The sequence below is a fragment of the Aphelocoma coerulescens genome, chromosome 14, assembly GCF_041296385.1.
Source record: "Aphelocoma coerulescens isolate FSJ_1873_10779 chromosome 14, UR_Acoe_1.0, whole genome shotgun sequence".
Classification (NCBI taxonomy): Eukaryota; Metazoa; Chordata; class Aves; order Passeriformes; family Corvidae; genus Aphelocoma; species Aphelocoma coerulescens.
In genome coordinates, this window is record NC_091028.1 from 8,243,115 (window position 1) to 8,314,377 (window position 71,263).

Consider the following 71,263-nt stretch of genomic DNA (forward strand, 5'->3'; position numbering starts at 1 on the left):
CTAGCTGCAGCACCAGCCCTTGCCACACGCCGGCCCCACAGCCTCTCCACAAAAGCTTTGAAGGATGCTTACACTATTAATGGGGTATATTTATAACTGTTTATCTCTGTCAGTTGGGTGGAAAATTGCCAGATGTAGCGTTTGCCTTCCTTACACAGACATCTCCTGCATCATCTGGATGAGTGCGCTAAGCGGTGTCACTGCCAGGGAAAACCTCATTGCTCCTTTGTGCTGTGGGTGTTCGTGGGATCTGCCTGGGTGACTACAGAGAGCAACACCCTGGAGGCAGATCTCTGTACGAGACAGATCTCTGTCCCACGCTGCTCTGGATTTAGCCTTGTGGGAGGTAAAAGGAGCAGTGGAACTCCTCACCGAGGTCCGAACAACCAGGGCTGCCACGGTCAGGCACTGCAGTCGTGGAGAGCAGTGCCCTGCCCCTCCGACGGCTCTCACTCCTGGAGCTGACACCACGTGCCACCCCCGCTGCTTTGGAGGCATCAGGAAAACCCCCAGATGGCCGCTTGCCTGCTGCAGCAAGGGGTGCTCAAGAGCAGCGAGGGCATCCCTGCTGGGGATGCCCTGCAAACAGGAGAGGCGGCTCAGAGCCAGCAAATATCCTTTCCAACAGAGAACAAGGCAGAAAGATAAGAATGGCTTAAAAAGAAAGAAATTGCCTCCAAATAAAATGTTTTTCCTCATTTCCCATGATAGAGTGAAATTTCTTCATGGGCAGATAGTCAGAGTAGAGTCCATTACACTCCACACTTTTTGCCTTGAAACATAAATAGCTGCATCTCCTGTAAGTGTTTGTTATGAGGAAAAGCATGTGCCTAGAAAAGTTAGACATTAAACCATTATTTCATGCAGAAAGATATGCTAAAGGGAGAGGATTACTTACTATATTAATTCTGTCTTTCAGCTACCCGTACGTCTCTCTGCACATAATGACTTCAGTCACAAATGAGGTGCTGTAAAACCCAGTTCCCTCCATTCCCATTTCCTTGGAGACTGTGCACACAGTGACCCTCCCTACGGGCCCTGTGGGGGCAATGGGACAGCAGAGGTGACAGCAGAAATCCATAAATCTGTAGGTACATCTGCCTCTATCCTTGCACAGGGTACATACGGGCAAGTGCTGATATCTGGCATTAGTCCTTATATTGCAACTAAAAATTTCAAAAGATCCCTGTTGGTGGCATAAAGTAATACTGATGTGACCCTCAAATATTTCTTCCTGTACCAGAAGAGCATCTTAAAAGGCACCAAAATTTTTCTAATCATATCTTTTTCCCAGCAAGTGACTGAGAGAGAGAGAGGGAGAGTTTCTGAGGTTAGTAAAACCAAAAACCTCCAAGCACAGGGCCTCAGGAAATCTGGGATGTGAAAGATTGTTTATCTGTTTCTGCCTAGGATGTCACAGGCTGTTGGCACAGGGTGCCAATGCCACGGCACTGCAGGGTCATGGGCACTGGCACTGTGCCAGGGAGGCAGTGGCCGAGGTCAGGGTCAGTTCACTGCAGGGTCACAACCTGCCCAGCTGAATAATCCCCACACTGCCATCCTCCTGGGCTTGGGTGTAAAGACAAACCCCTGGTCCCACAGTATGAAAGCTGGTGGTGGAGCTCTCACCTGACATCCTGGGTCCTGTGTTTGCTGACGCTGGTGCAGAATGCTCCGAGCTGCGTGCAGGAATGGAAACAGCAGCGAGCAGCAGGGCCTGATATCACCATCTGGAGACATTGCTTAGTGGTGGCCTTGGCAGTGCTGGGGGAATGGTTGGACTTAATGGTCTTGGAGACCTTTTCCAATCTAAACAATTCCGTGATTCTATAACGCTATGTAGTAAGTCATTCTTATTCAAAGGGCTCTGTTTGAAATCTGGCATCAGCAATACAGAACATGTTGCATCTTTGCTGGTACCTCTTCAATCTGGTTTGCAAGACATCCTGGAGGACGTGACCTTGGAGGCAGGCAGCATATCGAACCTGCATAATCTTAGCATGTCTGCACCAGTGGCAGCCTGTTGGGTACTGGGCAGTTAATAAATAATGAGGATGTCAAAGATGACAGCAGGAAAGTGGGAGCAGGTAGCAGCTTTGCAGCCAGCTCTCTGACAGCCGCTTGGCAACCTCCAATTACGAGGCGTGTGCCGGAGTTCATCCCGGCACGGTGTCCGGCGCTGGGGAGTCGCGATGCGGCACCGGGGCAGCCTGTGGCACCGCACCGGCTGGGCAGCCCGAGGGCACGGGCAACAGGCCCTTTGAAGAGCCATGTGTACCTGCGGGAGCAAATCCCGTAACGCAGCGGGAGGCACCCGGCTACAGCAGCGGAGAGACACAGGGCAGCAGGTGCCGCAGGAGCTGCGCTCGCTGGTGTGTGGCGGGGTGTGCCAAGGGGGTTAACCCTGCTCGGAGCAGCGATGAACGCTGGATCAGCTGAATATGAGAGTGGTTGCCCCGGGGTTTGCAGAACAGGAGCACACCGGCCCCAGTCCTGTACCGAGGCAGGGGTGCTGCCGGGGCAGCTCCTCAGGACATCAGCTGCTGTTCACAGGTGAGAGTCTCCTTCAAGGGTTGAATTACATCACACCACAACTCAAAGATTAAGAACCTGAGGTGTAATTGATCTTCTGATGGCTTTTTAAATATCTGGTGAGAGGGGGCTGCTTTCCAAACAACAGAATCTACACCAAAATGATCTTGATTTGAATAAGTATTCCATCCTTGTTTGGTAAATACACCCAGTGTTAATGGTGCTTAATGGTGCCTGTAATTGGTGTCTAAAGTTATTTAAAAGTAAATTTACTAGAAAATAATTAGCAATTTTATAGTTCAGTACTTCCTAATTTTGTCGATAAAAGTTTTTCTGTGGTTTTTATCAGATGACACAATAGGACCATGCTGTGAAATAACCTTTTTTTCAAACAAGCAGGAAATTGTGCACACAAAATAAGATAAAAGAATTTTCCTCCTAATTTCTTTGCCTGGCAGCCAGCCCTCTCTCAGCCCTCTCTTTTTATTAGCCACTGATTTATCCTTAATCAGCAGCAAGTGAAATCTCCCAGGCATTGCTCAGGGATTTGTTCTTTGTGACCTTGGGAGGTGCACCCCAAACTGAGAGGTCAGTGAGGAAAGCTCTCCCCCACACCAGGACCTGCAGCAGGCTGGCCCAGGTGGTCCTGGTCCTGGTCTTCGTTCTGGTCCTGGCCTGCAGCATGTGCCTTCCCCAGCCCTTTTGGCTGTGGGGGCCATGGCCTGTGGGGCGTCACAGCAGCCAGCTGGGCTGGCAGGAGGCAGGTCACGGCCAGCGTTGTCCTGTTTTGGCTCCCACTCATGGGGTGTTGGTGCTGCTGGGGGGGCAAGAGAAATGGAGCCAAGAAGTGCAGCTGCTACAATGATTTATTGTTTAGTGCTGTGGGTTGCAGGGTTCAGCTCAGGACAGTCACATCGTTCAGGTACAGAGACACTGATGGACAGAGACGCATTTGGGAGGCAGTGACAGCACAGCAAATAAGGTTCAGAACAGACCAACTCTCCATTACCAGTCTCTGAACCAGAAAGTACCAGCTTTTCCAGAATAATGAATCACTCAGTCTGTGTAAAAAATTAAATATAATTTATGCTTTGCTAATTGAAACCAAATACAAAATTCAATTTCCTGTGTATTCTAATGCTGACATTTGAATAGTTTTTAAAAAAAGTGTTATTAACCTGACTCTCATTTGGTAGGCCACTTTCTGGCCAGATAGAAAATAATCCCCCCCGTCCAGCCCCAGCTGCAGTGGGGCATCCACAGGGCGCATTTCCAAAGAACAAAACAAAATAACACCACCCATGCCCCCAGCCCATCCCAGGGTGACTGGCATGTCCCTGCTCCCTTCCAGCACTGCAGTGCTGGTAGCACCACAGTTGCACCTGGGGAGAAGGGTTGGGGGGCTGGAGGGTCCTGTCCCACCATGCTGAAGTGGTTGGTGTCCATGGAGCAGGCACTCAGGGCAGAGGAGCAGGGTCTCACCTCCCAGTGGGCACCCATCAGCTCCTGCCAAGCTGGAGATGGCATCTGGTATAAAAAATAAACCTCTGAATATATGGCAGAAGTAACAGAAGTGAGCGTGGGGGGCAGGCGGGAAGGGCACAGCGAGCGCACCCAGGAACCATCATCCCCCAGAGCTGAGCCCCTCCCAGAGCCACCAGCCCCAGCACCTCTGCTCAGCACCAGCAGGGCCAGCCCGACACCACACTGGGCATGCACCACTCTGGAGACAGGCAGAGATTCCTAGATATCCCTCTGGTGAGGGGGACACTGGGCCTAGAGCCCCCTGTACTCCATTGAGCATCTTGCACCAAATCCAAATTATGCAACAACAGGTTTCATTTAGGACCTGTTCTGATATTTTAATAATGTGTGAAACATGGTAAGATTATTCCTATTATATACTTCCAATTTTCCTGTGGTAATTTGGGAGTTTGTGGGTTTGTGAAAACTGTGAAATGGCAGGAGCTGTTTTTAAATCTGACCAGGCTGATGGGAACTGATGTGACATCAGCAGGGACCTCGCAGTGCCCCTCCAGCATGGGCCACGCAGTAAATGGTCCAAATGGCTTCAGCTCTTCTCATCCAATCCAAGGCACCGGCACCATTTCGCGGCGTAATGAGCCGCACAACAGGCCCTGGAACCCTGAGCAGGGTCAGCTTGTCACCCAGTGAATGCAGCGGTGATTTCATCTGGTTAGCTGGAGCTGCAGGGACTTCTTTCACCTTAATCAGAACCAAGTCCTGGTCCTTCCGCAGCCATCCCATTCTGCACCTCTGCTGGGGACCTGCCCAATGGGAGGGACCCTCATGTGGCTACACCCCAAGCCGGAGGTAGTGTTAGCCCTCATCAGAGCAAGGAGAGCTGCCAGCAGTATCCGAGTGCCCTCAGGAACCACCATGTGAGGGACCATTTCAGCAGCTCTGCGTTTCACCTTTGCTCCCTCTTCTGCCTGGTTTCCCACAGCAGTGGCGGTGGAACTGTGCAGTTGTGTGTAAGCGCTGCTCCTGTTCTCTGCTGGGCCCAGCAAACAGCTCTCATGACACTGGGGGATCGAGTGGGGATACAGGTTTATTCTACAGTTTCTACCAGGATTTGCAAATTTGGGGGACTGGGCCGTTTCCACTAGAAAGCACAGGTTTTGTGTGCTGAGCAGTGCTCGCCCTGGGAATTAATTGCTTTTTTGTAATTCTGAAGTAAGATGAAGGGGGCTTCCCTGTTCTGCGACCCCAGCTGTCCACAGCAAGCAGCAGGGATTGCGTTTTCAAGGTGCAAATGAATGGCAGTGCCAGGGGTCCTGACTGTCAGACCCTGTGCTGGGGCTGTCCGCAGGCCTCCACCCTGCAGCCACCCCTTCCGTCCCCACTGGCAACACCTGGCTCCAAACCATGGAGCAGGGCATGGCACAGCCTGGCCAGGAGGTGCTGTGTGGACGTGTGGTACCAGACTGTGCCTTGGCAGCCTGGCTGGGTAGTGGGAGCCTGGCTCACTCCTGGGGATCCTGGGAATGTTCTTTCAGCTTCTAGGAGGGTGGGGACCTGGGGACCCAGTTCTGATCTCACTGAGCATCTCAGCAAAGAAGGAACAACTCTCTTCCAACAGGTGAGGTGCACCCATCAGTCGGAGGAGAATTCAGGCCAGGTGTCTGTGGCACTTGGTAAATTCTAGTTTTAGTGCAACAAGTAATTGAAACGTCTGGTGCAAATGAAGTTCTGTACATAGTTCCTTTGCAGCATTAACTGGCTTTATTCCTTCCACACACAAAGTCCAGTGTGCACGTGACTGCACATGGCCTGAATTTACCAGACCTGATGCTGCTGTTTGGGCAAAACTAAAGTGCAGGGCAGGAGAAATCAAATCTATGGGTTTGTCCCAGTGCTGGGTTTTGGGAACCACCCTCTCGCCCAGCTTGCCATGGCAGGAGGTCTGGTCCTGCCTGCCTGGCTGCAAGGGGGACACCAGCAGCAAAACGTTGACACAAAGCGCCTCATCACCCTGAGGAGCCCTGCTCCCTCTGCCTCCTCCTCCTCCCACCTGCCCCTGACCCCCAGCGTCGTGGCAGGGAGAACCAAGTGCAGCCCGAGGTGACAGGCCGCTACAGTTCCAGAACTGGACATGTGGGGTGACTTCTGCTGCAGCCCTGACAAGACAAGAGCCTGTTACACACAGGGCTGAGCCTCTGGCCCCAAAAGAGTTTTGGGTCTCAAATGATGATTCACATCCCAAAAACAAAAAAGATTTTTTTCCTGATTTTGTGGTTCTACTTATCACTTTCTTCCTGCTCCCACTGGAAATCTTGGCCTGTCATTTGGTAAAACATGACATTGAAGGGTTTGTAGAACTTCCGCAGTCTGTGGATGACATCTGGGTCTATTTTGGGGTGAGTTCGACCTTTGGACTTGCCCAAACACCGGGGAGCACTGCTGTCCTCTGGCTTCTTTAGGCAGGGAAACCCCTTTGTTTTATTAAAATAAAAATGCTTCTCTGTCACAATCCTCTTGAGGCCTAAGAAGTCCTGGACCTTGGCCATTTCCCCAGCTGGGTCAGTGATGAGCCTCTCACCACTGACGAACAGGATCTGGGAGAGGGGGAAGTACTGGAGCCAGTTTTCCAAGTGCAGGGCATAAATCCCAATGCGGATTGCACTCCAGGAGGCATCAATCAGCCCCAGAGTCCGGTTCTTGAAGGCCAGCACCTCAAAGGTGGGGATCTCTGGCTTCTTGGACAGAGTCTGTGTGTAGTCCGAGATGGCGCGGGTGACGGGGTTCCGCACCACCACGATCAGCTTCGTGTCCTTGGCCATGGAGTGAATGCGCCTGGGGGCCTCATTGGTCACAAAGTAGCTGGGGGTCTTCTCCATGGTGATCTGGCCATCCAGCGTCTTGGGCATCACATTCCTGCGCAGAAGCAGAGGAGGTGGTTAGCGAGGGGCCAGGCAGGGGTGGGCACCTTGTGCAGGTGTTGGTGGGACATGCAGGAGGAGGGACGCTGTCACTGCTGTGTGACCCCCAGACCCAAGTCTTTCTGGCTTTGTTTCTTCTCAGCCCCTGGCCACGGTGGGCACCTAAAATGTAAAGTCAGCCTTGGTGACACATTATGCAGACAGTTTGCCATAGGCATATGTAGACCAAAGCTAATTGACACTAAACCTGCACAATACCTGCCTGTTCAGAAGCCATCTGCTCCCATTTGCTCAATTAAGCCTATTCACTCCAGAGCCGTGTACGGAGCGGCGCAGTTCGGATTACACAGGACCTTTTTGTTATGATGACATGCTTTTAAATGTCTCAGCTAATAAAACTTAATACAGAATAAGATCCCTTGCTTCTAGTACAATAATTAAATTTATTTACTATCTTGTGTGTGAGAAAGAATGACTTTTCTTTTATCTCTAATTCACATGCTCTGTCAATAATTAATTGCTGCTGGGTTTTGAGCTTCCTGTGCAAGCACTTTATTAGCCAAAAGGAATTTGCCTACTGGATAAATTAGCATGTAGCAAGATTTTCCTGGATAGCACATTACCATACTATAAAATGAAACTGCAGTGAGATAGCAGTTATGTCGAAGAAAATGAAGAGGTAAATTCTTGTCCCAGTGCCACCAGTTAAGGATTATCATAGCCAGCCAGAGAGTTTTAAGTGACCACAGAATCACAGAATAAGCAGAGTTGGAAGGGACCCACAAGATGTCCCCTGCAAAAACATCACAGCCTCACTCACACCTGCTGTGCTGCCAGGTGGCACTGGGGCTGGAGGCTGTGCCACAGCCAGGGACCTGCCTGCTGCCCGCACCCACCCGCACCGCGGCCCTGCCACAGCGCCAAGGAGGAGGAAACGGGGTTCGCTGCTCCGGGGAAGCACTCACGGCACTGGGCAGGTCTCCTGTGTCAGACATGGAGCATGGCAATGCCCATGGTCTTACAGGATTATCCCTTTGTATTGCAACTATTTTTAGTACAAACATATGGTGAGGAAATAACGTGAATAGGCTGGAAATGGCTCTGTGAAAGCACCTTGGGCAGCGACAGCCACACTAACACTGACGTCAAACTGCTGGGCCCCAGGAAGGCCCATTTCAGGAATCACACAGCTGAAGCCTGGAGCAGAAGCAGCTGATAGGCATAGCCTACTAGATGTGCCTGTCAATGTCACCTCCTATTTGTGACTGCTAAAGGCATCAACTGGTCTTAATGCCCCTGTAATTTGTGTATTCACTGCTGGTGCCATCCAGCCCACCAGGCTTGTTCTGCTGAGGTGCTTTTTGGGGTGGTGAGGGGACTCCTGCCAAGGCAAGAGTGAGGGTGGGTTGGTGCTGCCTCAGGGCTGCCAGTGTCCTCAGCATTTTAGGTGAAGAGGCTGGTGGTTCCTGTGGCTGCCTCTCTCCTGCTGCAGAACCTTTCCTGTTGAACAGTCTGTCTGAGAACCAGCAATGCAGCCTGCAAGGCTGCAGGACTCCAGCTCCCTGTCCAAGGGCCAGCATGCTGGTGGTCAGGCTCTATAGGGAAGCCCATCCCTCTGGCATCAGGTCCCACTGGAGCTGCCTTCCCAAAGGCAAGGCACCTGCAATCCCATCTTCTGCCCAGAGCACTCTGGTGCTTTATCCATGCCCTGCATCAGCCACTTGAGTAGCAGTGACATGAAGGGAGCAAGGATTAGTCAGAACGATGCATCTTGAGCTATTTTTTCCTTTAAGAAAACCCTGAACAAATTAAGAGTGATAGGAACACTTGGGGGCTGCAGATGCTGCAGAATTACAGACCAGCTTCCCTGGGGAATCCAGCACCCAGATTTAACAGCCCTGTGGGAAGGAAGCAGCTTTTATGGCTATGTACATCACAGCAAGCCCCACAGTATGATCAGAGATGAACCCCTGGGTGCCCACTGCTGTATTACGGGGGCGTGGGCTGCCACCAGCAGCGCTGCTCCGTGCCCACTCTCACAGCCCATGGCCATCAGCTGGTAGTGGGGAGCAACCCACCTGCAGCAAGGACAAGAGCCATGATGGTGTCTGTTCCCCACAGCAGCACCAGACGCCCCAGGGCATTTGGTTTGTATAAAACAAACACACTGGGGGTTTATAAAAGAAGCACGAACATGTTAATTACAACTGCCCCTTCAGATGATGTTACCACAATAAACAGCCACCAAGAAATTGCAGAGCTAATAATCTGGAAGTGTTGCCACATTTAAGGACTGTGTTTTTAACTCCATGCACATTAAAGACAAATGGATGGATGGGCTGGCCCTGAGGAGAGAAAATGGGGAAGCATTGATCAAGGAAAAGAGGAGGAGAAGCAGATTCAGCTTTTTCTGTACAGTTTTTGGGATAAAGCTGGAAGCCACAGTGTGTCCTCAAGACACCCTGGCCCTGCAGAGCCCCGAACAACTGTGGCTCTGGGACGTACATACAGAAAGGCTTTACCCCAAACTCTGCTGTGTTTCAGAGTCTCTCCCCATGTGCTGCCCTACCAGGGCAGGAGCCAAGCTACGTTGTGCAGGTGAAAGAGGCTTGAGCCTGCAGCCCTAGGCTCAGGTGCCCTGCATGCAGCCGGTGGCACGCAATAACTGCTGCCAAACAGAGAGTGGCACACGGCGCTGCTGGCTCCTGCTGCTGGGAATAACAAGGGTGTTAAAGCTGGAGCAACCGAGCCTCTGGCACGGCAGGAATGCTCCTCAGAGCAGTTAACCTTCACAGAGCTGCTGCCATGTGCTCTGCCCTAATTGTGCGTGTGCCGACGGAATTCTAACCAGCTCTGTGTGTGCAGGCAGAGCGACGCTCCGCATCGCTCTCCTGCAGTGGCTGATGCAGAGCAGTTTGCAGCACGGGGCTTTGCTCTTGGAGGGAGCACACAGGCTTTGGAACACATTTTGGCTTTCCTTGCAGTGTTTGTGCCCCTTTTGAGGGCGGGCTGGTTGCTGAAGAGGCATGGCCACACAGTGACTGCACCTGATGTGGCTCCACAGGGCAGTGCAGGAGGTGAAGTGTTGGAACGGGATGTGTCTACTCCTGTCTCTGCCACTGGTGTCTCCCCACCTGCATCTCTTCTCTCTCTCCATCACAGCTCACCTGAAAAAGAGGAGCAATGACAACAAGCCACTGGCAGGAGCTCCACTGACACAGGCATGAACAAACCCTCTGCTCCCTTACAGGACGGGCATCATCCCCTTGTGCTTGTGGGTGCAGCATCACTACCCTGTGCAATGCCAAAACTAAACTGTCATGCTGGGCTTGGACCCAGGAATTACCTTGTCCTCCAAGCAGATGATCCAACAGATATTACTGAGTACTTGCTTTGGCTTTTGGTATTTCTCTCCTTTCCTGTTCATTCCCCAGTGCTGTGCCCAGAGGCTGGGGAGGGCCAGACTGCTCCGTGCACCCCCGCACCCCCGAGCTGCACAGGGGCTTGCTGCTGTCACTCCTTCAGCTTTCTGTTCTGTGCATGGAAGGCCCCCAGCCACTGTGGGTGGCAGGCAGGACAGCTGGCTCCTGCCTGCCCTGGCTTGGAGCAGAGGCCAGCTCTAAGCCCTCATTGGGAAAATGTGCTGTAGTAATTGTTCTTAACTGCTGGCTTCAAACAAGCTCTTTATTTTCAAAGGATACATTTTATAAATTTGCGAATTTGCATGTTGCCAAAATCCCCTTGTGGTTTATTTAAATCCAGATTATCTTGTTTATTCCTTCAGTCACAGCTGTCATTTATCTCTGTGTAGGCAGCTTTTTCACGATGTTGCAGGTTTCCTGCAATCCTACTCAAAAGGAGTCTTTGTTAACTGTATTTTCATGTTCTCAACAAGAGAAAAAAGTTCATAGCAACTCCTAGGGCTTGGGGAATCGCAGAGGAAGACACAGATTTGCACGGCTGCCATGGAAAGAGGAAATGGCCAGGTGCTGCAAGTGTCACCTGCCCACAGAGCTCCTCTCTCCTGCTCCTGGGGCAGAGAAAACAGCTGCTTTTGTCTTCTGAAAAGACAAACATGAATCCTTTTTCTTTTTATTATTAACACATTCCGGTATAATTGCTTGAGCTGTCAGCTGTGACCTGCCAGTAATTCAGCAGGCGTGGGACTTTCAAGGGGAGAGCGGCATTGCAACTGAGCCTGCAGTACGAATTAAAAGCAGAACCCATTTGCTATAAGCCCCCGAGTCAAATCTCGTGTTGAATTTGTTCAAACATAAATTTACAGCTGAATTTACATAGGTTTAATGTTTTATAATCTTTTCAGTCTGTGAATCTATATTCAAGAGTGAGTGCATTAGCTCAGAAATATTGTGCTTAACGCTGAAAATAATTTTAATCTCTCCAAAGTCCAATCCTTTGCACATCACTAAACCTCAGAAGCCAATCCCTTCTAATAAGAGACACAAAACTTGCATCTGTCGCTGCCTAATAGATTCACATTGCTCTAATTCAAGCGGCTCACGTGTCTGTTAAAAAACACTAAACGCAAATTATAAAGCCCTTTCAGAAAAGTGGGTGCCAGTTCAGACTGGAGGCCAAAGGAACAAAAACCATCCCCAGGAGATTCACTGGAAGAGTTTAATGGTTAAGAATCTGGTAGCTGGGAGAAGGGGGTGAACCACCCCTCTCTGTGACTTGTGTTCTGCTTTTGCAGGGCTTTTAACTCCAAATTAGTGGCTGTCTGTACCGCTGGTCTCCCTCTCCAAGACATGGAGCTTTCCCTCTTCCCAGAGTTTCCAAAGCCATTCACTGTCCATACAGAACGCTCTCGTGAGGGGCAGTCTGGGATGGCAAGGACACCTCCTTGCTCTGTGCCAGCCATGTCCCTGCTGAGTTTCTCCCCAGTGTCCCCCAGGCGGTGCAGGCTGTGGGAGCCCAGGACGCTATAGCCGGAGTGGAGGCAGCCCCGGATCCCAGTGCAGCCGGGGAATAAGAAGCAGCTGGGCTTAGGAGAGTCTCAGTGCCCCTCAGCAGGGCCAGCCATTCTCCCAGTGCTGCCAGGGTTGCCTGGAGCCGTCCATCCAGCTGTCCGCAACACTGGCCGGATGGAGCGCGGTCCCGGGTTGCCATACCAACGCAGGTGCTAACGCGTGTTGACTAACTGAGAGCTGATCTGATCAAAGAATGGCAGCTTGGAGTTGCCATGGCAACCGAGATGCCAAATTGGAAATGGCGTCAATAGCAAAGGTATCCGAGAGGCGGCAAGTGCGTGTAGAGGGCAGTGCCTGGCAGGGGCTGCGGGCACCCCAGTGGGCACCTACCTACACAGGCTGCCCGTGGCTCCTGCTCCTGGGCTGGTGGGACTACTCAGGGCACCCCACGGGACTCAGCTGCATCTCAGGTGCCACCCCCAGGACCTCCATTTCAAGGGGCACAGCTCCCCTGCTCCCTACTTCCCTATCCTCATCTGCTGTCACGGCAGCCGTGTCGAGGGGTCGGTGCTGCTCACTGCAGCAATCCTCAAAGGACTTGGCTCTGCAACCCAGGGGCTCAGGGCACATGCCTGGAGGGAGGATGCCACTCAGGAGCACCATTTGAGCCACACTTCCAGACACTGAGGAAAATGCCTCTGGAGCACAATCAATTTCTAATGTGATTTTTCATATTATCGCCTAGTCTAGAGTCCAACAATCACAATGAAAGGGCTTCTGTGTCTCCACAAAATGCAAAATCTTTATCGGCTCATTGGCATATGCTTAAGTTGGCCTGGATAAGAACTTACTCCTGAGAACCTGCTATTGATTCTGTCAAGGATTCAAAGGTTTTATAGGCATCGCTCAAGATCTCTTTAGTACTTGTACCTTCTTAATGGCTCTCATCACCGATAGAACTGGAAACAACCCCCAGCACCCCGGGAAGCAGCTGTCTCTGTGCCAGGAGTCAGAGCCACGCTGCTGTCCAGGAGTGTGGCTGCCCTCCAGACGGCCGGGCAAGCCTCCTGGGCACCCTGAGGGGACAGCCCTTCTGTGGCTCCCGCGTTGTCTTTTAGGAGGTGGGGCAGATACCAGGGCTAGGGAAAGGTGGTGGGGGGGGAACTGCACCCAGGAAGTCTCCTCTCCTCCTACCACTATGCAACAAAATCAGTGGGCAGGTGGCTGAGTAGCAGACAAAAATACAAATATGCTCTGATTTCACTGGGACCATCTGGCTCAGGCATGATAGGTGGGTAGGAATGCTATAATCATGGAGCAGAGTACTAAGCTGATCCATTAAAGTCTTTTAGCAGAAGCAACCATGGAACCTGTATTAATTCAGCAATGCTTTGTGAACAGACATCACAAGGTTAGATCCATTCAGCTGCAATTAAAACCAGCCCTCACTGATCAGGCTAGCTGGGAGAGCTGCTGCAGCATCGTGCTCCCCAAGGCTCTCATGAGTATAGACTGTTGATACTGGCACAATGTAATCTGAAATTACGATCCTAATGCTAAATCTTGCTTTCTTCTGTTCTTTCCTCAAGTGGATCTCCTCTGGGACATGGCTGCTGCCTTGTGCCAAAATCCCTTGCCTGTCTGAGCACACAGCTCTCACACGAATTGGATAGGCTCAGGTTAGCGCTGTGGGGTTCCTGATGGGGAAGTGCATGATGCACTTCCTGATGGGGACTGCCCTTCCCCACCGCCCTCCTCGCCAGCAGCTGCAGGATGTACAGGGGTATGCTGGCTCCTGCACTTGGGGAGCTCCTGGCAAGGCTGCGAGCACTCGGCACATCTGTGTCAGCACACAGCACCTCAGGTGTCACAAACAGCCCCAGCACCATTTGGCTCTGGCTGTGCAAAGGAACCTCAGCTCTGTGGATGGAGATGTGTATTCAGTGTGACATTGTTTGACCAGGGATAAATATGGTGCGATCTCTCCAATTTTAGTGCAAGATTTATTGTTGGTCAGCAGTCAGCCATGAGACAGGTTGTGAAAAAGGCTGGAAATGCATATTTCTAACCCCTCTGCTGTCAAAATTATTTTGACTAAGTCTCACTACCATTCTCTACAGAAGCACGATGATCCTATTCACTGGGAATCTCTTAGTATCGTCTACCAGATTTAATTACTATATTAGTCACAGTTATAGCAGAGCAGCCCTAGTCTGAGCCTCTCGCACAGCACTGGAATGAGGACTCACGGGCAGGCAGGGGTGAGTCCTGCTTCCTCTTACTGAGGATGTTCAAGACAAGGTAGTCTGCTGCCAGGCCAGATTTCCCTTCAACACAGGAGTTCAAGTCCCCTAAGTGCCAGTTCACTCCCTTTCCACTGCTTTTTGCCTACCCCATGCCAGTCCTCAGCTATAGGGCAGAGCTGCATGAAATGCTGATGCATATGCAACCTCTGCTTGCAGGACAGAAACCCTCTCTGAAACGTGCAATCCAGTGCCCCTGGCTGGCAGCAGTCATTGCACACCTTCCCTTCCCACCCCCTTGGGATTCCTGATCTGAGAGCTCAATACTAACATGCAGCAGGACAAGCCCCCAGCACCTGCCGTGTTCCTCCTGCCCCAAGCAGAGCAACAGGAGCCCACACAGACACCCGTGCAGGAATGTTCCCACCCAGGAGTGCTCCCACCCAGCTCAGCCTTGACGGTTGCTAAGTGATGCCTGTGGAAGCTTCAAGACTGTCAATAATAGATGCTGTTGGTATTGCAGGCTGCGGTTCCTGGAACAGCCAGTTGGATGTGGGAAAGCTACAGCTGCTGGGGAGAGCTCTGTGCACACCATGCAGCTGACACCTAACACTTATCAGACCCAACTGGGTGGTTCAAACCACTCCAGTTTCCCAAAGATGGGAGGGGCGCTTCCCAAAGAAGGCCAGGAAAATAAAATATTCAAATATAGTGGTTTGGAGCTGCATATCCTGAGGAGTCCTTTTTCATCTTCTGGAAAATTTAATTCTACCAGGAAAAACACCCTTGCAATAATGGCTGCCTAAGTGAAAGCACCATGGCTGTATCATACTAAAAGCTTTTCAGGGAAAAGAGTAAATAAATTCCATTCTTCAGATGTATCTGGATGTTATCCTAACATAGTGCCAGAGTAATAGGTAAGCCATCAACAGCTAAAAGGCTGGGAATTGTTATGGAGGAGCAATACTGCCAAATAGGCTGAAAACAGCAGTAATCGTTCACATCCTGCGCTGAGCTCCAGCACTGCTGGCAGCCGGGGATGGGAGAGGGACTCCTGCCCTCCTGCCAGAGGGACCAGCATAAAAAGGCTGAACACAAAACCACCATCAAGGCTGCCACAGGAGCCCCAGGCTGGTCAGAGGTGGTGGCCAGGAGCATGACCCGCTGTGCCTTCACACCTGCAGTTACCTGTCCCTTTTCTAGTTGTCAATGAGATGGATCCATGCAAGCCATCAGTGCTGCGGGCAGAGCAGCTGAAGGGGCAGGTGGGGAGGTGACAGGTTCTCAGCAGTTGCTGGAGGTAGCAAAGCCAGTTGCAAATCCCTCCACAGAGACACTGAGTGGCGAGATCTTCCCAGCTGCACTAGCCTCGCAGCTGTCCAAAGCACAGTATCCCACTGTTTAATCTACAGTGGACCAGTGTTTGCATCGAGCCTCTGGAGCCCAGCAGACGCCCTGGGCAGAGCCCCAGTGCTCCCCTCACCATTGCAGGCAGCCATGCACACCACTGCCCCAGCCCCTTCTCTGCCTCCTCCCAATGCAAGTGGGAACCACCTCAGTCCCATTATCAGACAAATCCTGCAGTGGCCAAAACATCTCCCAAAGCAACTGTCAAGGACTACACAGATCCAAGGCTCCTCCATTCCCACCCCAGAGCTGCTCCTCTGCCCCTGGAAGGAGTGATGCCAGCCAGGCTGCTGCCGAGGGCACAGCTATTTATTATTTGCTTCTGTTGGTTATTTTGGGGTTTAAGTTCATTTATTATGTATGCGAGAATGGTAATACACTGGCATCTGAATGTCTTTTAGGCATACAATATCCTTATTATTCAAAGTGGTTTTTCCTCCATAATTGAATGGTTTACCTTATTATTACACTATGTTAATGACCCAGCATTTCCATTTTTCTATAGGATGCTTAATTGTAAGCAAAGTGCAATCAGAATCAGAGATGCCATCTGTAATTGACAGCATCATAATAACAGCGAGAATTGCAGGAACGAAATACCAAAATAAATAACAGTGGGGAGAAAGCCTGCTCTGAAAACCCCCAGGAAGCTGCTCTGGGCTGGGACAGAGCCCGCCCACACAGGATCCTCTCCCCAAACTCTTGACAGTTTGGGCATTAACAGAGACAGAGTGCTATTGATATCAGTTTGTACATTTAATCAGTTTTTTTGCAGTTTTCAGCGAGATGTGAACTATATCCCTGTCCAAGGCATTTGGTTCAAATCAGCTGAGACAGAGAATAATCAAGATTTATGATTCTCATTCTGACTCGGATCACACAGTCAGTGCAAACGGTACAGCAGAGCTTCCTCCCTGAGCCCCAGTGACATCCCTCTGCTTGCCCTCACACAGTGATTTAATGTCCATCCCAGGGACTGTCACGATGCTGCTGCAGCTCCAGATAATGGTGACTCCGGGTCCCCTCCACTATCCCCAGGGGTGGCACTGGAGGGGCACTGCAACCCAGCTTGGGGTTGGTTGGCAGAGATCAGTAAAACAGCACTTTGCAGAATAAAAGGGAATTCATCCTCCTGTACCTCCCAGCACAGCCTAGAGCAGCCTGGAGCAGGAGCAGCCTGTGGCATGTCTGACCTCTCTTACCCAGAGCATCCCTGCTGGGGAAGCACACTGTGGGTTCTCACAGGTGAATCGCACCTACCCCAGCTAGAGTCTAGGACCCAGGAGCAAAGTGAGCACTGGGACTGCAAAGGGAAGGGCCAGGGATGGCTCAGGAGGCAGCTCCCAGCAGCAGCAAGGGCCATCAGCACATCCTGCAGGCAGTTCCATTTCCAAGGGCTCGTCACCAGCCCAGGGAGCCAGAGGTCTCCAAGAGCTCAGCTGGGAAGTGAATGTTTAGATAAAAATTAAATGATCCAAAACCAAGTCTAATAAAACCAGCCAGGTGATGGGAACAGAGCAATGGTGAGGCTATTTTCAAGCCATTTTGAAGGCAGCCATGCTGTGTGTTGTGGGCTGGCCAGGGTGTGCTGTTACTGGTTCCTGGGATGCTCTGGTGGGCTCCAGCCCAGACATCTGCTCCCATCAGTACAAGATGGATGTGAGCCCAGGCCAGGCAGTCCAGCCACAACTACGGAGGAGGGTCCTGGCACATCCACATGCTACATCCACACTGCCCAGCAAACCTGGGAGTTCCCCTCTCTCTGTGCAGCACAGCCCCGGCATCTCAGCCCATAAACCCCGTATCGTGTGTGGTTCATGGAAAGAGAGTGCTGTGATCCTGGTGCCGAGAGCTCAGCAGCGGATCCATCCAGGAATGGGGCGATGGGAGCTCCATCTTGATAGAGGGCTGGGACAAGGAGCGTGGGCTCTTCTTGCTTCCTGCACTGCTCGTAATGAAGGCAGACGCACGCCAGCCACGGAGGGCTGCGGCGCTGGTACTCGCAGTGCTGAAGCGATGCTGCCCATACAGGCGCCCTGTCATGTTCTGTTTCATCAGGGTTTGCTGAGCCACCTTTCCCCACACACTGTGTGCAGCACCACACAGGGCTAGCCAGGGCTCTCTGTTAATTCACACACGCAGCGTAACATCCAAGTGAGTGAAAAAACAGACCGATGCCACTCCAGTCAATAGAGTAAACAATTCCTGGTTTGGATAAACAGAATTACTAGTGCTGAAGAGCTCTGGGCAGCACTGCTCAGTCTGATTAGTGTAAATGCTAAACACAAACCAATTAACACTCTCTAAGTCTGCTTATCTCATGTCACTTAGTGCTAAAATAAAGGCTAACACTAAATACACACATTGATTTAGCCATTAAATCTAACATCACTCAAAACAGTTCATTATATCACCAAGAAACAAATAAAGTCACCTGAATTTTCAGAAGGTGCTGCATTATGAGCAATGACTCAATTGCTCCATCCAGCACTAGGGTGTCACTGCTCATACTGAGAACAGACTGATAACAGCTTCACCCAAAAATCAAACCTGGGCCGCAGGTAGAGGTGACAGGTGACATCCCTGCAACACCTCAGCCAGTGCTGCTGTGGAAGCACTTGGGGCTGGCCTGGTGCTGTGTCACCAGCTTACAGTGCCTGGGTACAAACGTCACCATCACTAAGAACACAATTGCTTGGCTGGTGCCAGCCACAAGTCCCAGGCATCCATCAGCCCTGCTAAGGAAGAGGAAAGGCTCACCACAGTCCCAGCAAACCCCAGCAACTACCAGTGCACTTTTTGAGAGCACAACCAGCACTGACAGAATACCCATCTTAGTCCCTGAAGAACCAAAGCTATTTTGGGTTTGATTTGGGCTTTATAAACCTCTTCTACTAGAAATTATTGAAAGCTGGTGTGTGGGAAGCTGATGATAGGAATAGCCTGTCTGGGGGTATCCTGCCCTAACAAGCACTGGGAGCACACAGGGAAGGATGTGGGGATGTTAGTAGGCAATGTGAGATGTTTACATTCCTAATTACAAGGGCTAATTCTTTGCTTTGGCCAGGTATCCCTTCTGCAGACAAGGTTAATGGGATGTGAGAGGCCACAGCTGCCACAGCACCAAGTGAGGAGGACAGGCAAGAGACAGCAGCATTAATCAGCAAGGAGCCATGCAAAAATGGTTATCTCAAGCTGTTTGGAGGCACAGAGTAAAAATAAATCTCCCTGAGTTTAATATTCTGCCAGTCAGCTCCTTTTTGTAGGTGGAATCTATTAAAAATTATCTTTCTGTTAAAATGCTAAAGTATTTCTGACATTTAACAGCTTGCTTCGAGCAAAAAGGTGCAATAAATACATAGGAGAGCTAATTGGCACCAGAACACCCAACATCCACCCAGCACGAGCAAGCACTGCTGTGTCAGTTCCTCATGCCTTCACCACACCCCAGCATCTCCCCTGAGTATGGTGCCCCTGCTCCCATGTGCCCTGCTCAGCTGGGGGAACTGGGAGGTTCCCACCATCATCCAGCAACTGCAGATGGAGTGGTCGGAGCCGACGGTCTGGGGCACACGTGCTGCAATCTGGTCCTACCCAAGTCTCCACTTTGAGGTACTTGGTTGCTGCGAGATGCAGAAGGAGCTGCTTGGCAATGTGGTCTCAATAAAAATTAATGCTTTAACAAGAAGCCAAACAGCTACAGCTAATGTTCTTCTGAATGAGATCTAAATTTTATTCATAAGCATCAGTGTCAGGATTAAAATAACAGTTTTATGGACACTATGAGCATAAACAGCTCTGTGATTCAAAAACAGAAACTGCACTTCTGAATGAATTGTGTTCATTTGGAACAAAAGCACTGTTCCAAATACATGCCTCAAATAAAAGAGGAAGCCAGAGAGTGTTCTCCTGGTGAGCCTGCTTCCAAGGAATGCACTGCAGAGGGGAAGGGAGACGAGGGGGACAGTGACTGGGAATCTGCTAGGGAGAAGGAGCAGGGCTCACTCAGGGACTGCCTGGGACATAGCTGGAGGTTGGGTGGGATGGTGTTTCCACCTCATCTGCATGAGGAAAAGTCACAGGTGAGAAAGAAGAGTGCTACACTCCTGCAGAAATCCCTGCTGAGCTCCAGCATTCAGGACTAGATGGCTCTGGCAAATAGTTGAAATGGCCTTTGTTTATTTGGGGTCAATGCCTTGGAAAAGGGGGAGAACTGTATGGCTAACAAGTGATTGACAAGAGATTTTTAGAAAAATACCTCTTGGAGCGTAACGGCTGGGTGACTGCAACAGGAGCGTGGGCTCAGACAGACAGAGTCAGTCAGGTAGCCCACAGTGTGGCACGCATGTGTGGGCAGTGCCATGACCACGCCGGCCAGAGAGAGAGTCCAGAGCATGGCTGAAATGGGGTTGGAAAATACACTGTATATTCAGTGAGGAGTTTGTTGTAGTGAAGTAGTTGTAGTCTGTTGTTTGCTAGTGGAGCCTTGGGACAATTTGTTCACTTTACAAGACCAGTTAAGGGTCATGCAAGAGGGAAGCACCAGCTCCAGCATCCCCATTCCCACACCCCTTCTGCAAATGGGAACAGGACCAACAGGACTGAGCACTTCCAGGCGGCACTGAAACACCCCAGATATCATGATCCTTGTCCAGCCCTGAGAGCCCAGGCTCCTGGGATGAGGCGAGCCCAGTCCCCTGCACTGGGCAGCCCCCAGCCTCTCAACAGCCCTGTGAGCTCGGGGCATCTCTCTCTGGGAGAGCCCGGCTTTGCTGCTGCCGCACTTCCCGTAACTGGGGCAATATATCTGCGGCCACAAATGAAAGATCAATATTTATTTAACAGACACACTACCCTTTAGAGGCCCTTAATTGTAAATTAATCATCATTAACTGGCAGTAATTGAACACACTGAAAGCTGTGATTGCAGCTATCCCCCATAGCAGGGCCCCGGCGCAGGTGCCAGCAGAGGGGAGTGGGATGGAGGTGAGAAGCGGGACAGGGACCCACAGTAGGCCGTGCAGGGATGCAGAGGGACTTCTGCAGCCAGAGGTTTGCTCAGCCCATAGCAACCTAGCAACCTAGCACTGGTGGGAGAGAGCTCTGTGGGCTGGGGACCCTCACAGGATGAGGGATGAACCCCGAAGCAGGCAAGAGCCTCTCTCCCTGCAGCAGCCCCACAGCCCTCAGCAGGACACACACTGGTGCTTTGGCCCCAGTCTCAGCTCCAGGCGGAAAGGCAGTGTGCTCCAGGCCAGAAAAACCCTCCCGGCCTGTGTGTCCAGCACAGAGGGCTGAGAAGGGAAATGAGAGGGGTGACAGGCTCATCAAAGAGAAGGAAGACATGTCTCTGCTCTGCCTGCCCAGGGAAGCACCTGTCCAGTGCCCATCACACCCGCACAGAATTCTGATGCTGTTCATCTGCTCACTGCATGCTGCCTGCTGGAGGCACAGCTGGTGGCAGACTCTAAGCCCAGGGGATGCCTTCCCTTTGGGAGGGAGAAGCTGCAGTTTGTGTCTTTCCAGATTTTACAGGAATACAGACCAGCAGTGCAAGCACCAGCTCTTCCTCCCTGGCTCTCAGATCCGTGGGGTATGAGCCTGCCCACAGGCCACTGCCAGAGGGATCCAGCGGGACACAAGGAGATGCACAGCCACCCACACAAGTGTTTTGGAGAGTGCTGCTTTTCAGACACCCTTGCACATTGGAGGGCTTTGGAGATATTGGTGTGCTCTCTAGTCCGGGGCTTTGGGCAGCTCTACCCTGTGTTTCTGGTGTCACAGTAATTAAGAAACAAAATCTAACGTTGTCCTTGGTGGGAATACAGGTGAGTATTCACTGAGGCACAGGCCTCAGTGCCAGCAGGCTGTGTGGGGTGAGCTGGCAGAAGGAAATGCAAATTCTCTTTCTGTAAGGACGACAGTGGCACGAACGCTGACTTTATTAAAATGCAAAATTATTTCAGGGCCCTTTGTTTAGCTCAAAGCCTGGAGGTAATTTATGCACAAGGATGGAGCAGCGAGGGCTGTGCTCGCCTGCCTGGCATTGCCAGCAGTTCTTGGCTGGTGCTCCTGGTGTGAAGGCTTTCCAACTCTGGAGGGAAGGTCTGGGAACCCACAGTCTCACTGCTTGTTCTTGCTGAAGAATTTTTCCTGTCCCCACAGCTCCTGTGTATAGCTGCTATGGATGGAGGCTTTAACACAGAGCCTAATTAAGTGCTCACTGATCAAGTCAGCTCGTCCTCTGTCCAGAGACATTCCCTCTCTGTCCGCCCTTCTCCTGCTGTCCTGACTGCACTGGGGCGCGGGATCTGCTGCACCAAGATGCTGTCCCTGAGAGCTGGTGAGGGCATCCCCCTGTGCTTCCCCATGGCTCCCCTGGAAACAAGGCAGGACCACTGACACACTGAAGCCTGGCCAAGGAACCTCCTGACCCATGGGCAGTGAGGAGGGGCCCCACTCTCTGCCCCACCATGGCTGTGAGCCATTCATGTGAACTGTGGCCACCAAACACGTTATCGCCGCTTCTCTGCCCCAGGTACCCTCAGGATGGGCAGTTCACTGACTCTGCAGTTCATTAATTCTCTTTAGATTTGGAGACTCACAAGGCAATCTGAGCTTCTGCAAATTCTGATCAAAACTTGGGGCTTAGCTGGTACTTCCACAGCTTTGGCCTCTGTATCAAAGGGATGCATGCAGGATTTGGCAGAAGAAATTCCAGAACCTGGCACAGACATGACAATTAGTTTCTTATGAATAAATACTAGATCTTGAATGGATGAGTTTCAGAACTCCAGCATGGCTGGAGCTGTCCTGGTCCCATGGACAGCTGTGGGGGTCCTGCAAAGATACAGGGAGAGCATGAAGCAGGGCTTTTCCACAACCAGCACAAGGTTGGCAGAAGAGAGTCTCAAGGTCCCTGAACAGCAGCAGCAAGCATACTTGCTCATCGCCACAGTCCTGGGAGAGGGTCCAGCCACCACCGGTGGCTTGGTTGGAGTTGGCTGAAGGCTCAGACCACTGCATTTCAGAGGAACAGATTTGGCCAGGTGCTGGAGTGAAGCAGCACAGCCATGGGGCATGGAGGGATGCCAGGATCTGTCCTGGCAGCAGCTGGGGGCTGCTGCAGCAGCACAGGGTGCAGGGACCAACGCCAGGCACTTCACCTCTGCCGAGCATCACTGCAAAGGCAGAGGCTGCTGGAGCTTGTTGACAGGGAGGTTTGTTGAAATGAAACCTTTGCAGCAGGTTATGTGCTCTTGTTTTGAGGAGTTTAAACCATGTCCAAGATCAGGCTAGATTAAATCCTTGACTTCAACTACTGCCCAGCAAGCCTCATCTAGGCCAATTCATCTTTTCATCTGCATATTAATGCTGGGCTTTAATCAGGAAGGAAACCTTTCAGCACACTGCTTCAAAGGTAAATGTCTGCAGTGGAAGGCAAACAGGGAGGAAGCCCCTGCCAGCTTCTCTCCCCCTCTCCCGTGCTGCGTACACCAGATTTGCTGTATCTCAACTGACAGGACACAGGGGCTCTGCCGCCTAACCCCGTGAGCTGCATAGCTGGCATTAGGCTGTGCACTGCTGGGGCTGTGCTTGGGGAATATTATTGTGTTTGACACAAAGTCTGGCTTCACTGAGCCAGGTTTATCACCTGGTAAAGCTGCTGTGCCCAGACATCACAGGCAGAGCAGAGGGCCTGCTATTAACAGGGGAAGGAGCTGGGGAATAAATCCAGGACTTCTGCTTTTGTGCAGGTGGAGTGCAGATTTAGGTTGCAGAAGAAGATCTGTGCTGTCTGTGTGACTCCTAAATCCCACCCTGCCCCTCACACATCGATCCCGGCAGCTGGTCACAGCCTGCAGGTTGACAGGAGGAGGGATGGAGTGCTGGGAACGCAGGGAGACGAGAGCCAGGAGCCAGCCACCCTTCTGGAGGGAGAAACTATTCTTAGGTGGGTATTTGGAAGCAGTTCAGAGGAACCTGCCTTGTCACACTTTTAAACTCCTCTCTCTGCAGTGGCACAGTGACAGAAGCCTTCCCGTATGGTATCGTGGGAGGGAAAGCTTCCGCCTGCCACTGCCTGTGGCGGATGCCAACCGGCGCGCTGGGCACCTGCCATCACGCGGGCTGGCACCCCTAAACTGCACTGGCTGCTCAGGGCAGTCACAACCCCCAACCGGAGCAGCACTAGAAGCAGGTTCCCCACACTGTGTGGGTTCCAGGCCACAGAGCACTGACTCATGGCACTCAAACACCCTGTCTCAACCCCCAAGTATCCCACTTTCCTAAACCTCTTCACTTCTCACTCCTCACATGGTGATCTCCTCGCTACACATGCCACCAATTCCTATGCAAAATAATCATGTTAATCCCCAACTCCTTTAGCAAACAGACGATGAAATCTCTGGCACTCACCAGCAGCAGGGCCCTGGCACCGGGACCACCTACATGACCTGCAGAGAGACTGGGCTGGCGGCAATGGGGGAGCATGGCTGGGAAGGAGCTGTACAAGCCCCAGGTTACAGGGAAGGAAAAGCGGCACAGCCTCTGCAGTGAAGGGTTCTGTACCGCGACTCCGTTCCAGCTGACAGTGGCACGATGTGCCACCAACCTGCCGGCCTGTGCCCTGCCCTGTCCCTGGCAGCTGCTGTGGCACGCTGCATCCCAGCGCCGCTCTCACACTGCCACTGCAGGGCAGCATCACACCTGCCCCGGCCCGAGCTCCTGCCTGCGCTGGTTCCCGGCTGCCAGGGAAACATCGACAGGTCTGATTCCAAAAGCAAGCACTGCATTTCCACAGATTTTCCTAGAGGAAATGTTTCTCCTCTGTACTTGAAAGTTTCCTGAAAGTTCCCAGCAAATAGGTGCCGCAGGTAAGCAGAGCCGGGGTCAGCCCATCCTGCGCCAGAGGCAGCCGTGCAGCCCCACTGCGGCACACAGAGGTGTGAGGACATTAATCACCGTTGCTGAGCTCCTTTCCTGCCATTGTGTCACAGCCCTAATTGCGCTTGTTAACTGGAATGTCTTCCTGGCACTTGCTCGGGGCCACGGCTCGTTCAGATAAGACAGACCTCGATCAATGCTGCTTGACAGGTGATGCACTCCGGTGCACTCCCATCCCGCCTGTCCTCGGGCTCGCAGCAGCAAATGCTGCACGGCCTGTGCCCCTCAGAGTGCTCCTACCCAACGAGGAGGGCATCTTCCCGGAGCCCAGCGGCCCCAATGTCCCCCCAGTGCACTGCGAGGAGGGATGTCTCTGCCATGGGTGCGTAACTGCGCTGCTCTCCATGTGTAGCTTCTACCAGGAGGGCACCAGCCTCCCAGGGAAACCTGTTCACACTGCCAGGAACAATAACCTCAGCCTAGTTCCAGCTGCTGCTCCTGTGTGACCCCTTGCCCTCGAGGGGCTCCGCCACACGGGACACTTGGCAGCTCTGCCTTTCATGGTTGTGCTGAGCACAGGACAAAGCTGAAGGACACCCAACACACTCGGCATCACAAGTAATCCCATTAGATGTTTCTGTGTTATCTGCCCAGTCACAAACACATCTCTTTAAGGCAGACCCAGCTCCACTGGCTCCAGCTGGTGATGCTCAGTCTGAATCTATCACCGCTGTCCACATGCAGATGCTCACAATGCATCCCAGTTGCATGGGCTCAAGAGCAGGGAGAGGGCCGAGAGCTGCAGCAAGTCTGGGCACACATGCTGGCTGGAGCCAAGTCACTTTTCCCACTGTCTTCTGGGGCTTTTCCAGACTCTACATATTTGCTGTGCCTTTTGCAGCTTGAAGGGACAGGCCACGCTTCTTTGGAGGCAGCAGGACAACTTTGCTGCCTGAGACAGAGCTCCAGGCAGCATAGTCTCCATCAGCTCTGATTGCCTTAAAAGCCTCAGCCGACGTGGATGCCTTTTAGACCAAATGCATCTCTGGCTGAGGAGTGCTTGGAGACCAGCAGTGATGGATGAAGGTGGTAGCTGCCCTGAGCAACCTCAGGCTTGTATGGAGACATCTCCTTCCTGTCAGAGGAGAAAAAAGCTGTAATCCGCTCTAACTGACACTGTGATTTTCTTATCCATCACAGTGGCAGCTTATTTATACCCACCCAGGGCCCAGTGCTGCACAGGCAGCACAGGAGAAGTGGGGCAGCTGCAGTAAAGCAGCATGAGCACCTGATGGGCTGGAGCTGCAGGACCAGCGGGATGAGTCTTGCTGACCAAAGCCAAAGGTAGGTTGCCCAGGGAGAGGGGGTGCAGCACTAGCCCTGTGCACTCCTAGGGCAGCTGGAGACCCAGGTGGGTCCTGAGAGTGAAAGAGAAGATTTGGGGAGTTGTCACGGCAACAGCATCACTTACTGTCAGAGTATGCCAGAGCAGCATTGTCTCTGAATCCAAACCCTTCCTTCAAATTAGCTCCAGAGCATACCATACTGCCTTTGGAAACATGTAATGTGCTCCTGTAAATCTGTAAAGCCCTGTTTGTCAAATGGTTGGTGGCTCTCCCCTGCCTGAACAGCATCCTTCAGTGCAGCCCCTGCACGCCAGCCCCTGTGTGCCACAGATCCTGCTCCACACCGAGACCCTCAGCTGGGCAGCAGCATCCATCCCTGCAGTGGAAGCGCAGCTGCTGCGAGGAGCGAACCTTCTGCCTGCAGAGGGTCTGCCCTGCATGGCCCTGCTACTCGTCACGCCTCCTACGCATCCCCTCAATATTTACAGACAAAATCCTCAGCATATCACAAGGAAAGGTTCAGCTTTGCCAGTCAGACTTGTAAACAACCTTGCAGTAGCCCACAACTCTGACACAGACATTTTAATGTGGCACTGTCATGCACCCAGCTATGTCTGAGTCAGCAGCTGCCAGGTGAACCTGCTGTTCAAGGGTTGTGGCATGACCACCAGTCTTGCGGGGTGGGGGCGGGTATAGCTCCCAACTCCTCATCCTGCTGGCCAGACCCCCGAAGAACTGGGAGGTTTCAACCGCGTGGATTTGGGACCCCCGGCCAAGCCTCAGCTCAGGCAATGTCAGCAGGAGCAAATGAGAGAAATACATTGGACTCTTGCCTAACCCAGGCAGAACAAACAGTAACTTTTAACAGTCAATTAGCTCACTGTCAATCAGCTTATGCTGAAGTAAGGTGATTACCTTATCGTTTACGGAACTCCCACTCTCCTGGAGAAGGCAAACCTTCCTCCTCTCTGCCTGGCACCAGCAATCCCCACACTGATCACCCAGTGCCTGTGGGGACGGTGGCCAGTGCTGCTGATTCCACTGCTCTGGCCACTGGCTGCCTGGGCACAGCACTGGGACAGGCTGAGCACAGCCCCTGTGTTGAGCCCCTAGCTTCCACACCTCGCTCCACATTGAGTCTGTGCTCCATTCTCTCCTGCTTCTCTCCAGATGCTTCTCCAGGCTCTCCCAAGGAATGCTGGGTTAGGAGGAGGAGGGATGTCTTGGATGCTCTCAGGCGCCAGGAGGATGCAGCACCTTATCCTAGTCAGCAGCACCTGGTGAGATCTCCTTCGGTGTTTGGCGAATGCTGCTGCTTCCAGGCTGTTCCCTGCAGCCACGGCTTGGCAGAGCCACCACAGTAACATTCCAAGTTCAGGAGCTACATCTCCAGAGACAGACGCTCTCCTCATGGTATGCTGCCTTGCCTTGCCTTTGACTCACCATGTCTGTGGCCAAGCAGCATCTCACAGGTGTGTCAGGATAGGAAATCTCCATAAAAAATAAAGCAAAATAAAAAGGTTCCACTGTAATCCTATTAATGCATCTCCACACAGGTCGGTATCTCCTGAAGAACACTTCCCATTAAAGAAATCAATTTAGTATTCGGCTTTCCTCCTGTGGTGCATATTGAAGTGGGATTTGACAATGATGGAAAACAGATTTGTGTTAAATACTGCCAATAATGTCTCATAGCTCAAGGTTACAGCTTCTGGTGAGCGACAGACGCTCGTAATCCAACGCATGGAAAATACTGCACTCCACTATCAATTATCTGGAGTTATTAGGTTTTAAAATAAACTGCACATCCGGACTTCAGGCCACACGTTTATTTTAAATTTCCCTTGCAGCTGCTTCAGCCTGTTTGGGGTTTCTGGTCTGTCTGAGGACTGTGTACAGCTGGCTCTGTCTCCAGCTCCAGCCTCAGCCCAGCCTGGAGCCCCGAATCCCCACAGGGTGCAGTGCCGGCATCCTTGTTGCCCAGGATTTCAGACCTGGATAGAGCTCCAGAGAGGCTTACAGCAGACAGGGAATTTCTTGATCCTCTTCTTTTCACAAACTGGGGTCTTCAGATTCACCAGTTTCATGGGGAATTTCAAACAAGTGTTTTCCTTCCTCAGGTTTCTCAAGAGACCACAGCAAAGCAGTTGCTTTGTGTCCTGAATCCCCACTTTGATGCTTGACAAAAGCTTTTTTCTTTTTGATAAACAGAAATGAAGCCAAACATTAATGGACCCTCTCCTTCCACTCAAGAAGGCTGGGGAGCCTTGCAGGGGGGTGAGAAGACCTTTTGGAGCCTCTTTTTACTTTGAGGCTGCTGAAATCTCAGCCAAGGGGAACTGAGCTCCTGCAAGCTGCTCCATGGAGGAGGTGCCTGGGCAGCAGCAGGAAGCCATACTGATCTCCAGGCTCAGGTGCCAGCATTGCCCAGCTGGCACCCTCAGCTGCACAGGGAGTGTGGCTTCAGCAGTGCCACAGGAAAACTGGGATAACTGGGAAATGTACATCGGGCTGGATTTCAGCTCCTGCTTGGGGATGCGCAGCATTACATGTCTGCGGAGGAGGAACTGCCACGTGCTGGGGAGCAAAAACAACAGCCAGAGCTGGGGAAACAGAGAGAGAACTGACGGATTCAGCGACAGGTAGGGAGTGTCAAATGCCCACACACCTGGGCAGTGGGGCCAAGGAACCTGGACCCCCCAGGCACTCACTGTTGGGCATCTTCCCTGTGGGTTTTAACCCTAATTTACAAGTCAGTAAAAAGCCATACAGAAACCCTGTCCCATTTTTGGATTGCATTGTGGAAGCAGCATTCCCTGGGACAAGGAGTCTGCAGAAGGAGACACAAGGGTGAGCAGAAAGCCCAGGGGATCATCAACGGGGACACAGTCAGACCACAGAAACATTTGCTGGTCCTACAGAATCCAGAGGAGCAGAGAACATTCTTCATCCCTTCATTAAGCAATCAGACCTACAGACATTTCTATTAAGTGTCCCCGCCATCAATGGCAATGGCCTGCAAATATTCTAGTGACATAAACAGAGTAATTTATCAGGTGCTGTAAAGGCAAGAAATTAACATATGGAAAACACAGAGTGTATATTGGAGAAAGTTTTCTGGAAGCAAACCATGTTAATCAGGGAATTGCCATCCTAGGGAAAGGGGGAAAACTCCACTGCATGAGATGGATCAGAGATCCCTGGCAAATATCCCAGAGGGAATGCACAAATGCTGGCTAGTGAGATGGGCAGGATGACCCAATATGTGACTTGCTCTTCCTGACACAAATCATTGAGTGATTTCTAATGATGATTCACTGCTCCGGGTAAAGGTGCCTTCATTCACACAGTCTGCTGCCCTGCCACAGGCTGGGCTCAGCACCAGGGGAGTTATTTCTTTGCAGCAGGTTATCCTCTTGCAGCAGAATAACCACGGAGGCTCTGCTGTCCTGTGCCGTGTTGCCTGTACCCTGGGGAGCCAGAGTCCCCTACTCCAAGGTGTGCTCTGCAATTGTGGCCACAAGAAAAGCTCTCTCTAGCTGTGGTAAAGAAATTAATCCAAAGGATTGGGATGTATTCAGCTGCTGCCAGCTGCTCCCTCCAAACTTCCGGAAGGCCATGCCCTACCTGGCTTTACACTGGAGGTCGAACACAGCAAAAACACTGGCTGGTTTCACAGCACATGCCAGGAACTTGGTGTAGTAACAAGTGTCACGAGTGCAACTTGTGCAGCTGCACGGATGGCAAGGTTACCTGTACCTGCCAGAAGGGGAGCAGCCGCTCGTAGGACGCGCCCCTTGAACGCTGACAGATCATTTGCTCTGCGCGTCCTGGTGCAAACAGATGTCTCCGTGCAGCAAAGCAGCCACCCGAATGCTAAAGCAGCTTGTTCTGGCTCTCCATAAAGATGTCATATTTGTTCCCAGAAGTTAATCTTTAAAGATTTTTAGAGTGATCAATAACCAGTGGATGTGTGCAGAGCAGGCTGGAGCAGCAGCGGGGAACAGCACCAGCGGAACAAGCACCCCTGCTGAGCCCCATGCCCAGTGGTGGTGACTGTCCCCCACAGTTCGGGACTGGGGGCACCATGGCGCTCAAGGGCTCCGGGGATGCTGAGCCCCATGGCTCTGGGGGATCTTGACACTGAGCCCTGGAGCCATCAGAGAACCTGGGCAGAACTAAACCAGGCCAGCACTGGTGGGGGTTCCCAGGGCACAGCAAGTCATGCTGCCACGGACTGTGGCTGGGGGCACATGGAGCCCCACCAGCAACAGGGCTCCTGCATGTCTATTCTGAGCTATAGGCTCTGGCTGTGTGTGGATGGCTGCGAGGAGCGAGGGGAAGTTTAGCTTCAAACTGGCAGGCAGATTAGCAGGGAGAGGAGTGCTCAAAGCCAAGAAACTGGAAAACCATTTGCACTGGGCAAACAGCATGATGCTAGGCTGTGCTGCTGGTGGGGACAGTGAGTGCTGAATGGAATGAGCCTGTTTCTGCAGAGCATGGCGTGCATCCCAGTCCCACAGTGGCTGCTGGAAAACTGGGTGTCTGTACACAGGCACAGGTAATGTCTTGTTATCCTCATAGAGCTCTCCCACGCCCTTCCCTGGGCCCCTGGTCCAGCACGGTGCTGGCTCCCAGAGCCAGGGTGGGTGTGAGCACCTGGGGCTGCTTCAGACATCACTTCTTGGAGCACATGGTGCTCCAAGAAAGGCAGCATAGGAGCGCGCTTCAGGAAAGCACCCCAGGTCCCAGCAAACCCGCTTCCCCCATCTGAGAAAAATTTCCATATTCATAAGCCTTATCACTCCCCTCAAGCTGCTGTGTGAATGAAGGAATTCAAAAAGCAGCACCAGACAAAGACAGATTTTGAGGCCGTTGGGGAATCAGGAACATTTTCTCAGACTCCCTTGCTCTGCGCCTGTCCTGCCGGATTTGAGCTTTGTTTCAGCATCACTGGTACCCAGGCAGTGACTCAGCCCCAGCAAGGCCTCCACAGATCAGAAGTCCCTCCCAGCGTGTCCATCACATGGCAGCAGCAGGGTCAGTCCTGGCACTGCCCGTGGAGTGGGGTGCTGCTTCCAGCTGCTGGAGGGTGGGAGTGGGCTCTGGTGAGGTGTTGGAGTCAGTGAGTGCTGCTGGCTGAGGTGTAGCTGGGCTGCCAGATCAATGTTATGGCCAGCTACAAGCCCCTGCCACCAGCCAGCCTGTGGCTGGCTCCTGGGCTGGGGTGGCCATGCTCAGGATGGCCATGAAGCCTCTGCTGCTGCTGCTCTCAACCCTGCCCAGTGTTGTGTTTGGCATTTTATTAAGGAGAGCCATTATCATTTGAAAAAACGTTCCAGACTTTGTCCGTGCTTATCCTTGTCTGACTCCACAAAGCTCGTTGAGCTTTTATCTCCTGCAGAATAGATTACAGTAATGCCTCGCTGCTTGCCAGGAGGGCTGATTACCAGCCCTCAGCCCCACAGGCAGCACAGATCATGCCCGCTGTGCCCATCATCAACCCAGCACCTTGCCTGGGGCTGCTCCTGGTGGGTCTCCCTCCTGGACAGGTCTGGAAAGCAGAGTGCTCCAGGCTACCAGCATGACTGAGTTCTCAGCCCAGTCTGTGCTCCTCATGCCCCCACTGCCCCAGCTGCAAGGGGCTCAGGGGCTCAGCAGCCAGCACCACTTTCACCCAGGCTTTGCCCCTGGCAGAGGAGCCCCGGGTGTTCCATTGCTGCCTTCCCACCAGCCCCAGCAGGATGACTTCTCCAACAGTCTCCTGTCCCTGCTTGCCACTCTCTGCAGGCTGCCATCACACCTGGCTGTGTGGAACTGTTTTGGCATTTGTGGGGCCCAACACGCTCCCTGCACGGGGTAAAGCTGCCAGAAACCTCCTCCTCCCAGGAAAGGTCCAAAATGCCAGTTGTATGTTCAGGGAGTGACCACAGCCTGGAGCAATGCTCCCAGACCATCCTGTGGGACTGAGCCATGGGTGGCAGCAGCAAGGGAGAGGGGAGCAGCGGTGCAGGGCTGCCACCAGCTCCCCTTCCCACCACATGCCAGCTCCTGCTGCTCTCCCTGCACTGTTCTGCTGCAGGCTAAATTAATTATTTCTAATAAACCCATGTTTAAATTACCAACCCAGGCAGGGGCCAGCTGATTTGGGGGCTTCTCATTCTGTTAGCCTTACTGCAGTCAGCACTGGGCCAGACAAAGCCCTCACCTGCACCCCCACAATCAGCTGGGATGGGGCCCTGCAGCCCCCCTTCCTCTGCTGGGTGAGACATCAGCTGTGTCCCCTGGGCCCGAGGACAGCCAAAGAGATTCACCACATGCCCAGCCACAAGCCTCAGTGCTGGGAGAGAAGGAGCCAACACCTTATCTGGTCTGTGCCAATGATGGAGAAGATGTCACAGGCAAAAGGGACACGGGGACAAGCCAGCAGCCCCAGCTCAGGGCTTGCAGCTTCTGTTTTGGGGAAAGAGCAGTGATAATACACACCAAGGACAGCAAGTGAATTTATAACCAGCGCTGCTTCACGAGCAGGTGTCTGCAACAGGCAGGTGCAGCCAGCAGGATCTGCAGAGGCAGCTGTGGGGGAAGCGCCCAGGTAGGATTTACCCTGCTCCCCTGGGTGTTCCAGCTTTATCGTCCTGAGCCCAGGGAGGTGAAGCACAAATCCTTGCAGGCAGCAGGTTCGTTCCAGCACGCTGCAGTCAGTGTCTGAGCTCTGAGCTCGGCTGGCTCCCCCCACAACTTATCTCAACTCTTCCCAGATGGCTTTTATCTTTAAACTACTGTACAGCAATACAAAAAGACAACAATAATTTAAGATCCTCTTTGACTACAGGCTAATACCAATTCACTCCGCTTGCCGAGGGATGGCACTTTCCCTTTTTTATATAGCCTCTGTGATTTTTCTAGCGTATGCAGATAATCTCAAGCTCCTCATAAATGCAGCCATAAACTTTCCTCCCTCTGCCCCCTCGGAAGTGCATAAAACCAGCGGGATAACCAGCATCATCCTGGGAGGCCTCTGAGGAGGCAACAGCTGAAACAGGGCTCAGTAGATGGGTAGATCTCAGGGGGAGCTCCCAGAGCTGGCACCATCACTCACCCTGTGCCAGCCTGGGCAGAGAGGAAAGGACAAGCACAGAGCAAGGGAGTTGGATCTCTGCACATTAAGAGCCTCTCCACATCCACAGTGGCTGCCTGGGAAGGTGTCCCTGGGCAAGGCTCCGGCCAGGGTGTGCTGGGGTGTGGGACCTCTGGGCATGAAGGGCTGCCAGCCTGAAATCAGCTCCTGGTTCCTCTCAGAGCCTGCCCGGCTCACACAAATGCCTCTTGGGGCTTGGCTGGAAGGATTCCTGCTTACAGACAAGCCAGAAATGGTTCTCTTCCCCTGAAAAGATTTTAAAATATAAAATGCTTTCCCTGTCTGGATGGAAGACCAACATCTTATGATCTCTCAGTAAATTATTTGGCGCCTATGGAAATGCAGCCATCCCAGATTTCAGCCCTATTAGTTTTGGGTTTTTTTACATGCTAGGCCTGAAGTAATTAAGCCTTCACATTCTGACTCATTTTCCAGCCTGTTCACCAGCGCAGCTGAGAGAAGGTGTTCTGTCAACAATGGAACTTCTTCCCCCAAACACTGTAAAAACTGAAGGTTCATCAAAATCAACTTTAGTTTGCAAACTGTTTAGGTTTTGATTTAGCAGCTTTTTTTGTGGCAAAAAGAACGGTTAAGAAACGCTCCCAGGCATCTCTGCTGCAGATTCTGGGAGAGCAAAGGGGGCTGGCACAGAGCTCTGATTCTCAGCCAATTTCTCCAGCACCGGATTATAAGCATCCTTCTTCCTCTTTCTGGAGTGCAGACAAAAACTGCATGTTCTCATGAAAGCCTCCAGCCATAAAGACAACAAAATGGTGTGTTGTTTAACAGAGCACGGCTGTGACTCTGTGTCCCTGGGGTTTTGCATCAGCAGCTTGGGCCCTTGCTGGCCCCCATCGCACTCAGATACCCCTCGTGTGGGGAATGTCCCTGGCTGAGCAGTGGGAAGGTGCCACCATGGACATCAGGGTGCATCATCCCCAGACAGGAGTAAACCTTTCCAAGGGGGCAAATCACTGAAAGCCCCTTTCCTGGCAGCAGAAACCTCCTGCCTCTCTGCTGGCTGCTCTTTCTCAGCTCCTCGCTGAGAGTGAGAATGAGAACGAGCACTTGCATTTCCCCTTGGCCTCTGACTGTGAAACCACCTGGAGGAACATCTCACACTGCTGGAAAGGTGCTGACACACCTGGCTCCAAGGTGCCCGGTCAGGTTTCACAAGGAGACTTCAGGCTTTGTAGGTTCTCTTGCTAAGGCCACCCCTGCCCATCCTTGCCCTGGGGCTGCTGGTGCGGTGCTGCGTGTGCAGCTCCTTCAGCAAACCTTTCCCAGTCTGTTCCCCACCAAGAAGCAGCATCGAGTTTTTCCAGGAGTCATCTCATTCCAGGTGCCTCCATCCTGCAGATGACAAATCACTGCCTGAATCGACGGGCTGCCCAGCATGTCTCTGGTAGAGTTTTCACCCAGAACCACATCCCCAAGAGTTATTACAGGTTTCATTAGATTAATGATTGCGGAACCACCAGCAGCATCGCAGATGAGGCGCTAACGTTTGCATTCCCATACAGTAACACCAGTTGCATGGTTTTGCTTAAATCAGGACAAGAGACCAACTGGAGACTGACACAGTGAGGCGTGATTTCTTGCTGGCTCCAGCAGCAAGAAGACAGATTTATGATGCTTAAAAAGCACCAACTGGACTGGGAGACAGAAATCTTGGTCTGTGCATAACGACACACAGGACTTTAACACCAATGACACACAGCACTTTAACCCCCTGCATGCTGTAAACTTCCTGGTCTACTCTCACATTAGGCTGGTGATAGAACCCCCACTAATACAGTGGGGTAAGGAAAAGAAACTAGAAAACATCAATTCACTGCCTAAACTGTCATCTGTGCTACCAATAGTCACAGGCAGAGCACACAGTGGGCCTGCTGAGATAAAAGGAAGCTAAGAGATTGTTTGTACCATTAATACATCTCGTGATAAATGATGTGTAAAGTTTTACTGCAAGGTCTTAAAGAGGCTGTGAGCCTGGAACACCAGCTGAGGGAATGCCAGCTTGGGGGAAGGATTGAGAAGCAAATCTGGGGAGGCTGGGGAAGGGTTAGGAGCAGCCTGAGCCTGAGCAATCTCTTCCAGGTCCATGTGATATCCCAAAGTCAGATACAGGGCACTGACATTCCAGATCTGATGGAGGCTGGATGAGGGAGACTGGGACATCACATCCACACTGAGAAGGTGGAATTGAAGATGCCTGTGACAGCTGAAATACTGAGGCAGCCATGTCCAATCCTGGTGGCTAAATATGCTTCTAGGGGGATTTCTTTACCTCTTTTTATATTTCTTTACCTCTTTTAATATTTTTCCTATGCTGTGACCCAGTGCTACACGCAATAAAACAATTTTTCATCCTGAAAATGGTGCTTTGTTCTTCAGCCTGAGGCTGCTGAGGAGCAAATGGCAGGTCACTGTGCCCTGGTGCCCAGTGAGCTGGAGTGAGCTGGGCTCTGTGCCTCTGGCCACAGTCCATGTTTGAGCATCGCAGCACCACTCATGGAACTAATCCCCAGGCCCCTGGGAAGCTGTCACCCACCCACATCTGTTCTCCATGCTCCATCCACCAGTACCAAACCCTGTTATGTGGATACTGATGCCAGGGGCAGATCTGTGACTGGGGGCACTCTGAGCCCCTCTTCCCTGCCAGGACTTTGAGATTGCCGAAGCAGAGGATTGATGCCATGACTATCTCAGAAATGCCACACAAACACGAAAATTGAGCAAATGATAAAATGGAGATGAATTTTCAGGAGCAGAGAGGCTGAATTAAAAAAAACCAAGGCATCAAACTATGCAGTTTATGCACAGGAAAGATACATCTTGACAAGAACTAATATTTTACGTGGAGCAAATAACTCAGTAGTAACAGATTTGCACGTTTAAAAATGTGGTATTAGGAAGAAGTTCTGATTTCCCCTACTTCTCATTTGAGTCCCTGACAAACACAATCTCCTCACCCTGCCCTCAGTGCTGCGTTGTATTCCAACACCCTCCTCTTCCCTGACCTTCTCCTTCCTCCCCATGGGAGCTGCCATGTTGGAATGGGCCTGAGGCTCCAGCTCTTCAGTGTGGAGAGGGAGCACCTTCTCCCAAAGTCTGACGGACAATGCTGTGTGTGGACTTCGGATGCAGAAGAGCCCACCCCACAGGTCCCAATCCCCACGTCACACCAGGGGCTGCCCCAAGCCCCACTCCCTGTGCCAGGGGCTGTTCTCTCGGCACAGGATGCTCTTCAGCTCTGCAGCCTTAGTGATTTACACTTCTGTGGTTACTGTTCATGGACACAGTTTGAGACCACTCTAGGGCAAGATGACGTGCTGAGGGAGTGTGAGGGCCACAATGGTGGGACTAGCCACAGAGAGATGGGGAGCTGGGACTTCCAGGTCACCCCAGACTGTGCCACAAGGCCACCAGGATGTCTTTTACCCAGGGTGCCTTAGCAGCTCCCCACGCTGCCTATGCCAGACCATCTGTCAGTGCTCCCCATCTCTCCCTGCCACAGCCAGAGATTTGCACAATCGAGCCCATTTAACTGGCACTGGAATCTTCCTACCTGGTGTGAGGCTCTAAGCCTTATCTGCATTTAGGAATTGTGCTAAGCCAGCAGATCTCCTGCGTATTTGCTCTTTGAAAGCCCACTCTGAGGAGCTCTGGCAGGAGGGCCACATAAAGGGAAAGCCCCACAGCTCCAGCCCACAGATAAAGCTCTGCACCATACAAGACATTTTGATATTTTATGCCAGCATTTGGCATTGCTCCAGAAGAGCTCTGAGTTATCTTAAGCTTCAGAAATGCAGAGCTAAAGCATTAGCAAGGGGAATTGCTCCTAAGCCAAGGGTTAGAGGCGCACAGCAATAAGGGTTCTTAGGGGGTGCTCTCCCACTGGCTTTGGGGGATAAGTCTGTATTTACCCCCCTCCCCCCCCCAGGCAAACTCTGACGCTTACCAATGCTAAGCTGGAGGGCTTTACTAAAACACTCCAGCAAACCGATTCCTCCTGGCTCCTAAGTACATAAAAGCATCAAAAAGTAAAAATGTATTCTAAACTATGGCGATTAATTAGGATGATGGATGAGGACAAAAATCTGGTTCCATTGCCTTCTTTACACAGATGTAGGAACTGTTCTAGGTGGAGGAACCCGGGGAGGTCAGAACACAGGGGTCACACTTGCGCACTGTGAAGAATGGCAGGACACGACTGTGGCCACCAAAAACGTGCCAGAGGCTCTTTGCCCACATTGGCATCAGCAAGGCAATTGTATCTACATCCGTGCCCACCCTGGGCTGCCCATTTTGCAGGAGCGGATGGTGGGAGTTGAGGAGCTAAAATAGATGGTCTTGAAATAATCTTGAAGGAGAGAATCAAGGCAGCTGCTCAAAGGCTTGTGCCAGCCTGGAGCTGAATCTCGCTCCAGGAAAGGTGCTGCAGCAAAGGGGACCCTGCGTCTGATCAGGCAGCTCAGTCAAGAGCTGGAACATTGAAGCAGCGACAGCAAAGGAACTGGGAAACAGAAAACAGGAAAGAGCAAATGGCTTCTAAACAGTGGAAATGTTCTGCTATGGAGGAGGATGGGGCCTGGAGAGGGAGGATTAGCTAGCTATAAATACAAGCAGTGCTGAGTTAAAAGGCTAATTAGAATAGCAAAAAGAAATACAGCAGTACATTTCAGAGATGATTCTGACTAACAAAGAGTTTTTCAAATCTGTTTGCAGAAGTGAATATGAAAGAGAAAATTGGATTCCTATGAAATGATTTCAAAAATTGGAGGAGGAAAAAGGTAATGGCAGATTTCTTCAACAGCCAGTCAGGCTCCTGACATCTTCATCTGCTGCAAAGGCAAAGAGAAAGGCGACAGGTCTCGGTTTTCATGTCTCAGGAGGAAAAAAGAGCTGGTGATAAAGAATGGTTTGTGCAGAGATGGGGCACAAAAGTAGAGGCCAGACGTTCTCCCTGAGGCAGCCTGGAAAGAAGTGACCAGTCTAACTGCTCCAGGCTGAGCTCAAGGGGCTGCAGCTCTGCTCGCCCCGAGGGCTGGGGACTGTGTGGCCCTGTGACGCAACACATGGAGGGGACAGTACCACCCACCACAGGCCTTACTGCCCACGCCCAGGGAGGGTGATGGGGCCCGACGTCACCCTGGCTTCAGATCATGGGATGGTGGAGCCAGCCTCTGGGGTTTGCTCTGCAAACCCCACTCTGTGGCAGCAAACCACTGAGCCCTCAGTGATTAATCACCTACAGCCTCAGCATATGCCAGAAATGGCTTTAGCTTCCCCCAAAAGCTGGAACAGATGGTCCTCAAGTTCTTAACCCAATAAATGTATACAGACACACAGAGACACACGTACATACATATAGATATATATAAATACACCCGCCAGTTTGACACCCTCTACCCCCCCCATCCTGCAGACAGGCAAGGCTGGGCTGAGCCACGCGCTCCCCAACCATGCTCACCGTGTTCTCCTCCCATGACAGACGGATTTAATGCTCCACTTCCACATCTCTGGGATACAGGAACATTCCACCACTAAAAGAGCTTGGACCTAGCCTGAGAGAGAGCTTGTCCCACATATCTGCTGGCCAGAAGCAGTTTGAAAAAAGGAGACTGTCACCAGAGCAAAGGCTAGTTTGGATTCACATCTTTCATCTGGGCTCCGAGTAGTTCAGGCTGTAGTGTGGGGGTGTCATCAGAGAGCTTCATAGCTGGAGGAGAGGGACTGGCATCACCAGAGCTCATGTTGAGGTAAACAGCTGAGGATAAATGGGATGACTTTTATTCTTCATCTGTTCATGACAGCACTGGTGGCTGCTGTGACCAGAGCCACAGGTCACAATGACATCAGGCCATTAATAGGACAAAGGGTGACAACTGGGATGATTCAAGAAGCAGGGATGGGGCAGGGGGGAAGAGGTGCTCAGGAGGAGCAGACACAGAGTGCTGCTGTCTCCTCCCTAGCAGACAGCACGAGCTGGCTCTCTGTGAACCTGTCTGCGGCAGTGGGCAAACAGGGACAGCACAGTGACTGTGGAAAGGGCTGGCTGACTGATAACTCTCTGAAATTAAACTAATTGCATTGCCTAGTAAATTGTAACAGCACCTACAATACCTTTGCTCTTCTCCAAAGATGCCAAGTGGCTTTATGAGCATTGATTAACTCCAACTCACACAACAAGCCTGGGAGGCAGGTACAATTAGATCCATGGAGAGGGAAGTCCATAGCCCCAGGTCTCACAGCCTGGCTGTGTGCAGGGGGTCCCCACAGGACCGGCTCCCTCCCCAGGGTGCGATTACAGCCCAGGAGATCCCACTGCCAGCCCTCCACTCTAATTAACCATCCCATCTCCCTGTGCACTCACATCCATATTTATCATGACTTCCTGGAACAGACAAAAGGCAAAACCATGACAAGTTTTGCTAATAAATAGCCATCAACAGCAGCCTTTCATCCTGGCCAGGCCCAGAAAAGTCCATCTGTCCTCATTCCATGACCCTCCATTTCTCTGTTCCCACCCAGGACACCAACCCCACGCAGCCCATGGGGCTCTGCAGCTCCATGTCAGTCTGCTCCCACACCTGGGTGTGCTGGGCATGAGGCAGCCCTGGAGGCATGGGAGATGGCATGGGGGTTCTGGGCACTCTATGGGCTTGGCTCTGTGTCCTTATCCTCTCTCCTCTGAGAACTATGAGACCCCATTCAGCACAGTGCCTGCACTCCAAAGCGTGCTCCCTGAGGTGTGGAGCAAGGGGAGGAGAAGCAGAAAAATCCACAGATACACACCTAAATAAAATATTTTAAAGTGAATTTCCCATGAGGTGTCAACAGCTCTTTAATATTGTGCTGTCTTTCCTGGCCAATCATGTTGTCACTCCAGCTGGTGGGAGAGTGGTTGCCAGCTGCCTATGGGAAAAGGAAGACAGGAATGTCTCCTCTTGCCTGGGAGACCAGCACTGGCTCATCCTCCTGCACTACTCTTGACTCCACAAACAAATGGCTTCTTGCAGCATGAGCAGGAAGGCAGCAAGAGGGTCAGCAGACACATGTGCTGCCATGGATCCCTGCCCTATCCCCAACTGGGAATGGAGTGGCAGGTCCCAGCCACGAGGTATGCAGGGTTTTGCTCAGGAATGAGGAGCTTTGCTGGTCTCAGGGGTGTGGAACAGAATGGAGCCTTTTGCATCCACTCAGCCCTGACCCACTGGCCACCTGGGACACTGCCCTAGCCCTGGAGGTCTCACTCTCCCTCCAGCAGCCGGTGGGATGCAAAGCCACACAGCTTTATCCTTTGCCAGTCCCCGCTGGGTGCCTGGCTGGCCTCTGTCCTGGTCCTCAGGCTTAGGGCATTTGAGATTGGAGAAATACTGTAGGAACTAGGAAGCAATACTGTCCTGTGTCCCTGATCTGTGGTCCCTGTGGGATGGTGTGACCCTGTGCTAGGTGCCCTGCCCTCTCCACTGCTCCAGTCACTGCTGCCACCCCAGAGGCAGAGGCTGTGTTACGGAGTGGGCACAGCTGCTGTGAATGTCCCTGTAACAGCAGGCATCACCTCCACTGGACACAAGAACTCTGTGCCCCGTGGCGAAGCAAATGCAGCTGAGCTGCCCAAACTCACTGGGTCAAAGCTGGCCAGCTGCAACTTGCAAATTCTGTGAACGGGGAAGAAATAGTTATTTCCCCTAATTACAACTTAAATGCCAAATAAATGCCCTGTCCGCTATGGTAATTGCAATGTCACTGGGTGATTAATGCCTGCTCTGCCTCCAAGAACCTGCACCACATCTGCAAACCACAATAACCTGCACCCTGAGTGCCCCAGCTCCAGGCAGCCATTCTGTCCCTGGCTCATGCTGGGCCAGAGCATGGCTGCAGAGAGCACTGGCTGACAAAGCTGCTCTGCACCCTTGCCAGTAGCTCACTGCCCAGCCCCAGAGGCAGTTCTGTGTCCCCAGGGTGTGCAGGGCCCAGACATGTCCCATCCCAGGGGCTCCCAGAAGCTGCTCTTGCCCCAGCCAAGTGACCCATCACAGCACTGATCAATGCCAGGCTGAACAGCAACATCGATCCTCCAACTGTTCTCAGGTCCCCGAGGCAGCACTGCCCTCCTCCCCGGGGGTTCCTGGCCCCCTCCCACCCACCAGGCAGCCCCAGGGCCAGCTGCAGGCAGCCAGGGCTGTGCTGCACATCCTTGGCTGAGGGAAAGGCTTTTAGGTATAGCTTCATATGTACAGGAGGGTCTCAAACAGTGACACTTACTAACTACAGTTTAGAAAACAACAAAAGGAAATTCTAGAGAAAAGCTCAGCATTTAGTCTCACCCCCACCCCCATTTTTTTCCTTATTCAAAAGAAATAATCTTTTAAGCATTAAAAAACTCCCCAGTGCTGCTAATACAAATGCAGTGTAACCTTGAATTATATGTAGCAGGGCTGGCTTTCATTATTTATTAGCAAGATCAATTAGAATATTCTGTTTGCAGAAGAATATAATCCAATATGTACTTCAAGCACTAACAGCTAAATATATGCTTATTTAAAAATCAATCTAAAAGTCAAGGTTTCCTTTGTAAATCCTTAATACAGATTTAAAAAAAAGCTTTGAGTGTTACCACCTGCTGAATGCTGTAGTCTCAAAGAGACAGTTATACATTTTAAAACATCTCAAATGGGAATTGATTGTAACAGGCAAACAATTGCTGAACCCCCAGCATGGAGGGCTCACAGCATCCGCAAAGGCTGAGAAGCTCCCACGGGTGGGCACCCTGGGACCACAGCCCAGCCACTCCACAGGACAGTGGGAACAAGCCCCCGACCCAGGCAGTGACAGCCACCACCCCTCTGCGTGCCGGGAAGGGCACCGAGAGTGTGCCAGCCGTGCTGAGTGACTCACACCGACTCACAGCATCCCAGCACAGACTTGTTTTTCACTGACTTCCCCGGGCTGACATGGAGCCAAGGCATCTGCCTGCCAGCCCAGCTCAGGATCCGCAGTGTCCTCGCCTTTCTCCCCCGAATCACAGGTTTCTAAGATTAATTGTCATGTATAATTTATTGACCTCAGCCACGACCTTGGCCCAGCGCGGTTTCCTTCCTCTGCGCTGTGGCGGTGGCAGCAGCAGGCTCTGGCAGAGCAAGGGAGCAGCAGCAGCACAGGGTGCTCAGTGCTCCTGGTGCCACACCGAGGGGCTGCCCCACACCCCTGGAGATGCCGTGGCACCTCTGTTTCTACCCTGTCCCCACTGTGCAGAGCCATTTTCCCAGCTGTGCCAGCGCCCGCTTTCATCTCCCCCCCGCTGCCAGTGAGGCGCAGGCTGCTCAGACAGCTTCCCGCTTCTCCTTCTTCCTTAAGCCCTTTCTCTTTCGTCTTTCATTTTTAAATCTTATCTCCAGGTAAAGAGGGTATTTGATGGGATCAAAAAGTGACCTTTAACAAGGGTAGCAGAGCTTCAAACGATATCCCTGCAAGTTCATGCACACTCAAGTGTTAAAGGGAACAGTTCTCTGATCTCCTGTTCCTCAGTGGAAAAGTCGTTTCGCAAAGATTTCTGCCAAAAGCCGATACAGCAGACTGAGGAAACTTTCTTAAAACCCAGCACCTAGAACTTGGCACAGGCTGTCCTTAGCTTCTGATGAACCAATCCTTTAAATTTTTTTTGCCTCAGTCTTTGCCAGCAAGCGCTCCAGCCACACCACTCTGCACCTGGGTGGAAGAAGGGTTGGAACTGGATGATCTTTAACATCCTTTTCAACCCAAATCATTCTGTGAATCTCTGGAGAGTTTGTTTCTCTGCTCAAGTTCCCCATCTCTTGCCAGCTTCCTGGGTCTGACAGATTCCCGCCTATCTCCCATCTTTCACTCAGCTGAACAAAATCCCTGAAATGCCTCTTAGGTAAAGCATTTCAGCCTTAGAGGGAGGTCAGATAGAAGCAATCAGAGGGATCAGACAGTGATTAGTGGGCTGAAAATACAGCCAAACAGAGCACTGTGGACAGACACCCCAAGGCTTCCCAAGGCCTCCTCAACAGCACTGTGTCCTGCTCCAGCCTGAGGTCTTCCCAGCCATGCTGGGAGAGATGCAGGGAGGGACCAGCAGCATGAGCTGATATATGGCACATCCCTTCCTGAGAAAACAGGTTTATTTGATCTACGAGCCAGGGGTCACTCCAGTCTTGGTTGAGACCAAGACCTGCAGACCTCCCCTAAGCACCTTGCAGACAAATTCCAAGTGCGAGAAGAACAGCCAGAGCTAAGGGATGATGTGGGCACATAACAGTTTGGCTCCTGAGCTTCCATTGTGCCATGGGGTCAATGGGTCGCAGCACTGCATCCCTCTGGGACACTGGCAGATCAGAAGGGAGATGGGAGGCCAGAGGCCATGTTATGCCAGATCAGGACAGTCCCACGCTCTCCAGTGGCAGCCCAGAGCCAGCACTGGCAGTGACATGACCCCCACACCACCAGGAGGGCAAGCAGACAGACATGGGGTCCCCCGTCTGTAGTGGAGCTTGCTGGTGCCTCCACACGTGGCAGGGTGCCCGGAGCACAGTGGGCAGACGGGAATGGTGGGTGGGTGGCAATGATAGCAGCGTTAATCATTTCCGTGGCACCACGCACGAAGGCGGCAGCGCACAGCCTGCACTGCCCCTCTGCCAAGCGCTGCACACGGGAACGAGGGCACCAGTGACCCACTCCTGCCTGCTCAGCACAGCCAACACCAACAGCTCTGCTGGCTGAGAGCAGGTCCCCTCCCTGTCCCCTGTGTCCCACCGTGCCTCTGGGGAGAGGGGCGAGAGGCGCCAGCTCTGGGGGCCCCCGGATGGGACACACAGAGCTGCGCTCCCACCTCCAGCTGCCCACACACACATCCCTACAGCACCTCGCCAGGGGGATGGTGACCCACCCCCGCAGGCCAGCAGCCAAGGGGTTAAAGTGCCTTGTTATTGCTTCTGTAGCCAGGCTTCACTTATTTGCAGCCGGAATTCCCCAGGAGCCAGGGCTTTTACTAGTGGCTCCGCTGTAGAACCATGTCATTATAGATTGCAAGTTCCTTAAAGGTCAGATAACACAACACAATTGAATCATATTAGTGAGCATAGCGAGCTGATATTTTCCTAGGAAAACCCATAAAGCAGATTGTTTGCTACAGAGAAACACACTGTTGTATAGCAAAGCCAGTGTAATTGTCTGAACAAACAAACAAGTGGTTTATGAGAAAACCCTCCTGTGCTGCAGATCCTTGGGGCGGGAGCCTGCAGGACCAAGTGCTGGGCACCTCAGGCAAGCTGGGTTTCAGCTTGGGTTACAGCACTGAAACACATCGCAAAAGACAAGGAGGGAAATAAACAATTTCCAAGTGTATTGTTGAGAGACAAATACTTGATACTTCATTTAATGTCTGGATGCAGGCAGCGGTTAATCCAAGACAGTGCTATTAAAGAAATGCAGAATTGATTGTGAGAATGATTGAAGATTTTTGAAGAGCACAATTTCCAAGGCTGTGATGACCCCGCCTTTTTTTTTTTTCTAATTTGCCTGTAATCTATTCGGACAAATCCTTTTATCACATTTATTTCCTTTCCAAGTTCCAACAGTGTGATTAATTACGGAACTTTGCAGTCCTACTTACCCTACTGCACACTCCAATTTTGCTTCCTTTTAAAATGGTTTTCCATCCCTAATAGACACCTTTCCTTTTTCAGCTCCTTCACTTTGTCCCTCTGAAACCTGCTGTCACTAACCCATCATACTGGCAACCACCCATCCTGCCTGATTCCACAGTTCCATCTGGAGACAGCCAGCACCAGTGGTTGCTCGCTTTCCGCTGCAGAGGGGCTTGGGCCTTTCTGTGGGGAGAGGAAAGGCACAAACCTCTTTTTCCAAAAATTTGGGTGCTTGTCAGACTCTAGGGTCTGCAGCCCCTCCACCAGCCTGGAAATTCTCATTTGGTTTTAGATTTAACTTCAGAATGAAAAAGGAACTGGAATCAGCACAACTGGTTTAACCTCCCCCAGTCACAGAAAGAGGAGGAAAAGTAATTCAAAAAATAATTTTGAATACACAAAGCCACATCTCCTCTCACTGACCTTCAACACCTGCATCAGCTGTCCAGGGCAGAGGAGCAGGAACACCACTGGCTCCCACTCCCACCTGTGTCAGCTCTCCTCCACTGCATTTCATCATGTCCCAGCTAAACAGTGGTGAAACACAGGCAGAAAAGCAATTAGATTTAAATCTCGTTTCCTCTATCTTCCCTTTTTCTTTTCTCTACTTAGATGCTCCTCAGAGCACTAATAGGATTTGCGTTTAGCACTGTGTGAAACGAATGATTTATGGGTCTGTCCACACTACACACTCCCAATGCCATTGCAGCCCCCTGAAAGGGCACTCCAAGAGTAGCCAGATGAGAGTGTTCTGGCACTATGTGTAATTCTTTGTACACTCTGCCCACACAGTCACGGCTATCCTGGCTCTCACAGTGCCTCTGTGCTTTCCTCACACTGCACTTGGCTCTGCTTCAGGAGGAAATGGGACCAAGACCCTGGACCAGCTTCAGCCCCTGCTGCTATGCACCAGCCACGCTGCTTCCACAGATCTGCTGGTTTAATTGATGTTTCAGCTCAGATTGACTTGTGCCTCATCTAAGCCAAACAGGGGAGCAGGCCCTGCATTTCATTACCAACAGGTAACGCAAAGGTCGTGCAAAACCGACCAGACCCAACAAGTCAAGTATGGTCAGGAGCACAGCACATCGAAAGCTGCGGTGACTCAGGTGCCAAAGTCCTGCTGAAAGTCTCTGGGACCGGTCACATTTTCCTGGTGGCTCCGAATGTGGCTCTGTCAGTGCAGCTCCTGCGGCTCTGCGCCAGCAATGCCCTTCATTAATTCCTAATGCTGCCCCAAGTACATCTCATGTCCTCCAGGGCTTGGCAGCCCCTGTGAGCTGGGGCACAGAGCACAGCTCCCTACCTTCCTTCCACATATAACAAGAAGCCAAATGAAATAATGAAAGAAACTCATTTTAATGCCACAGAGGGAATTGTTTTATTGCTAAAGCAGCAAATAGAACTAATTGAATCCACTGGAAAAAAAAAGGAGCAAAGGAATGAAAAGGGTAGGTGTGGAGCACAGACAAAAAGGGCGAGCTGGAGCCTGAATATTCATGGACCTAGAAACTGCAAATCCTTGAATGCAAAATATCTTCATAACTGATCATACTGCCAATGGCAATGCATGCACAGCTCGGAGACAGGCTTGGAATGTTTGCATTTGCAAGATTTTTTTTTTTTTTTAAGTAATATTATGGAACAAATTCTCTGGTTCATTAAGTTGCTTTGCACCTCCCTGGTAGAACAGACCATCCTGGGAGTGAGCACCAGGACTGGCACAGGTTCCCACCGGTGCTGAGCGCAGGGCAGGTGGCAGCCCACAGCCCTGGGATAGTTCAGGTGCCCCCAGGCAGCTGGGCAGGCGGCTGGCGGGGCTATGAAGGCAGCTCTGACCTCAGACCCTGCCACGGGCTGAGCGTGGTCCTGCATGGCTGGGCTGCCGAGCTGGGGCACTTCACCCCAAATCACCTCGCCTTTCACAGGCCGCCAGCTACACCTGCCACAAGCTTTTAAACTCAGTTTTCAGTGAACTTTAATTTTCAGCGGCAACATATATATTAATGTGGGGGGTTACATTTTAATTAAGGCAGCACTCATGTTCTTCATTACAATACTAAGTCATCCAGCAAGGAACACCAAGGATATAAATCCTGTTAATGAAGAAGGAGATATGTATCCTGCACTCTATGCTCCAGCACAGAGGCACCAGTACAAGATGACTCTCCTATGAAGTGCAAGGTGAGAAAGCTGGATTAGAAATGCAGTTTATACTCTCAAGGGCCATACAATGTTCATCTGGCACCACAGGTGCCAAAGGCACCCCCCAAAGGCACCCAAAACACCAGTCCTACCTCAATCTACTTTCCCCACGCCGGGAAAGAGCCCGAGGCACAACAGAGCTGCCTGGGTGTGCCGGTGGGGGCATACAGTGCCCGGGTCCCTCCTGGATGCTGACAGCCACACGTGGGAGGGGAACGGCTGCAGCTGAGACCCTCCCCAACAGCAGCAGCAGCGCTGCAGGATGAGGGTGTCTCCCCAGCCTTGGGGTAACTGAGGGCTCAGCTCTCCCCAGGCTCACTGGAAGACAGAGGCACAGGTGAAATCCACCTCTCTGCAGAGCCCCCCTTTCCTCCCTACACCAGCATCCCGAATCCTTACCCTCTGGGCACAGCAAAGAGCTTCAGGCTCACCTCTGCCTGCAACATACTCCAAGCATTAGAAAAAGTTAATAGGGGTCATGGGGGGAGCTGCACTGGGCAACGCCGTGCCAGAGCACCCCGGGGAAGGACCCTGAACCAGGCAGCAGGAGACGGACCTGCCACGGTGCCATGGGGCCCTCCCCGCTCCCGCATCCATCACCCCGCTGACAGCCAGCAGCTCTGAACTTACACACTAATAAACAAGCTCCTTACACAGCCTGGCCGTGGGAAAGCACTTCTTCACCACTGTCTACTGCAAAAAAATGGCTGAGGAGTTCCTGATCAGGTTTTCCAAAGGAACCCATCTGCAGCAGAGACGTGGATCGCCTCCCACTGAGACAACCATATCCCAAGACAAGAGTGCTTCAGAGTATTATGTGGGAACAGAGCAATAATAAAACACCTTGCTGTAACTTTAGCAGCAGTGGCTCTAGCAGAAAAGCCTGTAATGATCTAATAACACATTTCCCTTGCTGCCACTCCAGCCTTGTGAAATCCAAGGTAGTTTGAGCCATAAATTCATCCCAGCTCTTCCTTTGTCATTAATTGTTAGGCTATTTGTATTACACATTTCACATACCAAATAGACTCCAATTTCATGGTGGGCTAGACTGCAGAAATGCTTCTTTTAATCTTTTTTAATTTTAAAGTGGTACCAAACTTTAATATTTTCTAATCGAGTGTATATTTTACTCACATCTAACAGTATCAACTACAATTTAGGAGCAATAAAAGTCAAGCTCCCGTCTGTACAATAAGCTTGCAGCTCTATTTCCAAAGTTCAGTCAGTTAACCTAGGAGAGCAATAATTTCCCTACAATGAGTAATGATGTAGAATAATATTTAGTGAGAGGTAAACCCTTTTTGCATAGGAAATTGCGTCATGATTTGCTGGGTCTATGAAGTTCTCAGCAAGATGCTTTAGTTTACCAATGAAATTGTAGCCTCAGGCATTTTTTCACAGTGCTTTGATTTTTTTAGGGGGGGTTCTGGATGATTTTGAGCTGAGTAAGGAGCCATTATCATTCCAGATCCCGGCATGTGCAGCAGACCCAGCAACAGAGCTCCTGCACCCTGTTCCCCACGTTGGCAGTGGAGGATGAGCAGCCCAAACAACAGCTGTCCCATCTCAGGGGCTGTGCAGCCCTGGAGTCTGTGCCCCTCCACAGTGCGCCAGCCCCTCTGGGGTTTGCTCTGCCAGACCCAGCTCCTGGGGGGTCATGCACACAGGTACATCAGCGATTGCAGCAGGTGCCCTGGATTGCGCTCATTTGGGCAGATACCCATGTCTCTGGGGGACCCATTAACAAAGATCAAGGGCAGGAACACTGCTGAGTGCCCTCCCTTCACTGCTGGGTCCCAGGCATGTGTAACACCCTCTTTTCTGTGGTGCAGCTCAGCACCAGCACCACCCATGGCCCCAACATCCTCCCTCACGCTGCAAAATCACCATCCCAAACACATGGCCTGTTGCCCGGGAGCTCCTCTAGTTCATGCCTGACTGTGGATTTGCCTTTCTGTGCAAGGTGAACAGCTCATACAGAGAAGGCAGAGCCCTTTCCTAGGGTCCCAGAGCCCTTTCCTGAGGTACCAGTGTCCCTCAGTGCACCCTCCTGCTCTGCAGGCCCCAGTGCCACAGAGCATGGAGCAGAGGTGGTGATTGGTAATTTGGGAATTAAAAGGGTACAAATGAAGAGCCCCAAAATGAGCCTGAAGGTGCAAGCACTGACAGTGCAGGGGAGCAGCACTGTGGGATCGATTCTGGCGCTCCTGGGGGAACAGACCGAGGAGGGATGAACCAATAGCCAGTTAAAGACCTCCAGCAGCAATGACTTCAGGATCCGTGCTCTGCTACCAGCATTTCTTGAGTCAGCACTTCGGATGGAAAACGCTCAGCTTGTTGTTGAACAAGCAGGACCAGAGCCAAGTAATTGACAGTTTGTCACACAGCACCTTCCACATAGGACTGACTTGGGAGGTGACCCCTTCCGACATCTTTGGGGCTCAGGGGTGGGCCCTGAATGGCAGGGGGGGGGCAGCAGCTGAGCCTCCTGGGGCACAGAAGCACCTGGAAGAGCCCCAAAGCCTCTGGGGCTGGTGCACCCCCCATGTTGGTATCACACAGTTTGGGTGGGTTTGTCTCCCCCTTGGCTGGGTGGCGGCAGCTCCTGCGGCCAGCTGCGGAATCCAACCATGGTTCAACACCCAGTCCTGATGCTAACGTTGGCTTCCCAGGGGTGTGCTCACGGCTCAGCTTAATTATATGAGTGCCCATCAAGAACAAATACAGAAAGGGCAGAGCTGAGGCTGAAATAAAGTTATTTGCAGATGTGGATGAACACTAATACTAAATATATCACTGTACCCATCTCAATGCAAAATGAAAGGAGATACACTAAAACAAAGGAGAACTGTGGATCTGGGCAACCACAGCAGTGCTGCTCTGCTCAAATCCAAAATCATTACTGCTAATAAAGGGGGGGGCCAAGTCCAGTCCAGCCTGGCTCTGAAGGGAATGGAAATCAGATTTTGGCTTGAAATGTGTTACAGCAATCTCTGTAATACAAAATAAAGTCTGGCAGATGGAGTTATTTTTATCCAAAGCTAGTTCTGTTTAGTAGGTCGGTGGCTATAACTGATGTCCCTTTGCTACTTCCTCTTCCCGCAGGTCCCCCTGCCTCAGTTTCTCCAGGCACTGACAAGATTGGAGCAGACAACTCCAGTGTATTTTGGGAGGATCCTACCTAGCTGTAAAAATCAATTGTGAATTTTGCATCCACCCCCAGCATTTGGCCTGTTTATATTGCCAAATATATTCTGTAAAGAAGTACTGTACTTCACAGGAGAGCTTGTCAAGGTAAATACCTTCATTTACATAAAATGTGACTAGCAATTGAAATGTTAAAGCCATAAAGAGCAAGTTTATGATCCATCCTTGATGCCTGGATGTATAATATGACAAAGGGGGAAATACTATGCCTTGCAACATTTACTAAATTGGTGTGTTGACACTGGGGAGGGAAATGGAAGACTTTGAAAAAGAAGCTTGGAGGGTTTTTTTGAGGGGTGTTTTTTGGCTTTTTTCTTCTTCCTTTTCATAAATATGAATCTGTTCCCCAGCCTTCTACAGTCAGCTTTCAATACTCTCCTTCAGCTTGGAAACTGCAGCTACCTAAATAACAAACGGGGTGAGCAGTGTCCATGTGCCATCATGTGTGGAGCAGGGTCTGGGCAACAGCTTGGCCATGCCCAGGGAGAGGAGCTGCTCTTGGCAGGGTCAGGGCCCAATCCTGCCCAGCCACTCCCCCCATACCCCTGACAGGCACCTTTGATCTAAACAGGAATTTCTCACTGTGATTGAAAAGCCTCTTACAGTCTGGAGTTTCCTTTAAAGTTTTTCAAATATAGGGGAAACCAATTTAAACCTTTTACAACTCTAAATAATACTTTTTAATAAGTGGATAAAAAGGCTAAAATGAACTGCTGCTCACATGCACAGGACAGTGAAATTACAATATCCACACTGGATGCTCTGGAAAGCTTGATTGTGCAGGTTCCTCACCTGGACTCCACACAAATGTTTCAGCCATTCATTCATGCTCATACCTTCATACCCTTTGCAATTCATTGAAACCACTTCAAGCAAAGATCATCTGAAAGAAATTACCTCTGTGTATCACACTCCGAGCAGTGAGAAATGTCCCACATGAACCAGCCCAGCCCCCAAAGCAATAAAATTTCTGCTGAAGTGCATGAAATAATGACTCAGAGAAAAGGAGTCCCCATGACAAGAAGAGGTAAAGGAAACCCATGAAAAGAAAAAGACTCTGACCTTTGTCAATACAAGGTGTCACAAATTCGTGTCGGAATTTTGACTTTGACAATCTAAAGCCTTTGCCCATAACTTTCTTTGAGAAGCTGTTGGTCCCTCTCTGCCAGTCTGGGCTCTGCACAGAGCAGAGTGAGCCTTGCTGAGCCAGGGAGCAAGCACGGGTCAGGTGCATCATTTAAACCAGAGAACGCGACCACCCAACACTTCCCCTTTTGCTTCTCCAAGGGGCTATTTTTTCCCCAGGCCTATTCTCGAGTTTTCTGTAACTCTACATGCACGAGCAGTACTGCACTCACAAAGAGAGCAAAGCTCACAAACTTTGACATGACAGATAACACTTAAACCGTTAGCAGCAAAGCACCAGAGTGTTTACAGAGTGGGTTATTGAGCAAAATCCTAGAGAAAGGATGTTGTTGAGACTACAGTGCAACAGTTCAGTGATTTCAGGGCTGGTGACATATGCCAGTTTCCTACATGCTCCGAGGGATGTTCCAACAGTCACTGTAAGAGGCATCCCCAGCACTTGTGGCTGGTTGTGCTGAGCCCTGCGTCCGTAACCCTCCCAAGGGAGCTGTGTCACTGCTTCTGTTCACAGGCTCCCCACACACACCGGGATCAGAGTGGGAGCAGGGCAGAACCCCGGTCAGGCATGGTGGTGGGACATGGCCCTGGCCACTCCCCTCCACCCTTCTGAGGGAATGGGGTCAGTCACTGCCCTGCCAAGGGGCACAGAGAGCACCCTGTGCTGCCTCCCCCTCCTGCTCCCACCCTTCTCTCAGCACTTTGTGCCCACAGTCAACTACAAATACATTTCACATGGAGGCGGAAGCAGTGACAAGCCCTGTGGGAGCGGGTGCTCCAGAACCGTCCTGCAAGTGTGTTGGCCCTGGCACTTCTCTCACCCTCTTTGCAGGAAGAGCCAGCGCAGCACATAGGGGCTGCAGGTGCTGAGAGCAGCTGCCATTCCCATGGCTACAACTGAGCAGCCTGTGGACAACCATCATCAGGTGATAAAACACCGCAAATAGACACAATTCATTCCTTCATGCCATTCCTTGAGCTAAAACAGAGCAGAAAGGAGGGAGACAACTGCTGCCCAGGAAGGGTACAGGGTGGGTTCCCCTGGCCCAGCACACAAGGCAGGGGCAGAGCCAGGAGACCCCCAGCTCTGGCACACAGCAGATTCACTGCAGTAGCTCTGGGTGCAGAAGAAAATCCATGCCTACTGCTGGAGTGGCCTCTCATCAATCCCCAGATGGGTGAAACATGGGGGCCAACCAGCACAGAGCCTGACCCCTGCTCGCAGTCCCCAGCCCAGACCCGACCCAGGTGTCAGCAAAGTCCAATACACTGGATCCACAGAGGAGAGAGGCAGCTGAGTCACTACATTTCAGCAAAAGCCAACTCACAGCAGTGCCCAGAAACAAAATCAATACACTTTCCCTAAGTTACCAAAAGTGCAGTGGGTACAACACTCTAGGAAGGCCTTTTGCAGAGAAACACAGCAGTTCCCAGGCTCTGCAGCAGTGCCTGTGGGCAGCAGCAGACCCCAATCCATCTGCCCACTGTAGGTGTTCCCACAGTGCTGTCAGCACAGGCTCTCAGTGCTGATGGAAAGGGTTTGATTTCCTGAATGCCCTGAGCCGATCAGAACAGCACAGGCATTATCCAACAACACAATTACAGCTCACAGCAAGGTAGAGCTCACAGCGAGGTGACACTGTGTGGGATGAGGCTGAAACAGCCCCAAGCTATTGCTGCCCAACAGCTGTTAGGGGATGTCGAAGAAGAGTCCCCCCACACATCCCTGGACACAATTCCTGCCAGCAGCCATGGCAGCAAAAGCCAGGTACTCCAAGGTTGGATCATCCCTGGGCATACAGGGATGACCCCACTGCCCCAGCCTCCAGGTCAGCACAGGAAGGAAGGTGAGATGGCCCCATGGGGAGCAGAGCCCCTGGCAGCAATAACAACACACAACAGCTGCCTCCACCATACAGACAAATTGAGGGTCCACAGGGATGCAACTGGGTGTGCCAGCTCTGGAGCCACAGCCAGTAGCCCCACGGAACCACTGACTCGTGAGCACATGTTTATCACTGAGAGAAGAGCTCCCTGTCATGGCATTATTCATCATTTGTATGAGGGCAGCAGCTCACCAAACAACACGCAGGCCTGACTGCTTGGGAGAGCACTCCTAAAAACCCAGACAGGTGGTGCAAATAGCATTAGACGTGCAAGCCATTCCACTGCCTGTCATGGTGACTGTTCCTGCAGCGGGACCATTCCATGCACACAGCTACACCCTGTCCAAGTGCTCAGCACTGCAGGCCCAGGGCAGAGAGGGGAGTGTGATCTACTCATAGATACAGCTGCAGCCTCTCCATGAGGGCTCCACTGAGGAGGAAGCAAGGAGTAAAGCAATGTGCATGTACACACAGAATGTAACTCTTCCGATCAGTGAACCTTAAAACTCAATTTCAACTCACCACTATCAGGTGTTCTCTTTGTGTTACGGAAATCATATTCGTGTTAGAACTGCAAGTTTGTTTTCAAAATACTGTTACAAATCCGCAGTTTTTCTGCTAAAGGCAGGATGTCAAGATAGCCTTGAAAACGTAATGTGACAGAACTGAACCCCCTCACCATGCTGAGCCTGCAGGCAGCTGGGGATGGTGGCTGGGAGCACTGGGCTCTTCCACTCAGCTCAGAGAACCTCAAGGGTGCCCAACTGATGAGGTCTCCTGTGCTGGTCATTTGCACCAGCAGAAAGACACAAGTAAAGCCCCCCCCATGCTGGTGCTCAGAGCTCCCACTCCCTTCACACAGCCACCTGTCCCCAGACCAGTCACCAGCAGCATCTGAGCATCCTGAGGCTTCTGCACAGGAGAACCTCGTCCACCACCCACAGTGCTGGTGCATGGCAGCATGGCCACTGCGCAGTACCAAACAGGACCACCCCTCCCCTTCTCCAGTCACACAAAGCCACTGGGACCACACCGACTCCAGGGCTCCCCTGCAGACCCCTGCCCATCTCCCTGGGTTCTCTCCTCTCTGAGACCAAACCATGGCCCCCAGCACTACAAGGGGACAAACCTGTCCAGGTGTTGGGCACTGTGGGCAGTTTGCAGTTCCCATTATCCACAGCATCCCTACACACTTGTGTGCCCTTGATCCACACCCGGGCAGGGAACTCAGGCATGACCCAAATGATGCGCCTGTCTGTGCTTATAATGAGCATTTGTGAATGTAATCTCCATTCCCTGGCCTCAGAGGCCTCTCTGTCATTCTGCCATCCTTTTTGTGCTCTCAGTGCTTTTCCAAATGGAGGATAGCTCAGGGCAGAGCTCACAGCATGGGACATGCCCACTGAGGCATGAGCATCACACTGGAGAGAGCAAATGCCTGCAGTCCCACCTGGCCACAGGGGACATGCAGAGATCACTCTGTGCCTGGGCACGTCAGAGAGCAGGGGGACGCTTGGACACTGGATAAAAATCAGCGGCAGCTCCTGCAGGAAAAATGCCATATCCTGGGGAAGGAAGGATGCCATATCCTGGGGAAGGAAGGAGCAAGTTAAAGACAACGACTTACAAAGGAATGGCAGAGGGAGATTGGATGTCGTTTAAGGAAAGCTGTACCATGGAACTTGTCCTTCAGACAGCCCAGCATTAGGAGGGACAGAATCATAAACTGCAACCACACAAACAATTCTGGCAGCATAACAGAAACTAACCAAAACTAATCTCGGCCCAGTTTGCACCAGTACATGTATGGGAAGACCTCTGTTTGCAACTGCCACATGAACTGAGCTGAAGACATCAGACACAGCATACAAACCTTCGGCTTTCCCTACAGGTTACCAGGAAAAAACAGAGCAGACAGTGTGGAACTGCCATCCCGACATGACACCCTGTTCCCAGCAGCACAAAGCTGGCGTCCCCTGGCCCAGTGTTTGTAGCAACTCCAGTGGCTGAGAGAGATCCTGGACAGAGACCCAGAGCGTTTAAGGCTTTTCAATCTCAAGGCGGCACAGACACAGGCAATGCAGCATGGGGTACACACAGAGAAATGGCAATGCCCTGGTGCCATCTCCATTGCACAGGTGGTGAAGGCATTTCCCTTCCCTCCAGCTCTTCGAGGCTGGGAGATAATCTTGGGACTGAACAAGGAACCCTGAAGGTCTGCCATTCCCTTATTTCACTGTGTAAGAAAAAACTTGACAATGTAGAAGCTCACAGTGTATAATGCAGAAGTCACCATAAGGAGAGGCTGGTAAAAACTTCAATAGTTGCTTCTTTGCTAAAAGAACATTGACATTTCTGTGGATAGGAAAAATCTCCAATTATTCTACCTGGGACACAGCTGTGAGCTGTCAGCCTCCCTGGTGCACTCAATCAGGTAATTTCAGAGAAGGTCAGGAAGAAACAGCAGCTGGGATGGACAGCGATCTTTCCCCATTCTGCTTTTGGTTTGTGTTTGTACAGCACTAAAAGCCAGTCCATGACGACAGCCTGGCACCAGAACAGCACCAGGGAAGTTGTGGCTGCTGCTGAGGCACAGACCACCAGCAGCGTCCTGCCCCTGCAAGGCTGAACACTCTTGGAAGGAGAGGGGGAGAAGCACATGTTGGGGTTGGGCAGGTGTGAAGGTAACTGTAGGTCAGGCAGCCAGGGCTGCAATAGCAACAGAGCAGCAGAGTCATTTCTTTGTCCTGTGCCCAGAGCATCCATCCCACAGCCTGCTCTGCCCAGACCCTCACACACCAAGGGTGCCCCAACCCGTTCTTCTCCCACCTCTCCCCCCCGAGCAGCAGAGCTCCAGGGCTTGAAATGAGCTGCACACACCAGAGAGCTGCTGCAGGGATGGAAAATATCAAACTGCAATTCTGCAAATGAAAACCTGTGTGTGCCTCTTATTCCACGAGAGGAGTTACACCCACTCACTAGCCCTTTTCTAGTAGCTTGACTTTAAAGATGAAAAAAGCAGCTACTCATCATACTCAGTGCTTGATCTTCTGCCTGTTTTGAATAAAACCAAACTTTTTTTATATGCCACTTTCTATCATCTTCTAGCAAGTTTTCTAAACTTATTTTTCAAGGTAAGCCTTTCCTCCAGGAAACTTCAATACAACAAAATACTTTGTCTGAAATTATATCTATAAACACAATAACCATAGCCAGTCCTTTATTTCTTCCTCCCATTAGAGCAGCACACTGAAAACACTCTCAGGGAACACCTCACTTTCTCAGTGCTGATGTCCACTTTTTTGAAATCCCTCCAGAAAACCCCACAGCATTTCACCGGAGCCAAGTGGATGCCACACCAAGTGTTACGAAGACTTTGCTTCCACAATCCCCACAGAAGACTGCCTGGAGTTTCTCACATTTAAATACCCCTGACACGAAGACCATGTACTTTATTTTAATAAAGAGTGACCAGATAGTCCAGGCAGTAACTAACCTGCTGCCTCTTATTTTTAGCTTCATTTTCAGAGCAACTAAGCAGCTGCCATACTAACCACAACAAGAACTTCACCAGTTCAGCCACAGATCACTTCTTATCAAGAACCAGTACGGTTTGTTTTGAACAGTGAACTACAGAACTACTGAGAATTTTAAAGTTCTACTGATGTGCTGCATTCTGCTCAGAAATTTTTAAAGAGAAACACTGAGCCATCACAATCCATTGATTTGCTAAACCTGCCAAGACACTTAACACTTCCTTACTGCAGTCCAGTGTTTTCTAATAACCAGGACTTTTAACATAAAACTCTTTTTAAATGTTACCCAACATCAGACAACAGTATTTAGAGACTTCTTCACGAACAGAATTAGATCTTGTCAATGGAGAAAACTTCCCGACGTGGAACTTGTTGAATAAAGAGTAAACCTTATTTGTGAAGCAAAGCCTGTGCTCGCAGGAAAGTAGCATCCTTCAGCCCTACCAGCACCTGGAATAACTTGCGATCTTGTTTATTTCAGTAATTATTAATTACCGACCTATTTAGACGTATTTTACACCAAGTACAGCTGAACTGCTACTGTCTGCTCCCACACTCTGACCAACCGAGAGGGATGTTATTACAGATTTCCTACTTTCCCACCAGAACACCGCGTTTTCCATCGCCACCGCTGCCAGGCGCGGCCCCCGGCGACCTCCCGCCTGCCCCGGCATCGCGGCTCGGCTCTCCGGCTCCGCACCCGCCGCGTCCCCGCGGACGCACGCGGGGATCCCGGAGCCCGCGCCTTCGCCCCGGGTCCCGCCGGGGGGAACAGAGGACCCCCGGGACCACACAGGAGCTTCCCCCGCCCCGCACGGAAGCGCATTCCTCCTCCCCCCCGCCGCGGATCGCGCCCGCAGTCCCCCGCCCTCACCTGTACCACTCCAGCCCCTTCTCGTAGTTCCTGTCGAAGAAGTGGGGCTCGGTGCCCACGGCCCGCACGTCGGGGTGTGCCCGGATGGCCTCCAGCAGCGCCCGCGTCCCCCCCTTCTTCACCCCGATGATGAGGGCTTGCGGCAGCCGCTTCTCCCCGTAGTCCGGCGTGGTGCTGGTGCTGCCGCTGCCGCCGCGGCTGCCCGGGCTGCCGGCCCGGCTCAGCTCCTCGTCCGTGGTGCTCGACTCCTGCGGGTCCCTCTCGAAGGCTGCGCTCTGCGCCGTGATCACCTCCCCGGGGGCCAGCTGCGTCCGCAGCCAGGTGCCCGCCGCGCCTTCCCGGCTGCCGTTGGAGGCCCGCGGCGGAGCGGCTGAGGGGGCCGGGGCGCCGGAGCTGCCCGGGGCGCTGGCGGGGGAGCGCGGGGCCACCGTGACGGGGAAGGCGGTGGGGGAACGCGGGGCCCCGGGAGCCGCCGAGCCAGGGAGCGCGGCGGGGGAGCGCAGGGCGGCCGGACCGGTGCCCCCCATCAGGCTGTAGCACAGGTAGGTGAGGCACAGGGAGAGGCTGCACATGCAGAGGAGCTTCCGCGCCGGGGGCCCCTTAGAGCCGCGCCCGCCCGGCACCCCCGGCTGGGCGGGGGGGGACATGGCTGCTCCCCGCTCCTCGCCCCGGGCACCGGGCGCACATGGTGTCAGCCGCCGCCCGGCCGCCCCAGCCGCATGGGGCGCCGCTGCCCGCCCGCCCCGCCGCCGCCGGTGGGGGGGGGGCCCGCATGGCACGGTCGCCGCCGGCCCCCGCCGGGTACCGGGGCGCTTGGGCTCCGCGCGGCCGCGCTCCGGTGCCGCCGGCTCCGCACTGTTGCCGCCCGAGTTCCTGCCGCGAAACTTTGTGCCGGGTGGGAGGCGGGAGCGCGTTCCCGGCGCGGGGAGGGCCCGGCCCGCCCCCGCCCCCGCCGCCGAGAGCGCGGGGAGCGCGCCGGGCCGGGCGGCGGCGGCGGCACCGCGGGGCAGCGGCCGGGCAGCACCGCGGACAGCGGCGGGAGGCGGCGCGGGAGCCCGGAGACCCCCGGCCCGGGCAGGCCCAGCTGCCGCAGTCCCGCTGGCCAGCCCGGCTCGCCGGGGACAGCCCTCAGCTGCCCCACACCCCGCCTGCCCCACCTGCTGCCCAGACCCACCCTCCGTGCCACATCCACCCGTGTCAGCACCCACGGCACAGGGAGGGCGCAGGGCCTCAGAAACAGGGGCAGTGTCAGCTGTAGCCTCCAAATCCTCCTCCTTTCCCCTGCAAAAATCACTGCGCCGCAGCTCCTTGGCCCCTTGTTCTGGCCTTCTCCCCTTCATCTCCCCCAAGGTCTATTCTGTCCCCAGCCCATGGCTCCTGTCCAGAGCCTCCAGCTGCTAAGAGACAGGTCATCTGGGACAGCCCCATGCAGCAGGGCCCAGGTCCCTTGGTTCTGGCCCTACAGGGATCTGGGACAGAGAGGACAGTTTCTTAGGGTAGCCTGCCTTCTTCCTGGGATCCTGAGGAGAGGTGGCAGACCGTGGGCAGGGGCAGGCAGGAACTTAATTTGGAGCATGGAGGGTTCATGGTTTAGGTGCCAGGAGCTGCACTAGTAGATGAGGCCAATTACACCCTCGCACGATGCTCTTCCAGGAACTCTGTCCCCAGCCTTGGTAGAGCAGGCTGAGGCTGACAGCTTCCCTCCTCACAGTATTCTGGAGCAGCCATCACCTCTTTCCAGCTCCACGTTTTGTCACTTCCCACCTCCAGTTCTCAGCTTTGGCTTTAGGATGGATTTTGTGAGGGGAAGAAATGCATTATTGTCTCTCAGCTTTCTCCAATACCTCGTCTGGGGTCTCCAGGAGTCTCTCCATCATGGGTGTTGCCCTAGGATACTGGGGCATGTTACAGCTCTTGGCATCCTGCCCCACAGCAGAACAGTGCTGGCAGTGCCATGTACAGTGATGAATGGAGGAACACGGCTATTTGCTAAAACCCTCACAGGTGAACGAGCAGCAATCTAACCTTGTGCACCTGCACTACCAGCACTACCTGAGGGCTGCAGATCACAGAAAGAGCCAGCACCTGACCCCAGTGGCAAAAGCTGCAGAGCAGCTACGTGCTCACACATACGAGGACCACAGCTGCACTTCTGAGCCAGCACTTGGAAAATGCAGACTGTCTCCAGCCTTGTGCATCTGTGAATGCTGTGTACCTCATCCTGCTTGTGAGCAGGACAAGTATTTGGAGGCAGTGACGCTTCTCCACTCACCACTCTGGGGAACTGCTGGATTGTGCATTCCATCACACAGAGGTGTTCTGGCTGAGGCTGGATGGGAGAGAGCTGGTGGAGCTTCCTCGTGCTCCCCCAGCTGATGAGCTGTGGCCTACGTTTTACAGGGGAAGCCCAGGGATTGCCCAGGTTTTACAGGGGAAGCCCATTCCAAACCTTGCTCTTGCATAGGGAACATAGAATCATGGAATGTTTTGAATTGTAAGAGATTCTTCAAGGTCACAGAGTCCAGCCCTTGCCATGGGCTTCCACCATCCCAGGTTGCTCCAAGCCCCGTCCAGCCTGGCCTTGGCCACTTCAGGGATGGGGCAGCCACAGCTTCTCTGGGCAACCTGTGCCAGGGCCTCCCCACCCTCACAGGGAAGAATTTCTTCCCAATACCCAATCTAACCTTGTCCTCTGTAAGTACAAAGCCATTCCCCCTTATCCTGTCACTGCTTTCTTTGACCTCCCTTTTCAACTGACATACCTGTAGAAGCCCTTCTTGTTATTCTGTATGTCCCTTGCCAAGCTCAGCTCCAGCCTTGGCCTTCCTGCTTCCACCCCTACACAACCGGGCAGTTTCCCTATACTTTTCCCGTGATACCTCTCCCTGTTTCCACTGCCTGTGCATTTCTGTCCTCCCCTTGATTTTGACCAGCAGGTCCCACCTCAGCCATGTCAGACTTCTGCCTTCCTTGCCCGATTTCTTGTCTCTGGAGATCATGAGCTCTTGTGCTCTATGGAAAGTGTCCTTGAAGACCTGCCAGCTCTGCTCTGCTCCTTCTCCCTGAGGGCAGTTTCCCAGGGGTCACACTGACTAATTCCTTGAAGAGCTGGCAGTTTGCTTTCCTAAAATTCAGAGCCCTGACTTTATTCTTCGCCTGACCTAAATCCCACAGGACTGCCAGCTCCACCAGAGCAACGTGCCTTTGGAGTCCCAGCTACACTTGGTCTCATTGCAAAAGCAACATTTGGAAACAAAAATTAAGTGCCAATATTCGGTAGTTACCCAGCACTGAGAAATGTATTCATTAAAAAAAGAGGAAAAGCACCAACGTTTCCCATAATGAACAAAAGCTCAATGCTGCTCTCAGCTGGACATGTGTTCTCCCTGTGCAGCTCCAGTTCCAATGGAGATTATTCCTTCATAATATATTTTTTATGGCACACATGAGACCTCTGAAATGCAGTGTCTTGTGTCCTGTAAATCATTTCCTGTAACTTGTGGATTCCTTTTCAACTGCATTACAGTAATGTGAATGTTTGGGGACTAACTCGAGCTGACAGAAGCGAAGCCTCACGTCCCCCCCTGCTCACAGTGCTGCCTCTCACAGTGTCCCACCCCAGCGCTGGAGAAGAAGCACAGCTGCACCCCCAGGCAGCAGCACTTGGCCGTGGGCGTCCCCTCAGGTGCTGAAGAGCTCACTGGGAGGAGCATGGTTCCTATCCTGGACAGCCCTAGCCCCCAGAAAGGCTGCTGCAAATTTGGAAATTAGTCTTGAACTTTAAATGAGAATCCCAGTGGATCACACTGCAGGACTGGGGACAGACACACTCTCAGGAAGCCCTGGGCAGAGCAGGTTCACTTGGCTGCTCTGCTTAGCATATACACATGGCCTCTCATATAATTGTTCTGGGATGTATGGATTTACCTTGAGAGAGATGAATCCTTCTCATACATGGAGATACATTTATTCCAAACTGGAGAACCCACTGAGAGCCTGTTGGCAGCCACAAGCCTGCTCTCGAGTTTCCCAGTATCAAAAAACCCCAATCCAACCCAAGCCAAAACCCAAATAGTTTTCAGTTCTAAAAATATAAGATAAACCTCAAACTAGACTCTATTTAATGAAGTCACAGTGCTTTGGTCTTTCTGACACTGAGCACACACCCAAACTGCAGCACTTAGCAGAATGCCCCAGCTTGACATCCCTGTGGCTCCGGCTCCCATGACATGCTGCACAGGAGACTAACAGGATTTACAGCAAGCCACACAGAACAGAGAGACAATTTCTTCTTGGGCACCAGCTTCCAGCCCAGAGGAAATTTTATAACCGGAATGTAAAGCCCTCTAAAACAAATGGTTCAGCATTAAATGCCTGCTGCTGGGCTCCGGCTCCTGATTCATCACAGAGTGTGTATTTCTCCTGCACGGATGTCAAACGCATCCATGAGCAGATCTGAGTGTTATCCAGTGCTGGCTAGTGCTGTTCAGCCATGGATGCAATAGGAGCTGATGGAGTGTAACACTTTATTTGACAGTTCTGCTCTTAAAGGCTTCTGTATTTACCCTGCATACCTGCCCCTCCAAGGCACATCAATTAGCAATGGGAGCACTTCCAAGGCAGGCAGCAGTGGCCAGTCTAGCAAGGCCAACTGGGAATTTCCTGGGTAGGTTGGTCGGTGCATCACCTAGTTCATGCCCTACATTTTGGCAGGGATCAAGATCAGTTGATTTTGACAAAGAGGAAGGAACTCTGTTGTGGTCAACATGGAGCAGCCACCCCTTGCATGCAGTTTTTTCTGAGTTCCCATCACTTGTGGCTGCCCCACCTGGGTGATATGCCTGTGATGCTCTCATCTCCACAGGGAGGGCAGTGCTGAGATTTGTCCCAGAATCTTGGTTATGGAGACATGTGACAGTAAGTCATGGTAGGCAGCTGAGAGCCCTTCCCTGCACCAGTTGCCAGGGTCTGACTGCACATGCTGATGACCAGGCTCCAGTTAGAGCCCTGTTTCACACATAATAGACTGGGAAGCCCCTTCAGAGGTGTTGTTGCCCCAGCTGGTGCTGTGCAAAGGCTGGTGGCCTGGCTCATGAGGGGAAACAGAACTCCACTCCAAGGCAGAGATGACTGAGTGCCAGCGCATTCGCTGCTTAGACATGGGGTCATCTACTCCAGTATTCTCACACCTTTGTTCCAGGAACAGAAACTGAGAGAGGAGCAGGGACAGAATCAGACTCTGAGGAGTCCTCAGACTGCAGAGCCCATCTGAGGGGACCTGGGCATATTTGGCCAAGTGAGAGGGAAGCTGGAGAGCATGTCTCTGCTCTCTAAACACACGAGTAGATGAGCACCAAGAAAGGAGGAAAATGGCCTCAGATAATAGTCTGTGCTGGCACAAAAACAAAGAGGTATGAGTTGGCACAAATAACTTTTGGCTGGAAATCAGATGCTTTCTAACAGTGGGAGAAATGTTGTTCTGGAACAGATTCCTGAGAGGAGCGTAGGGGCAAGGCATGCAATTAGTTTTAAGATTGAGTTTGAAATGGACTTTATAACATCGTTGCCAGAAATTGCAGGGAAATGGAATTTGATGGCCCAAGCTGTCCCTTCTAGTTCCATGCTCCTGTTGTCATTCACAAGCACCGAACAGAGCAGGAGCCCTCTAACAGGAAAGGGCTCTCTAATCTATCAAAGGCTTAATAAGATCTGTTGAAGAGAAGCTGGAATTAGACTCATTTGAGTGCAATGAAATGGGTGTATTTTAACAAGGACAGTAATTTCCTTTTGTAATAATTTGTGAAGGAATATTGCAGGACACTTCTCTTGGAAACACTGCAACTGGAATTCTTTGTAAAGAACTGGTCCTGCTGGGCCCAGCTGTGAGGCAGGATGTGGTCCCTACAGGAGAGTCTCTGGCCTGAGAATCTCTGCATGCCAATATCCCAGTTATTGCTTCTGCTAAGGACTAATTTTTAGAGATTATCACCTCAGTTTCCTGACTTTTACAAACACTAGGAATATATTTTTCAGGAAACTTCAGAGGTTAACCTCCCATAATTCCTCCTCATTATTTACTTGTCAACAGAAGCAATGAAACACCTTGAAAAGAAGTGGATTAATGCACACAGTGCTCTACTTCCTTCAGGGAATGAATAAAGTTTGTAAATATATACTGAATAGCAAAAAGACAGTAAAACTGCAATGACATTTAAACTCCAGTCAAAGAAGACACTCAAGATGTTTTGCAGTGGCATTCCACTCTGTCAAAGTATTTTCCTATTCATGGAAACAGCTTCAGGTTTAGAATCATTGGTAATTCTGATGGTTGTTAGTAGCAGCTCCTGTGATCTAAACTGCACAGTCTGGGAACCTACATTCAATTCCTTGACCTACAATTACCAAGGTGGAAGAAGACATCACTGGGCAGGCTGCTCAGGCACCAAACCCACTGTTTCACTGATAGGCTGTTCACAGTTGCTATAAAAAAACAGAACAGCTCTTGGACTTAGAAAAATGCATGTGCCACAAATACACTGTGGAACATGGTTTATGCAGTGTAGAGTCCTGAAAGTGGAGCCAGAGGGAAAGCCAGTCAGCCTGAGAGGTGTGTGCTGGCAGAGGCAAGAGAGGAGAAAAGAGGCACTCACAGGTGGCACAGACAGTTTCTCAAGGTCCCACCAGCTCCTGAAGTCTGCCTTAGAACACTCAAAGGTGCTAAAGGCCCCTGGCTCCCATTACCAGCAATCAGAGTAGCTATGGCAAACAGGGGGGATGCAGGAGCTTCGGGATCTTTAGTTTCTGCTGTCACTGTTGGGACAAACAAGCCCTTAGGAAAGCCAAGACTGAAACCAGGAATTTTCCTTTTATTGTTGGACACCCGAATTACAGATCTGTTCCCTCTAAACCTCCCCTTGCAGTTCTGGGGCTCTCCCTCCTCCCCCTGACTTTTCCTACAATCAACCCACTGCCCACCCAGATCCCTCTGGTGCTGCGGAGAGCCAGCCTTGTCTCTCCTTGGGGAGATGCAGATGGAGAAACACAGGCCACATGTGGCACCCTGCTCACACTGAGCCCAGCCTGGGGCAGCCAGCACCGCCAGGGACTCGGCCCTGGCAGCAGGGTTGCACAGGGCTCAGCCCGAGCAGTGTCCCGCTCAGGGGGGCTGCAGCTCAAGGTCAGACCTCCTGAGCAGCCTGCTCCCTCTCTGCAAGCTCAGGTCCAAGCCTCCAGTTCCCTCCCAGATGCCCTCGATCTCAGTAAGCATGGGACTGGCTGCTCTCCCCGTAGGAAGGGCATTGCAGGGCCCGCCCCATCTGTCATGTACTCGTCGGTGTAAATGGGTGAGTGGCTCTATCTGCACAGGATCAGGAGCTAATCTCCCACTCTAATCTCGGTTCTTACAGAATGAGGACCAGGGCTTGCACAGGCAGCCCTTCATTGATTGCACAACAGGATGACATGACAAAGCCGTGCTGAACACAGTGTTAGCTGGCTGTCTCCACCCTGGGCTAAGCAGTGATGATGGTCAGAAAGGGGAAGACAGCAGCCACAGAGAAGCTGCCTGAGATTTGCAAGTATTGGAGTATATCATCACTTGGCTGCAGAGAGGGAAACTGAGGCAGAGAGGGAGGCAGAGGTCACCTATGGTCACGGAGTGACTTTGATCCCAGTTTCAGAAGTCCCACTGTCTGATCCCAGCCCCGATGAGGGCATGACACCCAGGGCTGGAGGCTGGTGGAGGCTGGCAGAGGCTGATGGAAGCTGGCAGAGGTAGCAGAGGCTGACAAAGACTGGCCGAGGGGAGTAGAGGCTGGCAGAGACTGGCAGAGGCTGGCAAAGGCTGACAAAGGCTGGCAGAGGGTGGCAGAGGCTGCAGAGGCTGCATCATGCAGAGACCAGCCCCAAATGTGTGGCTTCAGCTTCACAGCCAGGGCTGCCTCCAGGGCAGCTCTGACTTGAGCAGGGCCATGTCCTGCTGCTGCCATGGACTGCACAATGCTGGCTGCAGAGACATCAGGACACCATGTAGCCAGTCAGCCAAGGACAAATGTGTAACAGGACAGCCAGGGGACCACCTGGCCTCCCTACTCTGCCACCTGATCCCTGTGACTCCCACTGTCAGTGCTCTGCTCACTCGGTGCTGGAAGATTCCCTACAGTACTGGGGGAAATTCTGAGATGGGAAGAAGTGGGACATATTTACCAAACAGTGCAGAGCCCAGGGCCTTGGACACAGCTCATCTGCTGCATGGCCTGCTGCCACATTTGTATCAGGAGGCTGGATTAGAAATGTTTCACCAACATATTCTGTGCTTTCTAAAATGCCCTTCACCATCTGCATGGGTCACGCCAGGAGAGCTCCCCGGCTGGGCAGCTGGGGCACATGCTGCAACCCTGCACAGTCCATCCCCTGATGCAGGACACCCCCTGTGCTTCCTCACAGGCCAGCAATGACTGTCTATGACCAGATGCCATTGCAGGCATGCAGCCTCCCAGCTCCACCTCGGGCAGCTGGCTCACACCATGCTCTGAGGTGCTCGTCATGCACTGTCGTAGCTTTCAGAGAGGGAATGGGCAGTCCATTCTCTGCAGCCATGTGTTCAAGGGGATTCAGCTCCCCCTGAGCACCAGCCAAGGTGATTTTCTTCTCCCTTTCCTTCTCCCTCACATGGCCTTCTTGGGCCATGGAGCCAAGATAGTCTACTGCCCTTTGCTGGAAGCAGCAATGCCCAGTGTGAGTCCCTGTAAATCATCTGTTCTCTCTCATCCCTCCCCTTCTCTCTATGGTTCCTCCTCCCTCCTCACCTGCCACTTAGCCAAGCCCTGCCGATTTCAGTAATGTAATCCCTACTTATTAGATAGATCCTCCACCTACCTCATAATTTCTGTAGCTCTTCCATGAGCTGCCTAATTTATCACTCTGCCTGGTAACAAGGTACCCAGTGTGCTACCACTAAGATTTATTCTTCAGAAACACCCATGCCACCTCCTTGGCAGGGCTCTGCTCTCTTGGCTCCTGAGGGACTCTTTCTTTCAGGATTTTGAATTATTTCACTTGGGATTGAGTCTGGAAGCATTCCCTGGAGATGATATTTCCCATCCCTTAGCTGCCAGAGATGGAGCAGTCCTGCTCTGGAGGGCAGAACATTGAGGGATGATGAGAAGGACCAGGAAACAAAATGGGTGTTTGCCACATGTAGTCCTCTCTGATGAATCCTGCAACCTGAGCTTATCCCCTGCTGTGAGAACACAGCAAATGTATTCAGGTTGTGATCCAGTCCAGCTGCAGGAGTGAGTTCCAGATAGAACTGACTCATGTAAAAAACATTTGGCTTCATTTGGGAGTAGAAAACCCTTGCTGTATGCCAAGGGACTGACTGGGCAAGCTGGTGTCAGTGCATGTCAGGCCAGGGTGTTGCTTGCAGTTCCAGCCCACAGATCCCAGGGAATAGCCCCCGTGTCCTCCTACCACCTCCTCTCAGGCCTGTCAGGGCCACAGCCAGGCTGCGTTTGCCCCTCCTGCCCTGCTGTGCTTCTCTGTACCTTCCTCTTCCTCGGTATCCACTGCCTGGGAACACCAGGGCTTGGCCTCGCTGGCAGCTGGCCACCCCCAGGGCTGTGGCAGCAGGACCAGATAGCAGCCCCGCTAGCCCTCATCACCCCTCCATGCCTCTGATCCCTCTTCCAACAACTCTAGCAGGTTGGCCAGCATGGGCCAGGTTTGTCCTTGCTGTGGCACTCAGCTCCCAGGACTTCTCCAACCCTCAGCATGGATTTTGGGGAGCTCCTGGACTGGCTTCAAACTGGAGCAGTGATCCAGAAGGAAAGGCAGCAGTGTCCTGCCCAGAGTTCAGGACATGGCAGGGAAAGTACGCTGTGATGGAGGTGGAAATACCTGTGCAGGGATCACTGGGCCCTTTCCCACCTGCTCTCCTTGTCCCTGTCCCATGAATGGCCGGCACTGTGCTGGGCACATCCCCTGCCCCTTCCTTGTTTTCCCCTTTCCAGCTGTGCCACTTTCTGTTGCAGCTGAGCAGTGCAACCTCTCCTGGCCAGGTGCTGGTTTTCTTCCATGATGTGAGAAGTGATAGCCCATGAACTTGAGAGAGTTTTGGGAATGTTTAAGGAAAGGAGAAGGTAAAAGCCTCATGATGACAAAGCAAGAGGGTTGGGACTTGCAGTCAGGCACTCTGAGACTCAGAACCCACCACGCAGGGGGCTGGAAGCAGAGTGGATGCCTGATACTGCTGAAACAAACTTCAGCTTCACCTGAGTGGAGTTTCTAAAGGCTCCACCATAAAGGTCAAGTAGTCCTTCCCAGACCATGAGCCTTTCTTAGAGAAGAATCAGCTGCAGCTCTCGTTATGGAAAACAGTCAAAATAATACAGCGATGCTCCCTCTGAGGGAAAATAGATAGTGCGAGTTATTCCATCTTCCCATTCAGTGGTATCAGTTTAGAAAAGCGAGGCTATTTACAGAGAGCATTTTGCTTCCAGTACTTCTGAAGTAAGTGAATTCTGAATTAGTTTAAGTGCAGGATAAATCAGCGAAATAGGAACATCTTTACACTCCAATAAGATGCTATTACTCATAAGCATATTGCACTCCAGCTTGTGGGCTAAAACTACCAGTGCATGACAGGACACCAAGGGCATGAAATACAGGGGATCCATGAAAATTAGCACAGCACCTTTGGTGTGAAGAGGTAATTTGGGATATTGATTGGCGATGATAGCAGCCCAGTGCTGAGATGCTCTGACCTGATCCTGTAAACCCAGGTGCTCCAGACAGCCATGAAAACCCCAAAACCCTTTCCAAAAGCAATCTGTATTTCTTCAGATTTCAAATCAGAGGCTGAAGCAGGAACATGGAATTAAATGTTGTGCAGCTACTCAGGACACTGAGGCCCCATGACTTGTTTGCCACATCCATCACAGCAGCAAGGAAGGACCCCAGGCAGGAGCAGAACCCAGCCAGGCACACAGCACACATGGCGGGTGACAGGGTCTCTGCAGTGAGTGTGACCCAGGCTGGAGCACGGTGCGGAGGGTGCCAACTGCCCAGAGGTGGAAAGAAAATGAGGAGCTAAGGCCACTGCAGAGGAAGATGGAGCATCACCACAGGAGGTTTGAAGAAATACATTTTTTTCTTTTTTACCTCTGTGACCTCCCCGGTTGGGGGACACCCGCAGCTGGGCACAAGGAAATGGCACAGGTAACCCCATGCCCTGTTCCCCACTGCACAGGCTGTTTGACCTGTGGAACAACACTGGGCAAGCCCCGCTCCTGGCAGCACGCATGGAGCTCCAGTGTTTCCAGTGTCATTCTGTAGGATACAAATAGGATATGCACTCAGAAAGACAAACCTGGAGGGCTCCAGGGATGACTGGACATGATGGATTGGACTTCATGGATGTGATCAGCTATTGAGCAAGATCTTCAGCACAGGAAGTCACTTCCAGCCCTTCGGATATCTCTCCAGGGAAAGAACCTCCTTGGGCTGCAAGTTCAGGCAGAAGCTGGTCAGAGGGGAATGATGCTGAGTCTTCATCATCCATAGTCCCAGCTGGCTTCAAACATGACAAATAAGAGGATGGAGAGCACAAAGGGCTTTGCAATTTCCACCATTTCTCTCCCCTCTCTCCTTGCAATGGAGAAGGAGACTGAAGCTCCTGAGGCAGTTCCAAGCATTCGGTCAGTGACCCAGCCAGGTCATCATAGCACCACGTGCTGAGGTACATTGTGCTGAGATTTCCCATGGGCTCCCAGCTGCTTTCCCACTGCCAGGTGACCTTCCCATGGGTTGTTGTCTGGGTCCTGTTCTTCCCGCTCTGCAGTAGAGGTGTCAGAATCCTTTCTGGGAAATGGAACACAGCCATGTACTGGATGCAGAGAGGCACCGAGCGTCTCTCCCTGATCCCTTGACATCTTTCACCCTACTTCTCACAAGCTGCTTGGATTTTGTGTCAAGAGGGTGATTCTGCAAATTACATCGGTTCTTGTCTCCTCTTCGTTGGCATGGCAACCTGGGAGGATGGATGGCACAGCCTTGCTATAGCTCTCAGTGATGCAGACACATCCCAGCTCCTCTGTGCCTGTGCTCCTGCTGATCAAAGCAGACAGTGCCACAATCCCAAACAGAGCAGCTCTGTGGCAAATGTGGGGCCCAGCTCCCAGGATGCTGCTGGGCTCTGATTCCCACTGGTGGAAGGGCTGAGCTTGGCTCAGGGTGAGGCAGGAGCAAACTCAAGTGCAGGACATGGGTGCCCAGGCCAGAATCACTCCAGACCCACTTGCCAGCATGACCACATCCCAGCTCTTGGACCTCCTAGCCCTGGGCAGGGATCCACTATTCCTGCTGTCTCAATAAATGAATTTAAGCATTTTCCAGCTCACCGACCAGAGCCTTTGCCTGGCTTGCATTTGTGTCTGATTAATGAGACAGTTGGTCATTTACACGTCTCTTGAGGTCTCTTGTCTTTCCTGAGTAATTCTGAAGTTATGGCTGTTTACACAGAAGAAAATCACATCACCTTGCCAAGAGCACAGCTGGAGTAATCCACGTGGAAATTGATCCTCAAGGACCTGAGGCAATGGTATGGCCATGGAGTTTCAGTGAGTGCTCATCATTTCCTGGAAAACACCTTCTGCAAGTTGAAAGTTGCCCACCTAAATCCTGGGGAGACCGGTCATATTTCTGCCCCAAGGATCCAAAGTGCCTGAGACTATTTGACTTCTCCTTCTTTGGGAGAGGTGCCAGCAAGCCAAGGGGACTGGGACTGGCCATCACGAAAGCCCTGTATTGTGGATTCCTCCCAGCTGGGGATGGGAGGATTGATTTGCAGGAGCAGACTGGCTGTCAGACCCATTTGTGATAAATCTGTTTGCAAAATTATTATGTTAAAAGGTTTTAATTATTAGGGACATGTTAGGAAGACAGCTGGGATTTGCCTTCTGTTGTTCCCATCAGGCCTGATCAGTCCTTGGTTTTCTCACATCCCAGCATAAATCTGGAATAATCCTCCAGGTCAGAGGAATCAGGCTGCTGTCACGGCAAAACCCAGCCTGGGAAGAGTGCGCTGACAGGGATGATTTGGGGGATGCTTTTACAAAACCAGGACTTGTTCCTGAGTCTCAGACCTGGGATTAGTGCCCGCACTAAGTCCTGAAGATTCTGTGTGTGTGACCTTGGAGCTGCTCTGCCTTTGAGGAGCAAATGCTGCAGCCCAGCATCGCTGGCAGCACCCCACTCCAGCTGGGTTTCCAGGAGGAACTTGGAGCCAGTTCAGATCCTCAGTCCTGGCTGTCGAGAGCTGCTGTCCCACCTTGCTGCCATCAGTCCGGGCTTTTCCTGGGGCTGCAGAACTGTGCTGGGTGATCCTGAGCAGGTGATTACCTGAGGCATCCTCACTGTGCTTAGGCAGCTCACTCTGCCACTGGATCGGGAGGAGCCTGGCACCAGGCTGAGCACAGCAGCACAGGGTCTGATAACACAGGGCCCAGTGGCACAGCATTCCTGTATGAAGGGATGGGTAGGAGGTGCCCCGCAGGTAATTTACCACAAGGTTCTACTGGAGTACCCCACTCCAAGACTACTGTTATCCCCCAAAAGCCCCCAGGAGAGTGGCTGAGCAAGGGCTGGGCAGACAACTTCCCTCTTGCTTTCCCTGCTTGGGTGGACCTGACACCCAACTTTGCCAGCAATGCAGGTTTGACACCTCCCTGCTCTCTAGCTGAGCTCTCATGTGGCCCTCTGAAAAATAATTTCAATTTAGTAAGTTCGGCTAACTGCAAATTAATCCAAAAACAATTTTGCACAGGTTCCTTTTTCATTATAAAA

At 51.9% G+C, this 71,263-nt stretch overlaps 1 protein-coding gene across 1 annotated transcript; it reads right to left on the minus strand.

The window, feature by feature from the left end:
* Positions 1–3,394: 3,394 nt before the first annotated feature.
* HS3ST4 (heparan sulfate-glucosamine 3-sulfotransferase 4) lies at positions 3,395–58,068 on the minus strand. The gene is made up of 2 exons (XM_069030137.1): positions 57,422–58,068; positions 3,395–6,930 (listed from the first exon to the last, which is right to left on the minus strand). Exons 1-2 carry the CDS (start codon positions 58,066–58,068, stop codon positions 6,294–6,296), a joined length of 1,284 nt encoding a protein of 427 aa, XP_068886238.1. The 3' UTR covers positions 3,395–6,293.
* Between the last annotated feature and the right edge of the window lie 13,195 nt (positions 58,069–71,263).

What these genes read in the sequence shown, in the direction of transcription:
- HS3ST4 (XM_069030137.1), bottom strand. Translation starts at nt 58,068, where the DNA reads ATGTCCCCCCCCGCCCAGCCGGGGGTGCCGGGCGGGCGCGGCTCTAAG. An exon ending in AAGGGGCTGGAGTGGTACAG is followed by an intron (nt 6,931 to 57,421) that starts GTGAGGGCGGGG and finishes GCTTCTGCGCAG; the next exon opens with GAATGTGATGCCCAAGACGC.